The sequence below is a fragment of the Gossypium raimondii genome, chromosome 2, assembly GCF_025698545.1.
Source record: "Gossypium raimondii isolate GPD5lz chromosome 2, ASM2569854v1, whole genome shotgun sequence".
In the NCBI taxonomy this organism is placed as follows: domain Eukaryota; kingdom Viridiplantae; phylum Streptophyta; class Magnoliopsida; order Malvales; family Malvaceae; genus Gossypium; species Gossypium raimondii.
Genome location: NC_068566.1, coordinates 5,332,208 through 5,404,296, shown reverse-complemented (window position 1 = coordinate 5,404,296; position 72,089 = coordinate 5,332,208). Strand labels below are relative to the sequence as shown.

The 72,089-nt window shown below is 34.1% G+C and overlaps 6 protein-coding genes across 10 annotated transcripts; 4 read left to right on the top strand and 2 right to left on the bottom strand.

The window, feature by feature from the left end:
- The first annotated feature begins 6,813 nt into the window (after positions 1-6,813).
- Positions 6,814-10,390, top strand: LOC105787835 (2,3-bisphosphoglycerate-dependent phosphoglycerate mutase 1-like). Its single transcript, XM_012614405.2, is given in 8 exon segments — positions 6,814-7,207; positions 7,304-7,527; positions 7,727-7,870; positions 7,937-8,092; positions 8,196-8,297; positions 8,393-8,512; positions 8,713-8,770; positions 8,881-10,390. Coding segments are annotated over 7 exon segments (1,050 nt in total). The 5' UTR covers positions 6,814-6,948; the 3' UTR covers positions 8,758-8,770; positions 8,881-10,390.
- A 135-nt stretch (positions 10,391-10,525) lies between these two features.
- Positions 10,526-11,852, bottom strand: LOC105787834 (cinnamoyl-CoA reductase 1). Its single transcript, XM_012614404.2, has 2 exons — positions 10,965-11,852; positions 10,526-10,858 (listed from the first exon to the last, which is right to left on the bottom strand). The coding sequence occupies exons 1-2, from the start codon at positions 11,807-11,809 to the stop codon at positions 10,708-10,710; spliced, it is 996 nt and encodes a 331-aa protein (XP_012469858.1). The 5' UTR covers positions 11,810-11,852; the 3' UTR covers positions 10,526-10,707.
- A 3,530-nt stretch (positions 11,853-15,382) lies between these two features.
- LOC105787833 (type I inositol polyphosphate 5-phosphatase 5) lies at positions 15,383-17,817 on the top strand. Its single transcript, XM_012614401.2, has 7 exons — positions 15,383-15,518; positions 15,616-15,720; positions 15,969-16,533; positions 16,628-16,821; positions 16,923-17,031; positions 17,312-17,460; positions 17,538-17,817. The coding sequence occupies exons 1-7, from the start codon at positions 15,487-15,489 to the stop codon at positions 17,758-17,760; spliced, it is 1,377 nt and encodes a 458-aa protein (XP_012469855.2). The 5' UTR covers positions 15,383-15,486; the 3' UTR covers positions 17,761-17,817.
- A 20,444-nt stretch (positions 17,818-38,261) lies between these two features.
- Positions 38,262-40,859, top strand: LOC105787832 (putative ETHYLENE INSENSITIVE 3-like 4 protein). Its single transcript, XM_012614400.2, has one exon. It carries the CDS (start codon positions 38,335-38,337, stop codon positions 39,847-39,849), a length of 1,515 nt encoding a protein of 504 aa, XP_012469854.1. The 5' UTR covers positions 38,262-38,334; the 3' UTR covers positions 39,850-40,859.
- A 12,981-nt stretch (positions 40,860-53,840) lies between these two features.
- LOC105787830 (GPI ethanolamine phosphate transferase 2) lies at positions 53,841-64,122 on the top strand. Of its 5 annotated transcripts, none has more exons than XM_012614390.2 (17): positions 53,841-54,097; positions 54,224-54,317; positions 54,432-54,476; positions 54,577-54,744; positions 54,993-55,077; positions 55,174-55,280; positions 55,374-55,454; positions 56,425-56,477; positions 58,032-58,134; positions 59,592-59,723; positions 60,224-60,320; positions 60,848-61,073; positions 61,170-61,263; positions 61,435-62,448; positions 62,981-63,073; positions 63,232-63,533; positions 63,744-64,122. In XM_012614390.2, the coding sequence occupies exons 1-17, from the start codon at positions 53,973-53,975 to the stop codon at positions 63,862-63,864; spliced, it is 2,940 nt and encodes a 979-aa protein (XP_012469844.1). In that variant the 5' UTR covers positions 53,841-53,972; the 3' UTR covers positions 63,865-64,122. The 5 variants fall into 5 exon arrangements, with proteins under 5 accessions (XP_012469844.1, XP_012469845.1, XP_052481162.1 ...); XM_012614391.2 differs by having other exon boundaries at positions 53,843-54,097; positions 63,250-63,533; XM_052625202.1 differs by lacking the exon at positions 53,841-54,097 and having other exon boundaries at positions 54,567-54,744; positions 55,179-55,280.
- A 1,113-nt stretch (positions 64,123-65,235) lies between these two features.
- Positions 65,236-71,171, bottom strand: LOC105787831 (ubiquitin carboxyl-terminal hydrolase 17). The gene is made up of 11 exons (XM_012614398.2): positions 70,526-71,171; positions 68,061-68,997; positions 67,875-67,963; positions 67,567-67,652; positions 67,320-67,482; positions 67,112-67,226; positions 66,823-66,980; positions 66,414-66,498; positions 66,114-66,326; positions 65,964-66,025; positions 65,236-65,876 (listed from the first exon to the last, which is right to left on the bottom strand). The coding sequence occupies exons 1-11, from the start codon at positions 70,786-70,788 to the stop codon at positions 65,288-65,290; spliced, it is 2,760 nt and encodes a 919-aa protein (XP_012469852.1). The 5' UTR covers positions 70,789-71,171; the 3' UTR covers positions 65,236-65,287.
- Positions 71,172-72,089: the final 918 nt, after the last annotated feature.

Here is a 72,089-nt window from a genome sequence, read left to right as displayed (position 1 = left end):
TCATCCCTTTGGATGCAAATATTTTGTTTTAAACAATGACAAAAATAATCTTGGTAAATTTGATGCAAACAGTGATGAAGAAATTTTTCTTGATTATTCTTTAAATTCTAAAGCTTATCGAGTTTTTAACAAAAGAACTTTAGTAGTAGAGTCTATACATGTTATTTTTTATGACTCTAATATTCCTCCTAGAAAGGATTCTTGTGTTGATAATGATAATGCAGAATTTTTTAACAATGATAAATAGGATCAATCATCAAATGAAAAAAATTCAAGAACAAACACAAGATGCTTTAGAAGAACTTTCAGTTGAGGAAAAGGAAGTCATTCATCCAAGAGAGTTCAACTATGTGAAGGATGGTATGATTTTGGGAGATCCATCTCAAAGGGTAATTACTAGGTCTTCTCTTAGTACTTGTAAGTATGTTGCATTTATCTCATACATTGAGCCTAAAAGTATCAAAGAAGCATTAAATGATGAATATTGGATATTGGTCATGCAAGAAGAGTTAAATCAATTTGAGAGAAGTAAATTATGGACCCTAGTTGATAGACCTAGTGATAAATCTACTATAGGTACTAAATGGGTTTTTAGGAACAAGCTAGATGAGAGTGGTAACATAGTGAGGAACAAGGCTAGACTTGTTGCTCAAGGTTACACTCAAGAGGAAGGAATAATTATGATGAAACTTATGCTCTCGTAGCTAGGATAGAAGCCATTAGAATGATTTTAGCTTTTGCATGCTTTAATGATTTTAAATTATATCAAATGGATGTAAAAATTACTTTTCTAAATGGTTTTATAAATGAAGAAGTATATGTTGAACAACCACCCGATTTTGAAGATTCAAAATTTCCAAACCATGTTTTCAAACTTTTAAAAGCTTTATATGGTTTGAAACAAGCTCCTAGAGTTTGGTATGGAATATTATCAAATTTTCTTATTGAAAAGTATTTGTATAGAGGGAAGGTTGACACAACACTTTTTATTAAAAGAAAAGACAGGTTTATTAGTAGTTCACATTTATGTTAATGATTTTATTTTTGGTTCTACTAATGATTTTCTTTGTTAAGAATTTTCTAAGCTAGTGTAAGGTGAGTTTGAAATTACCATGATGGAAGAGCTAAATTTCTTTTTAGGACTCCAAATCAAGCAAAGAAAGGATGACATCTTCATAAATCAATCTAAATACACAAAGGAAATTTTCAAGAAGTTTGGGATGGACACTCTCAAACCACAAGCTACTCCTATAAGCCTTTCTACAAAGCTTGATAAAGTTGAGAAAGATAAATGTGTTGATTTAAAATTATATAGGTTAATGATTGGTTCTTTGCTTTATCTTACCACAAGTAGGCTCGACATTATGTTTAGTGTATGCTTGTGTGTTAGATATCGATTTTGTCCTAAGGAATCACATTTACAAGACCTTAAGAGAATCTTTAAATAACTTAGAGACACTTCAAATTTAGGTATTTGGTATTCTAGAGACTCATCCTTTAGCTTGCATGCTTTTTCGGATGCAGATTCTGGAGGTTACAAATTAGATAGAAAAAGCACCTTTGGTACTTGTCAATTTCTAGGAAACATGGTAATTTCATGGTTTTCAAATAAATAAAATAGTGTTGTATTGTCCACCACCAAAGCGGAATATATTTCTACCGGTAGTTATTGTGCTCAAGTTTTATGGATGAAACAACAACTTAAGGACTATGGAATTTATGTAGATAACGTTCCTATCAAGTGTGACAATACTAGTGTTATTTTTCTCATTAAAAATCTCATCCAACATTTTAGAACTAAACACATTGAAATTAGATATCATTTCATTAGAGATCATATCCAAAATGGTGAAATTGTTCTAGAATATGTAGACACCTTAAATCTATTAGCTGATATTTTTACAAAACCTTTAGATAATGAAAGATTTTGGACACTTAGGAGAGAATTAGGTTTGACCACCTTGCCTTGACTTTGTATTAAATTTTTTTATCCATGTACTTTATTTGATTTTTTTTTTTTGCAAAAGCTTGATAAGTATGATATTCATGGTTGTTATATGCAAAAAGATAAGGGGAGTTTTATATGAGAAGTTGATCTATTTTAACCTTATTTATCTAGCTTAAATTGCTTTTATGTTGTTTTTCACTTATTGAATTATAAATTATATGCATTATGCTTGCATATTGTACTTTCATGCATATGAAACATATAGGGATTTCTTTAGAGTCATTTTAGGACCCTTAGAACTTTTAAAAACTCAAAACTCTTGATTTTACATTTTTCACTGCACTTGGAAAGCAGAACTGCAAATTGGTATTGATACCATTTTGAAAATATCAATAATTTTATAAAAATATCGATACCACTGGCTGTTTTTAGGTACCTGCACCAGTTTTCTAACACATTCAAAACCTAAAATTTTCCCCTTACCGAAATCCTCTCAAATCCTCTTTAATTTTTTTTTATATTTCTTCTTCTTCTTTTTTAACAAATCTTGGTCTTTTAACATCTTCAAACCTCATTTCATTAATATTTGTTCAACATTATTTGAAGATTTTCCTATTTCAACACTTTTAAGGTAAAAACCTAACACTTTCAATTTGTTAATTTTATAAAATGTAGGTTGAAATAGTGCTTCTTGATGGATTATTGAGTTGTTTTGGACTCCAAATATCATGTTTTATTACAAGAGGTCACCTATTCTTAAAGGTTTTCTTAACTTTTTTACCCCAAACCCTTGCCCATCAAGTATTTGTTAAATTCCCTAAAGCGTTTTCCATTGAATTTTAATGCTTCTAAGTATCTTTTTAGCTAGTATGGCCCCTATGAAAAGACCTAGAGCCGATACATCATCTTCTCATACATCTAGTAAGTTGGAGTCGTCCTTTAGTGAATGTTTTCAAAACTCAAACTCTTTATCTCGTTTTAACTCACATTTTGCTTCAAAAAGGGTTTAAGAGTTTAGGAAATTGGATTTAGCCATGTTAGAGGCTATTAAATTTGTCCATCTCCCTATTTTACAAAATTAGGGTTGGATGGAATTTTTAAATATTTCTTCGCCAACTTACCTTAATCTTGTTTGTGCTTTCTTTTCAAATGTCAAACTCAAATATGATGAGTCCGACAATACCGTTTTAGCCATCACCTCATTTTTAATGAAAACCCCTATACGCCTTATTGTCGAAGAGTTTGGCGATTATCTTCATTTTGCTCTTGGAGGTAACTTCGATGAAAAAGGTTATTTTAAGCTCGCACTTTTTATTCAGTCCAGATCAGCATCCAAACTTAATCTTCATGATCGTGTCCTCTATTTAATCCTCACTTGGAACCTTAGACCTATCAAAAAACATGCCAAGCTTCAAAACACCGATTATTGGTGGCTCAATTGCTTTAAATCTGATAAGCGTCCTGGCCTTGCCCTAATAATGTTTAATGACATTACTAAAGATATTGGAAGGGGCTGAATACAAATGTCACTCTTCCTCATGGAACGTATTTGTCATACCTTTTTAGGCAATTAGGTATTAGTACCCATGGAGACACCCCCATTACCTCAAACCAACCAATTAGTTACGGGGCCCTTCATCATGAAAGATATCATTCTGATGCCAACACCAGTATGTGGATTAAGAGTGATCATCCGACGGATAATGAAGATGACGACATCGACGCTGCTTTTGAAGATGTTCCGACACCCGAGCTGCTCCTCCACATACTTCTTCTTTACATGTTACTAAACCCTCTTTCAAGGTTAATAGTGCCATACTTGATGCTATCCATTCCTTGAGCAACGATGTTCAAGGTCTTCAAGAAGAGGTTCGATCCCATAAGGAAGACATTAACTCTAAGCTATCTACTTTAGAGTCTCAAATGACGTCTCTCCTTTCACGTTTTCCTTCGACGCCTATTTTCTCCCCTCCTCATGATGATTAGACTAGCTCTAGGACATACATTTCATTTTCATAGCATTTGCACCTTCATTTCTATGTTTATGCCTATGTCATTGTTTTTATTGCACTTTATTGCTTTCTTTGTATTTTGAGATACAATTTTCCTTCAGTTCATTGCTCATTCAATTTTATTTCTCTCTTCTGATTAACTGACTTCTTTGCTCCTTTAGCTTTATTTGATTTTTGATATAACAAAAAGGGAGAGAAGAAAAGGTAAATTAAGGTAAATTAATTTATTATTCTTTGATGATAACTAAATGCAAATTTTGTGACCAATTTTTCTTAAAGTAAAAATGAATGCCAACTTGAATGACAAATTTTATTTTGGCCTCAAATTTAAAATGTTTTTTTATTAAGGGGAGAAATTATTCAAAACAAATTTTCCAAATGATTTGTTATATCAAAAAACCAAGCTTTATTAAACTCCTAGAAAATTTTGAAACAATTTTAAAATCAAGTGAAAATTTTAACCAAGTTAAAATGATTCCAACCAAGTTAAAATCATTTTAACACATCAAAAATGATTTTCAAACAAGTCAGAATTGCTCCAAGCCAAAAAGTATCGATACCATTTGGCCAAGTATTGATATTTTTGGAATTATTGATACCCTTAAAAAAATCGAGACCAAACATGCATTCTGTTTTCAGGAACCCTAAAAATTATCGATACCATTTTTTTGGTATCGATACTTTTTTTAAAATAATAGATACATTTCTTAAAAACAATATCAAAATAACATTTTGTTTCTTATAAACCCTAGAAAGTATTGATCCGGTATCGATACCTATTTCAAGAAGAATTGATAAAATGTTTTAATGACATGGTTATGGGTTGGATTTCATAATGATACAATGGCTAGCATAATTAAAAGACTTAATTCATGAATTTTTAATGTCCAATGTCTTAATTGATGGGGTTTTCGCGGAAGGCGCGTAATTAATTTTTTTTTCTTTATTTTTAAGTTCATTTACTTATTGCACCCTTTAACCATTTAAAAGTAAGAATAAATCCAATTCAAACAAATTGATTTTCATTTTATAAATAATTAGATTTTAAAGGAATTTGGCTTTCCTCCTATCTACATACATTTGAGTGTAAATGATTAATTCATTGAATATTAATGAGTAAAAATAATGAATTCTATCCTAACATACATTAAAGGGCTCATTTATATGATCTATTTTTCGTCATATTTCGGGTTCAGGGCGTAATATTAGCTGAAGTTAGAAGTCAGAATAAATCCGTCAACTTTGCGCTTGCAACTCAGCAACATCCAATATCATTGTTGTTAGTATTGTTACCATTAATCGATGACTTTTGGTTCCAGATCGATATTAGTTGGTTTAGATTTTGTGGTACACAATGGGATTTCTGGTTTCTAAAGCATCAACTTTATCACTTTAATAATAACTCCATCTGTTCTTTATATATATTTTTTAAGAAATATATTTTTATCCATATATTATGTATGCCATAAATAATATAATTTTTTATTTGATAATTTGAATATAATATAAACACACAAATAATATTTAAACTACAATCTATACCTATTTTACTTATGAACTCTTTGACTTAATATCATAAGTTAACCCCAAAAGGAAAATCATTTAAAAGAACAAATAATTCTATAGTTTTTTTTAATTAAATAACTACAACATTAAATTTTATATTAAAATGTAGGGTTAATATGTTTTTTTGGTTTATGAACTTGGCAACTAGATCTACTTTGATATTTATATATTTTTTTTTTTTGGATTATGTATCATTTGGTACCTAAGTTTTTTTGGTCCCAGTTAGATACTTGAGTTTGGCTTCAAGATTCAATTTGGTGCACATACCGAACGACATTATGTGGCCCAATGAATATTTAACATGTGTGCTCTAGTAAAAAAATAAGTACTTAATTGGGAGAAAGAAAAAACTTAGGTACCAAATTGAATGTTAAACTCGAACTTAAGTACCAAATTGGGACCAAACAAACCTCAAGTATCAAGTTGAAAAAATTCAGGTACCAAAGTGAACATTGAAGCCAAACTTAGGTACCAAATTAGGAAAAAAGCTCAAGTACCAAATTGAACATTGAAGCTCAACTTAGATACCAATAATATATTAACCCTACTTTTTTGGTCCATTTTAGCACCCGAACTTGACAATTGTTCTATTTTGATCTTCAAACTTGAAAATGTAGAAGTTTAATGACATGACATTTTAGAATTGCACAAAGTCATCACCTAAAAAAATGTAAATCTAATGACATGATATAATCTAAGAGTATCATGTCATCAAACTTTTCTATTTTTCCAAGTTCAAAGATCAAAATAGACCTAGTTATCAAATTCAGTTACCAAAGTGGATTAAGAAAAATATTGACATAAAAGTGAACATAGTTACCAAATTCAGGGGGCAAAAATCGAATTAACCCTTAAAATGAGACTGTTGCGCCACTTTCTCTTCCTTTCGTTTTTGGCCCGCTACATTTATACTGACTGTCACTTCCTTCGCCTGATTTCTCTAATTTTATTTTGTCAATTTCTATTCATACCCATTTGGCCTCTCAAGTATGTTACACTGTTCCTTTACTTTCCATTTTTTTTCAGCTTTGCAATGGCTTTGCTTTGATTAATTTATTTTCATTCTTTTTTATACGTTATAACTTTTATCTAATGGGAAAAAAATGTCAAAAGAAAATTGTACCTGTATTCCCAGAATCTCTGTGGGTTTTGTCTTTTAAAAGGAAGCATGACATTACATGACAGTCCCGGTTTTTGTTTTCTTTTTTTGGAAGTTACGTGACAGTCCTGTTGAATATTAATATGTTATATTATTAAACTAGTCATGTCAATTGTGTTGATGCCATGTCTTGTTTATTCCTCTAATTTTCATGTTTATTAAACATATCCTGTTCTGCTGAATTATCTGCTCCTTGGGTGTATATCTTGTAAGTAGTGATATTAATTTGCTGATCGTGAGATAGGTTATATTGGACTATCAGAATGGCTACTGCCATGTTCCACAAATCAATAGCAACAATTCAGCTGAATTCCAGTGGTAATGGATGGAGCACTTGTAAGAAACTCAGGAATTATCCATTAAAGATTATCTCAAAGGCCTTTGTAGTTGATGTTGGAGGGAGTTTTATCTATGGCCAATCAAAGTTACATGGAGTTCATGCATTGTCTTCTCATTCACCACTGGTGGATCCTGTTTCATCTTTCTCACAAAATACAAATGATTACAAAAACAATACATCAGGTGAGTTCATCTTATCCTGATCCAATTATATATGTATATATATGTTGCCCTGTGTTAGGAGATGAGGATATGTGTTGTTTGTAAATTTTGTTGTAGTGGAATCTGCTTTGATACTAAATCGACACGGTGATTCTCTATGTAACGAGAAGAATTTGTTCACTGGTTGTGTCGATGTGCCATTCACCAAGAAAGGCTTTGAGGAAGCTGTCAAAGCCGGCAGAAGAATAAGCAATATACCTGTAGACATGATCTACACGTCGTTGTTGATTCGTGTACAGATGACATCTATGCTTGTCATGACAAAACACCGCCATAAAAAGGTGAATCCAAAACAATGTTCCGATTTTCTTTTCTAATTATGTAAAATATTTTTTCTCCTCAATGCAATGTACTTGAAGATATTAAACTTTAATTGAATTTCAAAGCAGCAGTAATATAACTTGTCTTGATTTTCTTTTGGTCATGTTGTCAAATTGCTTGCAACATAGAGATTCCTTTGGTTCCATGTATGTTTCTCAGGTACCTATCATAATACATAAGGAAAGTGATCGGGCAAAAGAATGGAGTCAGGTTTTCAGTGAAGAGACTAAAAGGCAATCTATTCCAGTTATAACAGCTTGGGAGTTGAATGAAAGAATGTACATTAAATTTCATTTTTCTCTGGTTTTCTTGGCTTTAACATTTTCTTGGTTGAGCTTGATCTTGAAACAAGCTTTTTTACTCTTTAAGTATGGGGAGTTACAGGGCCATAACAAGCTGGAAACGGCTCAAAGATACGGCAAAGAGAAAGTTCATGAGAGGCGACGACTTTACGATAGTCCTCCAGCCAATGGCGAGAGCTTGAAAATGTGTTCTCAAAGAGCTGTAGCCTATTTTAGAGAACATGTAAGTGCACCACCCTGGTTTAAGGCTAATGTTCTTATTATGTTGAAGGTTTAAAATAGCTTAACATGTAGAATCCAATTAACAAGTAAGATTTTCATTGCAGATTGAACCCCAACTTTGATCCTGAAAACATGTGATGGTTGCTTCACATGCGAATTCCTTGAGGTCTATTATCATGTATCTTGACAAATTAGCTACACAGGAGGTAGCAAAGACAATATTTTGTAGTACTCATATTCCTATAGAATATGTATTGTACTTTGTACCAGTTAATAACCTCTGTTTCTTATGAGTAAACAGGTTACTAGCTTGGAAGTGTCAACTGGGATTCCCTTACTATACATATATAAAGAAGGTGAATTTCTTAGAAGAGGAAGTCCTGTGGGATCTAAAGAGGCCGGTGTTTATGCCTACTCCAAGGTACGAACTCAATCAATTATCATTATCTAAAATCTATATGAACTCAGCCACCAGGTTCCAACTTCCATAATTTTGGCAAGTCGATGCAGACACATGGAAAATGAACATTTTAGTACTTATTCTTGCATGTTTGTTAGCTTTTTTCTGTTCCCTTTTCAGAAAATGCAGCTTAACAGATAGCTGTATTTTGCTACATGCAGAGTCTTGCTTTTTACAGGGAGGCATTGGATGCACTGTTTCAGTAACACATGCAGGAAGGTAAGTTTCATGTTGGTTCTTTCATAAACTTTTGTACTTTTAAACTATCTGCAATATGAAATGTTCAATCAGATTGCTCTAAGATGTTGATATGCTTTACGCTTTTGCAGGAGACAACCAACCACCGAGTAGTAGTAGGGTTCCTTGCAGTGTACGGAGCTCTTGCCGATCTTTATGCGAATTGGTAGAGTTTTCTCAGTTGCACATCTGCATTCTCGAGTATTTTGGAGGTACAATGGGAAGATTACATTCATATGGTGAAGGTAGATATTTTTCCTGTAAAATAAATAAATGAATGAATCATTAATGTATCTTTTGGGCGTTTCCAAGGTTGTTTTGGATCTAAGATTTCTTTTGAAGGGAATGATGGAATACTAATGTGATGAACATTTCTTATTCCGCGCCGAAAAATGAACTTTGTTGCTAAAGCTTGCTGTTAATGAAAACTTTCACATGAATGGTTGAAGTCTCTCATTTTGCTCTCCCTGCCGCCGGTGCCTTTTGTGTCTTCCGGCCAAGTCTGTAGACGATCAAAAGCTCTTTCTCTCCTCTTCAATCCTATATGTTCGGTTGGCCCTATAGCTCCCACAACTTCCTTGTTGCCGCCTTCTCTGGTTTGGTTCTTCGCTGGCAGCCTACTGTTTCGTCTCTAGAGCATCGTCGTCATCACTATTCCAGCTTCCAGCCCCATCCAAGTCGAGGTGAATGCTGCATCCGGCCTTGCCTAGACTGATCCGTCTATTGCTTCAAACCATCACTGGCAGTTTCCTCCATGTGCCACTCAGCCTAGCAGTCTCTTCGCCTCATCCATTGGTTCACTCGGATCTCTGGCAGGAGATCCTGAGTGGCTGTTGTTTTTTTAGTCTCAAGGTTTTTGGTGTTGTAATGTGACCAGCTGTTTGGCCAAGGAATAGCCGGCCACCAGTCCCATTTCCACCCCTGGCCTTGTCACATTTCTGGACTCCGGCCACTTTTTTGGTAGGATGAGGTCATGTCAGAATAATAATTTTTTTGTGGCTCTTGGTTGGGTTGTGACACTTGAGTCCCGTACAGGACTCAATTCACTAAGTCCTTGGTGAATTTGGTCTATCGAGTCCCCTCAAGAGTTAGGCCTTTTGGGATCTCGTTACTACTATTGTTTCAAGTCAATAGTCACATCCACTACCGGAGGCAATGAATGCTTAAAGACTTACTGCATCAAGGTTCAGAAACTCACGTTTGTGTCAAAGTCTCTTCCTTGCTTCCATTAGACAAGGAGGCTTGATTCAAGCAATGATGATTTTTTTTTTATCTAGATTGTTAGATTTACTCGCCTTTTGGGGCTTTGCCTCTATAAGACTCGAGTAAATGCCTTGTTCTGCTTGAGTTGCTGGCCTTAATGGCTTTCGTTTGTACCAGTCGCGTTTGTGCCAAAGTCTCTTCCTTGCTTCCATTAGAGAGGGAAGCCTGACTCGAGCAATGATGATCTTTTTCTAATCAAGATTGTTAGATACACTCGCCTTTCGGGGCTTTACCTCTACTGGACTCGAGTCAATGCCTCATTGTGCTAGGAGCCTCGATGGCCCTTTTTGTTGTCCTCTTTGAACTATGAAAAAAACAAATTGAAGTGCATAGGTTCAAGGTTAATTAATTTGATAATAAGCTGTTCATTAAAGCAAGGAAGCATCTATAGTTTAAATTGCACAATTTTCAAGTCTGAAAAAGCTGCAAGATTCATGTTTTTCATTCCATGAACTGTTGGTCGACTCAAAGTGATTAAGGTAACACACGTCTCTTCTTAATGCTTTATCCAAATAAAATATATAATTTAAAAGCAAAGACAACAAACTTTGTCTACCTTTTTACTTTAGACTTACGTAGACGGAAAATTTAAAACAAAAGAAAAAGAAAATAATCATAACAGGTTTTGTTTTCCTAATTTCTGACTGTAACATCCGCTAGTGCGATTTCAGGATGCCTTTGGTTACCAAAGAGTCCACAGTCTCACGAACAGCATCTTCAACTGGTGTGAAAACTAGACCCAAATCAATTAATCGCTTGGCTGCCTCTTTGCAAGGAACTAACCCCGGTTGTGTTTCCTCTGCAAACCTGAATGTTCAAATGTTGTTTCAGCAATGTTAAAACTTGCACTACTACACTAACAAAAACACTATTACAGGTAAAAAAGAATTAAAGAGAGAAAACAAAACAAAACCTGTGGACAGGATAATGAGGGAAAAGTTTGGACACAGTTTGAGCAAACTGAGAGAACTGATAGATACCATTAGTGCAAAGATATCTACCAGAAGCAACAGGTGACTGGAACAATAATATCTGTGCTTTGGCAACATCTTTAACATGGACTGCCCCTAACCAGTGGTACTCCTGGGTATCTTTAGAGCCTTGTAACAATTGTAGCAGCACCGCGCAACTTGCATTCAAGTTGGGTTGCAACATAGGACCTAAACATGTTGCCGGATTTATAGCCACTACATCAAGTCCATGTTTCTCTGCATATTCCCATGCCGCTTTCTCAGCTAGGGTCTTTGACACTGGATACCATTTATGTCGTGCCTTGCAGTATTCCAGGTCTGTCCAGGATGATTCGTTGAAGGGTCCTTGGGTTTTAGGGTCCCAATTGGGGTTTGGAACCATGGCTGATATAGAGGAAGTCAGCACCATCCGTCTGACCTTGGCTGATCTACCGGCTTCGAGTACGTTGAGTGTGCCCTGCACCGCTGGTCTCACCAGTTCCTTGTCTGGGTCTTTGGGATCTTCCAGACTGCAAGGAGAGGCCACGTGGAATACACCCTGGCAGCCCTCCACCGCTTTGAGGACGGCTGGGTAGTCCAAGACGTCGGCCTCGTACACCTGCAGCACCACGCCTCGGGAAGTGGCGCCGGGGAGAGACAACAGATGGTTGGGGTCTGAGCCTGGGTAAATCGCTGCGTGGACCCGGGTATAGCCGCCTTCAAGGAGGGTGCGGACCAGCCATGACCCTATAAATCCGTTAGCTCCGGTCACGCACACAGCTTCTTTAGGGTTTGCCGCAGCAGCCATTCTCAGAAGATTTTAGGTTTAATTACATATAAATTCTCAAACTCTAATTGATGTATTTTAATATATATATATATATATATATGTGATTACTTTTTACAAAATAATTATGGGTGGCAAAATGAAAATAGTCACTAAATCAAAATACTTGAATTATTCGAATGTTAAGAAAAACAAATATTTAATACTCAAATTAAATCATCTTAATAACAGGCTAAAATTACTTCAAGGCTAATTTATCTGAATAAGAAAACTCTGGAAAGTATATATTTTAAGACAAAATAATGTCATTAATGATGAATTTAATGGAAGTATAGTGAGTTCTTTCTCACACACATTCTGTGAGCGGGAGAAGTAGTCCAAATAAATTTGATATTTGAGAAATAATTAAATTTTACCAATTTAATCCTTTTTCTTTAAATTATAAGAATTTAAATTTAAGTTGATTGGATAAACTCATAACTCATATCTAAATGTTTTTATTTTGAATTTGAATTTCTTTTCTTTCTAGAATTTATTTGGCCCTCTAATTTTATAGAAAAAGTTATTTTAGTTTTTTATTTAATTTTGTCTCTTTTAATATTTAAATTTGTGTTCTTTGTCAAATCATCCAAGAATTAATGGAAAAATTAACAAATGTTAACTTTATTAACGTCAGGATACACAATGGTGTGTTTCAAAACAACATACAAAATAAATAATGAGACGTATGATTTGAAACTAATTAATAATAAGGCATGCAATATGTACAATAAATGAAAAATAGATTCATCTGTAACTAAAATGAAATTTAAACATGTAAATACATCTGATTAAGAATACTAAATGTACTACAATTGTTTAGTTTATCATGATGTTGTCATCGATCTTACGTTGGTTTGGAGTTAACTTGTGACACAAACTCAATCGATGAAATTATCAATTGTCATTATATACTACTGATGGAAGTAATAAAGTGTGTATTATAAAATTCCATAATTGACACGCTTTGCTCCACCCTCAGTTCCACTCTTAATGTATAATCTTGAAATCTACTATCACTTCCATGAATGTTGGATGCATCCATCTCCGCTTCACCCTACTCCACTTCAATTTAATTTTTGCTACTTGTTTTTAATACTTTTAAAGTCAAGCAAATATTTAAATATAATTCTTCAGAAAAAAAAGTTTGAACATAAAATATATGAATTTTTTATAATACATTATTACATTTTTACTCTTTTAATAATTATATATATACAAGATTAAATGATAATTTTATATAGTGAAGCAGGATGAAGCGGAACCCGCAATTTCTATAATCGCTCCATACCCGCAATCTAAAAGGAAAAAAATCCACCCTAATCCATTTCTACTTTTCAAAAAAAAAATCTATTCCATATGAAGCAAATCGATTCAAAATTTATACAACAGTTCAAATTTTGTATTCTCTATGTCCGACTAATTATAATGTAGAATCAATACAATGGACAAAAAAAACCAAACAAAAGCCAGACTAATTCGAATAAAATACATATATCATTATTACAAATAATGGAATTCAAACCCAAACGTTGAAGTTATGGGACCTCACCCATTACTAACTATACTAAAACCTTGGCTTTCATAGTTTAATCATTTTACTTCATATGTTGGAAATTGATGTAGGAAATTTAATAGGGTAAATTATGTTTGAGGTTACTAAACTATTAGTAAGTTTTTGTTTTCGTCACTTAGCTTTAAAAGGTTATAAAATGATCACTGAACTATTTGAAAGTTTTCATTTAAGTCATTAAGCTGTTAAAACCGTTGTTGTATGACCTTATCTGTTCACACCACCTGCACCAAATGAAAGCTCTCATTCCCCTTCTCTTCTGTAGTTAAGTTTTTTTTTTTATAAAACAACTTTGAATGTCACAAATTTGCAAACCAAAATTTAAACAGCTTTATTCTCTAATCTCCAACACCGACCATCAAATCGACTTGGATCTAAGGTATATTCTTCTACTCCTCAATGAGTATTGATATATCATACCAATAGTCAAATTATTGCTTGAAGCTTGTTGGCCGAACTTTAAAAAGAAAAAAAAGCCACTTAACAGTCCAGCGACTTAAATAAAGCTTTCAAATAGTTCAATGACTTAAATGAAAACTTTCAGATAATTAAATAACTATTTTGTAACTTTTTAAAGTTAAAAGAAATAATTAAATTATAGAGATTAAAAGGGAATGGAATGGATAAAATTAAAGATGATGTGTTATGAATTACGTAGACAAAGCAAATGTTATATAGCAAAAAGATATATATACACATCATTTTTTTTTTTTGTTAACTGCAACTCAACCGTTTCTTTGCTTACCCTCTTATAATAAGTCTTATGCTCTCCGAAACAATTGGCGCTAATGTCTCATCCTTTTGAAACACATCACAAAAATGTTTTCATTCCATTATGTTTCCTAAAACAAAAATTAAAGAAAATCATATGAAAAAAAAAATTTAACTCAAACACCCAGTTTTTGTTTTGAATTAAACTCGAAGACCCAGATTTTGTTTTTGTGTTTTTGTTGTGAATCATTGTCATTTTGAAAGTTTAATTTAAGAGTATATTGGGGAAAAATTTTGACAGTTATTTTCTTACTTAATTTATAAGTAACCTAATGAATGAAAGCCAACTTGGGGATGATCGTAGCGGTGCCACCTCTCCTGACAACTCCGTTAAGAATGACAAGAAAAAGAAGGTACTTGATCTTTGATCCTGGGAAAAAAATTGTTCCTATATGTTGTTTGATTTTTATTTGATTTGATTTTTTTGATTTTGCTGGGGATCAAGTTCAATATTCCAAAGATTTTTTCTTCTAAGAGACGAGGTAGAGGAGGCTCAGACGATGATTTTGCATCATCAGAGTGTGATACAATTTCTGCTGGTATCAACCCTTATCTGACTATTAATTCAAAATACTTTATTAATTTTCCTTTGTTTTTTTTTCTTAAGTCGTTTGTGGGATATGTTTGATAGATTTGGAGAAGAAGATTGCATCAAGGAACAAGGACTTTTTAGAAGCCTCTTCTTACATAAGGAGGAGTTTCATGGGTATGGTTAGTGTATTAGGTGCAATGAACCCTATTTTCCTTTCAGGATGTGGTTATGAAAATGTTGATATATACGTGTTTGTGTGATTAGCGTGGGTAAATTCATTTGGTTTTATGCTTTTTTCTTTTCATGTATTTGGAGAGTTTGTGAAGGTTATATTGTTTGAAAATGTGTCGTACATGAGTACATTAAGAGAAATAAAGAAGTCCAAGCAATATAAACAACATAGATAATGAAAATAATAATAGTGCATGACAACTTTCATTTATTATATGTATAAAGCAAGGTATCCCATCATCAAAAGAGACTTAAGTTGTTCTTATCAAGTGTAAAATTTTGGTAGCTTACCTAACAGGAAAATGTTTGATTTATAAGCCAGATATTAGTTACTTACATGTGGGGATATCTAAATGAATCAGTGTAAGTTTCAGTTCTGATGTTGACCTCATGGCCTTTATCATTGACAAATTTGTTGGTATTAGAATCTAGAATTGGGAGAGTGAAAACAAAAAAAGTGAACATCATGTTGCTAATTCTTGTCTACTCTCAGAAAGAAAGGAAAGTGGTGGGCTGCTCGAAGGGCTGAATCTCTCGAATTTCGAGTGTTCCATGGCATCAATGACTGAAATTCGAGATTTTCGGTATGGATTCCGTGTTGTGGTTTGAAGTTGTTTTTGTGCATCTGATGAGGCCTATGTTATTTCTTACAGCAGGAAAATGTCATTGTTGAGCTTGCAGGATATTTGTTGCAACCTGGAATGTGGGAGGGAGGACACCCAACAGTGACATGAACTTGGAAGATTTCTTGCTAATGGAACACTCTGCAGATATATATGTTTGTGGGTATGGTTGACTCAGGATTGTGTTCTTTTTATTCTTAAGTTTCTGGTCTGTTTAAGCATTGTTTACTATCACACGAACACGATAGCTTAAAGCTCAATTAACCTGGAGATAGCTTTAGCAAGATGATAAGAACGAAAGTGTTAACTCGTCATGAGTTTTTTCGACTTTGTTTCCAGATTCATGTAGCTTTCTGGCTTCTGTAATGAGTTGTTTTGAAGCATGTTTTACTTAGAATATTGATTTCCCAGGTTTCAGGAAATTGTTCCACTCAATGCTGGAAACATTCTAGTAAGTGAAGACAATGAGCCTGCTGCAAAATGGTTGGCCCTTATAAACCAAGCACTTAACAAGCCACATCTCAGTTCTATTAATTCGACTCCGGACTCTGGCAATGATTTGAAAAACTCCAATACTAATGTCTCCAAGGAGTCGAAATCTCCGACCAACGCTCATATTTTCGACAAACCTGTGCTCAAAGTCCTGAATAAGAATTTCAGGGCTGGGAGTAGCCTTCTCAAGACTTGCAACTGTCCTGCTGATTCCACAAGTGGGGAGAATCGAAGGAAAAATACGGTTCAAGATTTAGCAAATGAACTAGACCTTGGTTCGAGATATAATATCGGTGAGTTGGTTTCGCTCTCTGATATGTTCCCACTTTGTTCAATTGAGGAGATGAATTACCGCCTTATAGCGAGCAAACAGATGGTTGGACTGTTCCTATCGGTGTGGGCTAGAAAGGAGTTGGTGCCGTATATTGCTCATGTCAGAGTATGCTCTGTAGGAAGAGGAATAATGAAACGCCTTGGTAACAAGGTTAGCATATTAATGTTGCTTTAACCAATGATTGCATTTCAGGAAACCTGATTGGCAATATTTTGTTTTGAGAGTTAATACCACAGTTTTGCAGGGATGTATAGCGGTAAGCATATCGTTGCACCAAACGAGCTTTTGCTTCGTATGCAGTCACTTAGCTTCCGGTGAGAAAGAAGGCGATGAGATCAAGAGGAATGCTGATGTTTCTGAGATCCTCAAAGGCATACAGTTTCCCATCATTTGCAAAACTCCGAATCATTTAGCCCCAGAGAAAATTATTGAGCATGAGTATGTTTGCTTTGATATAACCATTTCTACAAAACATTGACCCTTTTAATTTAAAAGAAAATGTTGCTATGTCATTGATTTAGAAATTGTGAATATTGCAGCCGAGTAATATGGCTCGGGGATTTGAATTATCGGGTAGCGTTAAGCTATGAAACAACCAAGAGCCTGTTGGAGGATAATAACTGGGACACCCTTCTGGAGAAAGATCAGGTTTATCACTTTCTACTTCTAAAGACCAACAGACAGTAATATCAGAAATTTGCATACAAAATTGAGATAACAATGTCAGCCCTTTGCATGAACATGAGCAAAGGTCAATAACAAGTTGCTTTTGCTTTAAGAAACTACAAAAAGTCAAAAAGTCGGCCAGTCATTGTCAAGATGTTAGCTTCCTTGAAAATGATGTCTGGATTATAATAGTGAACAGTTAAGTTCCTTTCGACTTTCAAGATGTTAACTCCACTGACCGGTTCTTTTCCATTAAGTGCAGTTAAATATGGAGAGAGAAGCTGGGAGAGTATTCGATGGTTTCAAAGAGGGACGGATACTCTTTGCTCCTACTTACAAGTATTCACAAAATTCGGACTCATACGCCGGAGAAAATGGCAAATCCAAGAAGAAACGCCGAACGCCTGCATGGTATTTTCATCTTCTTACATCACAATGCTGAATGGAAATACATGGATTCCTTGGATAAACTTGATATGTTTCTTCAGGTGTGATAGGATACTATGGCGAGGTTCTGGCATCGATCAATTATCTTATATTCGTGGAGAAACAAGATTTTCTGATCACAGACCTGTTTCTTCTCTCTTCTCTGTCGAGGTACAAGTAAAAAGGAAACACGATACCAGATTCAGGAAAGGTTATTCCTGTGGTGTCAGGAGATTCGAGTACGACGCATGTATACCTCGAAGGCATAGTTTCTATGATTACTAACTGAAAACCTTCAATTTGTTTATTTTGATTTATAGATCATTAAGTTTTTCACTTGTATTTGTTTTCCTCTAAAATACATACATACATACATTGCATACATCTATTGATGTAAAGCAGCTTCCTAATACAACATAGGGGGAAAGGGAAAAACAAAACCAAACCATGATTACGAGTAAATCATCAGAGTTTTTTGTCTTTTTACACAGAGAGTCTGTTTCTAGTAAATAAACAGATTTCATTGAAGCATACATGCTGCTGGAAGTGGATCCCCCCGCAGCATTTAAAATTTCCAAGTATGGAACACACTTATTGATTTTTAGGTGTATTTTTCTATAATTACAAGTGTCTTCTTCCAATTCAGTTCAATGGTAGAATTTAGGTAAAAACCTTCCGACAATAAAAATTAAAAATCCCAAAATTTGAAATTGGTCCAAATGTTTGAGGAAAAACTCTATTGTACTCTTTCCAACCATTTATTGATTTTTTTTAAGAATTCTATTATATATACATACTATATAGAGTAATTAATACAAACTAATACCAAGATTATATATTTCAACAGAAATATTTCAGTCATCTGAACCTAAGTAGTGATGGAATCTCGTGAAAGTGAATTCAACCACTGTTTTACATTATTCCTCAAAGAAAATGGGAACAAACGTAACCGTATGACATCATCAATAACATTATTGATCTTAAATGTGTTGCAGATTTCCAGAAAATTAGCTAAATGAGCATTTGGATTTTATCTTGCAACCCATCAAATTGAATATATTGTTGCACCATCTGAATTGTGTTCAGCTTAATCTTAAAAATTTTTACTGCAATAGTCGATCTGACAATACTCGATTCAGCTTCAATCAGAGTAGGTTTAGTATAGTCACACATAGTCCAAGAAACATGACATAGAGGAAGTTGTTGATTACCAGGATTATTATCCATCTCCACAGTAATATTTTTTTTGCTCTTGATCGTCTATTAAAATCTGTTGACCTTAACTTGTTTCCTAACCTTTGTTCGAATTTTACAAGCAATTTTTTTTATCTCACTATCAAAAACTAATAGTTCCAATGGGTTGCCTCTAGTAATAAGCCAAAAGATCCTGTAAGAATCAAACAAAAGAAAAATTAGAAGTTAACAATTAAATTTAAAACAAAAATATTGAAATTAAAATAAAAATTTCTAAAATAATAAAATAAAATTTTCCTAATATTTTAATCCTCGATAATGAAGCCAAATACTTGATGTGTCACAAAATTAACTAAAATTTAACTAAGTTAAGTGCACTTATCAATTAATAGTATAGTTACGGTAAATAAAGATATAGGTCCCACGAAGATTAAAAGTACTAGTAATTACTGTATTTCTATTATTTAACTGAATAATTCAAATGATTGATTAAAACTAAAATTAACTAATTTTATTAACTAACGAACACAACAAAGAATAAATCACGAAAATAATCGAATAATAACCAAGAAGTGAAACAATACCTAGGGAAGAATCCACCTAGATTTCACCGGTCACTACCAATCTAAATTACGCAATTTCTTTACTTAGCACATTGATTCGTAGAAATCCTTAAATTATGTTAATATCCCTTTCTACCATAAAAACAACTGATTCTATAGATTAATTAATTAAAATTTCTTTCTAATTAAAACCCTTATTGTTGCATTAACTCGTGCTATGAATTCTCCTATTAGATTAGACTCTAATTCAGTAGATTTATGTCGTCCTACTTCTAGGATTGCATGCAACTCCACTCAACTATGTAAGATCTACTCTCAAAAAAGGTCTATTTAACTACCAATTTAAGCACATCAAACACAAATTAATAATCAAAAAATATCAAACCAAGAATTAAATACACATAATTAAGAACAAGAAACTAAAATTTATTGCGTAAAATAAAAATCAAACGACAGAATCCATCATAGGGTTCATCTCCCTAGGTATTTAAAAAATTAATTCATGCTTGAAAATAACAACACCTCATATACAGTATAATCGGAAGAAATAAAGGAACTCATGATAACTTCCTAAGAAATCAATTGGGAATCTTTAATCTTGAAAGAAATTTGCTTCCAAGTCGACTTCAATGGTGTTTTTCGAGTTATTTTCTTAAAATTTTCTGACGACTTACTCATATCTTCTTATTTTTGTCATATATACATCTTGGAATGCCCGAAAAATTTAAAAATCGTGATTTTCTGCTATTCAATATGCAATTCCGTGAAATTGGCACGGCCTACCACACGCTTGTGTGGGTCACACGGTTGTGTGGTATGCCCATATGAAATGTTTCAGCTTGTGTGGCTCCTGCAGCTTGTTCTTATGCTCTGGTTTTCACTCAGATTGCTCTCAAGTACGCTATTAAGCATTTAAATGATTAGAAGTATAAAATTCACAATTAACATCGAATAATCACCCAAAAATGCATTAAGAATGAGGTTAAAATGTATTTCTTTTAGCACATATCATCACTTCACTTTCACCTTCATCTAAGTTGTTTTCATGATTAAAAATATTTCTATAGCGCTCTAGGATATGAAATTAAACTGTGGTTTTAAGAAGAAAAAAAACTCAAGAAAAGTGCATGGGAGATTTTATTTTTTCTCTCTTTTTCTTTTTCCTTTTCTTGCTTTTCTCCCCCCTTGTTTTTCCTTTTTTTTCAGTTTAGTCCATTTATTCCATTATCCAATCAAATTTCAACACTTTTCAACTTTAATTTCCATAAATTCCCACAAACTTTCCACCTCATCAGCTATGGGATTTTAATCCCATCATTATGTCTCTAAATATCAATTAAATATAAAAAATTACATTTAGGTCCCTCCTCCAAAAAATGGGAAAATTGCAATTTAGTCCGTGTACGTTTCTACTTTATTCAATTTAATCTCTATCTAAATTTTCCATGACTCCACATATCAATACATATCACATTCATAAAAAATATTTATTAAAATTTTGCCCATTTTTCTAAAATAATAAATTTACACTTTTAATATATCTTTCACAAATTTTCAATTTAATTTTTACTAAAATTTCACTATTCATGCTTTGTCTCTGAATACTTTTTTTCTTTTTAGAAACCGAAATTTTGGAGTAATACCAGTTTTATTTTATTAGAAAATTTTCACTCGTATATCTCTCTTAATTTTTGATATTTTTTCTTTTTATTAATTATATTTTAAATTACTTTAAAAGGTTATCTTAAGAACCAAAATATATTGAATAAAACTTTTAAATTATTCTAAAAGTTATCTCAAAATCAACACATACAAATTAAAAAAAAAAAAAAAAAGAAGGAAAATTTTAAGTATTTTCTATTCACTAGAATTATTTAAGCATAAAATTTTAAATTACTTGTTTGAGGTGCTGCTGCATGTCAACCACGTATAAGCTCATGGTTTTGTTTCTACTGCAGCAAAGATTTTAAAATAGGTTAAAATATGCCTATAATCCCCATACTTTTAAAAATTAGGAATTTAGTTTCTATATTTTTATCTTTTAGAATTTAGTTCTTTTACTTTTCATATTTCAAAATTCAGGTCCAATTGTTAATATTGTTAAATTTTTTGTTAAAATTTTAATTACAACATCGCTTTTTAATTATATGACTACTAAGTAGTAGGTTTTTATTTCAAAATATCACAACAATAAATTTAACAAAAAGCAAATAATTGTGTGTTAACAATTAAACTTGAATTTTAAAAATAAAATAGACTATATTATTAAAATACAAGTATAAAAACTAAATTCTTAATTTTTGAAAATTACAAATATTTAACTTGAAAAACAAAAAGTATTTACAGTAGTCTTGATTTTAAAATACTAAAAAGCTATCTAAAAGCAATAAAGGACTCTAATAAAAGTACTTCAACAACTAAGATTATGGATGAGCAAAATTGATTCGACTAATAAAATTTAAATTTTGATTTATTGAATCGAATTAATTAAATCAACTCGAAATTTTTTTTCAAATTTTAAATTCGAATCGAATTAAATTTTTAAATTTGAATAAACCAAAAATCAAACCCTCTTACTTCTCTTCCCTCTAATCTCTCCCTTCAAACCCTTTTGCTTTCCCCATAAAAATTACTTCCCTCGAACCCCCAAAACTTGTCATTTTATTTTTCCTTGAAATTTTTATTTTCCTTAAACCTTAATTTTTTTTTTCAAATTTATATCTACTATTTATATTATTGAATTAAATTTCACATTTTGTATTATTTGTATTATTGAATTGTTTAATTATGTTGAATCTTTATTAATTTCATTAAAATTGAATTATTGATTATTCCATAAAATATTCGTGTTAAAATTTTCTATTGGTATCAATTTCACATTTTATCTTTAAAATAAATTTTATTAAAAATCATAATTTTTACATTTAATATATTTTTAATTTCAAAATACATGGTGACAAGAATAAGAAAATAATTGAAGCAACTAAGCAAGCAAAGAAACTAACCCGTATATAAAATATTAATAAATAAATTATGAGGGAATGAAAGTTAATAACAAATTTGATTACGGTGAACAAATTTTTCAAAAAAAAGAAATTAAGTCTTTTTTTGCACTCAATTAGGCATTTGAACTTTCAAAATACATCAAAAAAGCCCTCAAACTTTTTCGAAAAAAATAGTTAAGCCCCTACTTTTTTTTTGCACTCAATTGGGTACTTAAACTTTTAAAATACATCAAAAATGCCATCAAACTTTTTCAAAAAAGCAATTAAGCCCCTGCTTTTATTTTACACTTAATTGGGTACTTGAACTGTCAAAATAAATCAAAAAGCTCATTTGACCGTTAACTTTAACAATTGACCTTTAAAGTTAACTGCCCCTAATTTTTTTCAGTTAAAGTCACACCGTGTCACAACCACAGCGTGACATGTGGCAAAAAATATTAAAAAAATAGAAATCAATAAAAGTTATAAAAATTATAAAAATCATTAAATTTTAATAAAAATATAAAAAAAATATTTAACATTTATTAAAAATCAAATTTTATAAAATGCATCGAAAAAACCATTTAACCATTAATTTTAACCAATGATCGTTAAAGTTAACGACCTCCAATTTTTTTCCAATTAAAACCATCACGTGTCGCAACACAGCGTGACATGTGGTGAAAAATGATAATAAAAATAAAAATAAATAAAAGTTATAGAAAAAATTATAATATGCTTATTTTGGTATGATAAATTTTATAATTTTTTACGAATTTTATATTTCTTTATATTTTTTATAATCTTCTTACGACTTTATAAAATTTTATATATTTCTATATATTTTATAATTTTTTTTACACTTTTTATAATTTTTTACAATTTTTATAATTTTTACTAAAATTTGATAATTCTTATAAATTTTATTAATTTTTATTTTTATATTTTTATATTTTTTGCTATATGTCACGTCGTGGTTGTGATACATGGTGGCTTTAACTGGAAAAATTTGGGACAATTAACTTTAAAGGTCAAATGGTCTTTTTTATGCATTTTGACAATTCAAGTATCCAATTTAGTGAAAAAAAAAGTAGGGACTTAATTGTTTTTTTTTTAATTTGAGGCATTTTTTTATGCATTTTGAAAATTCAAGTACCCAATTGAGTCCAAAAAAAAAAAGCAAGGGCTTAAATGCTTCTCTTTTTTTTTTTTGAAAAAGTTTGAGGGCCTTTTTGATGCATTTTGAAAATTCAAGTACCCAATTGAGTGCAAAAAAAAAGAGTAGGGGCTTAATTACTTTTTTTGAAAAAGTTGGAGGGCTTTTTATACCCTTAAGCCTATTTTTTAATTTCAAAATACATGCTAATAATAAGAAGAAGATAATTGATGCAAATAAGCTAACCCGTATATAAAATATTAATAAATAAATAATGAGATATGAAAGTCAATAACAAATTTAATTACGATAGACAAATTTGATTACAGTGGGTGGTAGTGGCTACAAGGACCCAAAGTCATTTTTTTAATTTAACTCGAACAAATATATTCGATTCGAATTCCATCTCACTCAACTTGATTCGAGAAAATTTGAAATAGAGATAGGATGATAAAATATGGTTTGTCAACTCGATTAACTCGAAATTTTTTCATTCGATTCGATCGAATGCTCACTCCTAATTGAAATCTAATTTGAAAATTACACTCAATTTACTAGATTATTAGTTAAAAGGAATATAATTAATTTTTATAATTAAGCCGATCGATTGAACCGGTGACCAGAGGTTTAATCGGTTTGATTTTCAGTTCAATATGAAAAATATTGGATTTATCTTTACTTTTATTTCATTAATTGAAAAATATTTTAATATAGAATATTTTAAATCTTTTGTGTTTAATATAAAAATTTCAACAAATAAGTGTTGAATAAATAATGACTACTTTAAGTAAAAATATTAAGTTAAAATTGATTTTATTAAAAATTAAAATAAATTATTGTTAAAATAATGAGATATTTAATTTATCCTAATAAATTCTTATTCAAAATTATCTACAATAATATAAAATATTATATTAATAAGATTAATGGGCCTACAGAATGAATACTTTGAATAACCAAAAAAAAATATTGATGAATAAACATTTTTTAAAATATGCATTTATCTTTATCAAGTAAAATAATTGTATTCAATACTTATATTTTACTAATTTATTAAATATTTTTAATATAAATTCAATACTTAAATTTTCAATTACAAAACACACCTAAACATAGATTGACATGTATTCATATATTTTATATTGTATTTATATTTTCTCCCAACTACCTAAGCTTTCATGACTGTAAATAGTTGATGTTGTATTTAATTATTCTTATTTACTCATTTTAAATAATAAACGGATTAAATTAATAAATTAAATAACTCTTTTTAAGGAAAGAGTTAATGGTTTTTTTAACAATCTAATTATAAGTTCTGATTATATCTGCTCTTTTTTGACACAATACCAAGAACTACCCATAACCCTTTCTCAATCTATAAATAAGAGGATAATATGCATCAGTACACTCGAACCATATCTTCCTACATTGATAACAATATTCATGCCAATTGAGTTAAGACTCAATCGGTAAAATTAATATTATTTGTAATTATCTTTAATTGTTTATTTTTTAAGGATTAAATTAGATTTAAAAAATACTGAAATAGACTTGGATTGTAATATTTTCGATGATGAAACCGCCAATTAAAGGTGTAAAAAAATAAGATGTAAAAACCGGATTCATTAAATATCTCACCATCTCAATAATAAGACAATTTCTTTGGTTTTCTAAATTCCTACGACACTTTCTAATTTCCACCTACCAAGAAAAGCAATTAATATACTCATCAGCATTGTTAGAATCAAAAGATTAAAAATTGATATTAAAAACAAAAGGCTTGAAATTTGAAAAAAGAAATACTAATAATAAAGAAAGGCCTATAAACATTCAAACATGTAGTGCTGGCTGTCATCCCTTAACTTTTTTTCTATGCATATTTCTCCCTCCCAAACCATCTTCCATTTTATCCTTTTGCCACTTGAGTTTCTCTATACATCTCCTAAAATTCGGTATATCTTCTACACAATAAACATTATTCTTAGTGTCTCAAAACCTGTAAAGCCTTTTTCTGTCATTAAGTTAGTCTTAGGGTCTTTTTGGATGGACGTTTACTTCTAGTGTGGTGTGTTTAATTTTCTTTTTGTCTCATGCTACAGTACACTACAATATCTAATCTCACTGCCATTGCTATTTTTACACTAATCACAGGTAAATGCACCGCTCATCCAAAAGGGCCCTTAGTCGAAGCCCTGATTCTAGGAAGTTTGTTAACTTGTTAATGAAAGTAGAAAGCTAAGTTTGTTAGCTTGTTAGTGGGAGTAAGAAGCTAAATTTATTAGCTTGTTTTTGAGTCATGTATATAATCATTGTAGTTGGTTAATGAATTTTTTTTTATCCTTCCCCATTTTAGTTTTCGTACTTTAATTAACTCTCTATTGAAACAATATTGGTATCAAAAGTCATTTTTCTTGAGGGATCTACAAGAGAAGCCCTGTGAGAATTTTGAGAGAAAATTTGAGAAATACACTTGTGAGGAGTTGAAAAATGGAATTAGGATCAAGCTACCTGTTTGTCTTATCCCCACATGTGTTTGATGGAAAGCTACAAAGCATGGGCTATAAGAATGCAAGCATACATGAAGGGTTATGATTATTGGGAAGTTGTCGAGCAAAACTATGAGGTGGCTCTACTTCCCAACAATCCAACTGTTAACCAGATCAAACTACACAATGAGAGAATCATCAGGAAGGCAATGGCAATGGCTTGCCTTTATGCTACTGTTCCACCAGCCATATTCAATAAAATTATGGTTTTTGGATCAGCAAAGGAGATATAGAACTACCTTAAGACTGAGTATCAAGGAGATAAGAAGATCAAAAGCATGAAGGTGTTGAACTTGATCAAAGAATTCGAGAGGCTGAGGATGAAGGAGTCTGAATCAATCAAAGATTACTTAAACAAGCTTATAGAGATTGCTAACAAGGTAAGGATTCTCAAGACTGATCTCTCTGGTGGTATATTGGTGCAGAAAATATTAGTTCTGTGCCTGAGAAGTATGAAGCAAAAATTGCTTCTTTGGAGAACACCAAGGACTTGACTTAGCTGAAAGTAGTGAAGTTGATCAGTGCTTTACAAGCACAAGAGCATAGGAGGCTAATGAGGCATGGAGGAAGCATAAAAGGAGCATTAAAGACTAAGATGTAGCAGAGTGAAGGAGGAAAGGACAAGAAGTGGAAAGGAAAAAAGAGTGGTAGCAGTAGTGGTTCAGAAGCTACTGCAAAAGGTAGTGGTGTTGGAAATTCCAACATGTACTCTTTATGTAAGTACTATAGCCAGTAGAACCGTCCCAATTTCAGGTGTTGGAGAAGGCCAAATGTGAAATGTAAAAAGTGTAACTTGATGGGGCACATTGAGAGGTTCTGCAAGGAAACAAGAAATTAACAACAAGGTGGAGCACATTTTGTAGTTAAAGAAGAAGAGGACCAATTGTTTATTGCCTCTTGTTTCTAGTCAAGTACTCTGTGTGACAGATGGTTAGTTGATAGTGGTTGCACCAATCACTTGACTTGTGATGAGAAGCCGTTTAAAGACCTTGACATGTCATTGAAGTCGAGAGTGAGGATTGGAAATGAAGAATACCTAGAAGTAAAGAGAAGAGGCACAGTGGAAATAGAGAGTTGTGCTGGAACTAATTTGATATAAGATGTTTTGTTTGTACTTGAGATTGATAAAAACTTATTGAGTATGGGGTAATTGGTAGAAAAGGGATTCAAGGTGATGTTTGAAGAGGGAAGGTGTCTCATCCTTGACTCTAGTGGTAATGAATTGTTTAGGATCAAGATTCAGAAGAAGTGTTTCTCATTGAGTTCACTTGAGGAGGAACAAGTGGCATTCAAGTGTTAGGCAGTGACTCTAAATTGTTGCATAAGAGGTTAGGACAATTTCATCACAAAGGTTTGTAGTTTATGTAGAAGAATGGGATGGAAATTGGGCTACCAATTTTGGAGGAGTTGAACTAGAGATGCAAAGCTTGCTTGACTGGCAAGTAAACAAGGTTACCTTTTAAAAACTCAACTTGAAGAGCCAAAAAAAAGTTGTAGCTGAACCACACTAATTTGTGTGGTCCACAAGCAACTCCTTCATTGAATGGTAGCAGGTATTTCATTATCTTTATTGATGATTTTACCAGAATGTGCTGGATTTGCTTCATGAAGCAAAAATCTGAGGTTGCTAAAGTGTTTTTGAAGTATAAGAGATGGGTTGAGAATCGAAGTGGCTGCAAGATTCAAATTGTTAGATTTACTAATAAGACTGAATATACCTTACAAAGGTTCACTGCTTTCTATGAGGAGGTTAGTATAAAACATCAACTCATTGGTCCTTACTCTCTACAACAGAATGGAGTTAGTGAGAGGGAAAACCAGATCATTATGGAGATGAATAGGTGCATGTCACATGATAAGTGCCTACCTAAATAGTTTTGAGCAAAGGCAATTAACACAACTATATTTTTGCTGAATAGACTGCTTACAAGTGTAACACTCTATACCCAGTCCGGTCAACTGACCTGAGCTATAAGCTATTATAATAGTAAAACATTATTTTCCACTATTTTGTCATAAATAACCAAATAATCCATTTTAAAATAAAATTTATAATCATTTTCATGCTATTCGATCAAATCCGAACTTAAATCAAACATATGAAACATTAAAAATAACCTGAGGATAAATATGAACTAAATTGAAACTTTAACAAAAATTCAAGTAAAAAGTGAAAACAGGGGTTACACGGCTGTGTGGCCAGGCCGTGTGACAGAGCTTAGACCGTGTGGCTCCTAAACATGACCGTGTGCCAAATCGTGTAATAAAATTTAAGCATTGTACTCCAAGGTCACACGGCAGTGTCCTAGACCGTGTAACTCACTGTGACCGTGTGGACAAATCTACACCAAAATTAAACATGTTATATGGTCATGTTATGTAACCATATGTAGTACACGACAGTGTGGCAGATTGTGTCAAAGGTCGTGTACACCTAAAAGTGCATTCAAAACCAAGTCAATTCACCTACAATCCATTAAGTCTCAAGCTATGCAATTACTATAACTTAAACCTATCTAAAATACACCAAAACATGCCAAAATATACCAAATTCAACTTAATTCAATCAACCTAAGTGCCTAACCAATATGCCACAATGGAACCACAATTTAAACATGAAATAACAACCATTCATACCAAGATTTTTCATACCAAAACTTGCTCATACAATCATCATTCCTTTAATTAAGATAACAATAAGCAAAGTTCAATAAGTAACCTAAAATACAAGCACCTACTATCACAACTTAAACATACCTTATTTAACCATGACTTTAAACATTTCATCTCATTCCAATCAATCACTCCAAAGATATATTCATTATCAACTCATGTTATTACCTAACACATATAATGCCATTCAAAACTTGACTAACATCATCACACTACTAAGTATCAAATAGGTATTAAGCACTTAATACATCAAAGTTACATATAATATCATTTACAACCAAAGTACCAAAACATAATCATTAACTTACAAAGTAGACATCCTATATACATGCCATAAGTAACCATTTTCAAACTTCAAAAATCTAGCGAATCAGGTGACGGTAGGTGTGAGCTTCTTGTAACACCCATAACCCATACTAGTCATCAGATTAGGGTTACGGAGTATTACCGTTGATAAGCTGTAAAAGTAACATATTTCATTCCCGTTCTTAATGTGTTTTTGGATGATTAATTATGTAAATTAGTGAATTTGATGCTCCTAATCCTTTAAATTCATGTTTCTATACTTAGGAGAGTATTTGAGAGAAAAAAAAAGCCAAAATCAGACAAATAGAGTTGTTTCCAGGATCCACACTGATGCGATCCTGGTTGCATCATGTCTTGATACAATTTGACGACATCGAATTTGGCCTAAACGCGAGGGGCCAAGTGCAAAATGAAGCTTTTAATTTTAGTTTGTTAATTTGGTTTCTGGAAATAAATACTTTGATTTATTTATTTTATTTATTTTAGTTATTATAATATGAGTCTTTAATTATGTCCTGTTTACTAAATGCATCTTTAATTAATGTCTTGCATTATTGATCTACATCTTTTAATTATGACATGTATTATGTGTTCGCATTTAATAAAGTCATGCATTATGTAACTCTCATGTTAGTTAAGTTTGCATCATAAATTATGACATGCATTATGTAACTCCCATGTTAGTTTAAGTCTGCATCATTAAATTAAGTCATGCATTAAGTAAACTCATTTGTTCATTTAGTTTGCATCTTAATTAAATCATGCATTTAAGCATCATAGTTGTTTGAGTTAGTTTATAAGTGTGTTATTTAATTTGGCTGTTATTTTTTTTAATGCATGAGTTATAGTGAGTTTTTTTTTGTGTTTGTTGTAGGAAAGTTCAAAAGGATGGTCACATATTTTAAAGCTACAATAGCGCTATTCGTTTGCCAGGAAGAATCAAATGCTCTCTCATTCAATTGGCTATCCAGTTTTGGCATAAAAGAGTGTGCATTTGGTCATTTAATTGCTGGTGCATGTTTGGAACGTTTTAGGGGGATATTGAAGCACTCAAAGCTCATTATGGTGACTTTTCAAATGGGCCAAGAGTGACTCAAGTCTGATCAGTTTCATGCACTCAAAGCTAGTTATGGTGCCAATTAAAGAGATGAATACACAAGCATTAAGACATTTGGTTAAAGGGGAAAATGAAGGGACATCAAGCAGCACATTTAATGGACCATTAAGCCTTCATCAAGTGAAGAGGCATGACTTTTCAGCTATGCAAGAATCAAGTGAAAGGACATGGCTCTTTGGCTGCCCATTAAGATTTATAACTGAATTTTAATAGCTGATATGAATGTTGAATTTGAATAGTCATACTAATGCCTATAAATAATTTGTAAGAAAACATTGTTTGGTTAGACAATGCACTTTGACATTTTATGAATTTTAATTCATTTGTGAGTTTATTCAACTCTCTTATTTTGTTAAAGACTCAGCTTGACTTATAGCTTGCTAGTGGCGTCATTATTGTTTCTTTGAACTTATCACTCATCACCGAGTGTGGCGTTCACCCCTTGATACCTTTGGTTCTTAACTCTTTATAGTTAGCGGATCAAGGTCATTTATTTCTTTTCCAACACCTTAAGTGACGTATAAGTTTCGGGTCAATACTCTTCATAGTATTGGTTCACTCTTATCCTTAAGCTAACCTATCCATCCTATTCAACATCATTGCTTGTTTTGTTTCATTTACTTAGCCGAACCATCCTCAATCTATTCCTAAACCTTTTAAGCCATCTTGCCATTCCTTGTTATCCTTTTATTTAGCCGAATATTCTGTTACTTTGAGTAAGAACGATACTTCTCCATTTTAACGATCAGGCAACAAACGACTTGAATCATCACCGAGATGAGTTCGTATCACACACGGCCTGGGCATTTCTACACGGGCTAGCCACACGCCCATGTGCCAACCCGTGTCGATATTGCACCCTGCTTCCCAAATACGGGGAAAAACCCAATTTTTAGGCTTTTTGAGCATTCTAAAGTCTATAAATACCAATTAGAAGAAGACCTAAGGGGACACTCAGAGAAGATCGAAGAAAAGACTCGAAGACCGCCATCGAAATCAACTCGGAAGCGGATCTCCTTCAAGATTGAATCTCTCCATTTAATTTCCTTCAAAGTTTTATTAAGTTTCTTTATGTCTTGTTGTTATCCTAACTTTGAGATGTTTCTATTCAGGATTATGAACTAAATTCCCTAGATACCTAGGGAAGATGAAACCCATGATGAATCTTATTATTTGATTTCTGATTTACGCGATGAATACTTTATTCTTGTTCTCGTTCCGAATTATGTATACTTATTTCTCATTTTAATATTTATGAGATATTAATTCAAGTTTAATGTGCTTATTTCAGTGGAGCAAAAGTCCCTATTTAAGAGTAGATCTAGCATAATTGAGTGGAGTTGCATGTAATCCTAAATAGGACGACATAAATATACTAGATTAGAGTCAAATCTAATATGGGAATCCATAGATCGAATTACTGAGACAATAGGGGTTTTAATTAGAAAAAGATTTCAATTAATCAACCTAGAGTCAGTTTTTATTTCTCTCGAAGGAAATATTAACATAATTTAGGGATTTTTACGGATCAAGGCACAAGTGAATAAATCGTTTAATTCAAATTCATAATAATAGGTGAAGTTTAGGTGGATTCTTTCTTGGGTATTGTCTATCTCATTGGTTATCTTCGATTATTTTCCTATTTCATTCTCTGTTGCGTTCTTAGTTAAATTAGTTTAGTAATTTTAGATTAAAAATAATCACTCCAATTTGTCAACTAAATAATAGAAAAATAGTAATTACTAGTACTTTTAGTCCTCGTGGATACAATATTCCCTACTCACCATAACCATACTATTATTCGATAGGTGCGATTGCCTTAGTCGTATTTATAGTTAGTTTAGTGACCATCAACCGTACAATTCAAAATAATTAATAATATATAACATTAAGTTTAACAAATTTAATTAACAAATTCATAAATAATTAGATTGGAGTAGAACATACAGTTATGGCCCTTAAATCGACCCTACTTGGCTTTAAAAATAGTTTAGGAATAATCAGGGACCAATTCGAAGCAAATCAAAACATTAAAAAAAATTGAAAAATTTCAAAACAGGGGTCATACGATCGTGTGTCCAGGCCGTGTGACAGAGCCCAGACCATGTGGCTTTCCACACTCCCGTGTGACTACTCCACATGCCCTTGTACGCAGACCGTGTAACTTATTGTGCCCGTGTAATATAAGGTCACATGGCCGTGTAATCTGTGACCGTGTGGCTCAGGGTCACATGACCGTGTCACCAAGCCATGTAATTCTTTGTGCTCGTGTGGATCAACCTGCACCATAACACGCTAGAGGCACACGCCCGTGTGTTCCTAAAAATGACCTAAAATGCGCTCATTTCAAGTCCAAATGCTTAAGTACATAAACCAACTGTCAAAACATGATTATAAGACTTCAAGATGCATTTCAATGACACCCAAAACATGCCAAACAATCAAGCTAAGGCCTAAGCAATGTGTCATCAATGACGCTACATTTCAAACACCTAACATTTCTTCTACCTAGAATTACATTACACAAGCCTCAACTTATTCAAAACAACTTGCATTCAATTCTAACATGCCTTGCTTAATTCATATCAAACTTACCATTCCATGTTGGACCACTCATGCTTAAACTTGGAACTTAATATGTTTACCACATTAATTACTCATTCCACAACATTAAAAACATAACACATACACATTACAAAATTCTTATGACCCATTATAGTCATGAACAAATTGTCCTATTACATGCCATATAAGCCAAGTTAAATTCAAAATCTACCAAAGATGTCCTTAGATAGTTGATTCGTCGAGTTGATCCGAGCTCCCAATTTCCACAAAATGTGATCTATAAAGAAAAATACAATGACACGAGTAAACTTACATAAAGCTTAGTAAGCTCGTCGATTAATGATAAAGCTTATCGAATCAAACATAATAATTCAAATAAAAATATTAATGAATAGGGTTCCTGTCAACAAAGTTATTAACAGAATTCTTGCCAATCACAGCTCACAACAGGTGAGTAATGCTCACCAATAGTACAAATCATTCATCTATATATTAATAACATTCAGAGATCGATAAAATGATGCCGATGAATGATATACAAATACAAGTACACGGTTAACCACCAGACACTCATACGAGCCAAACCAACCGATAACACACCTCGGCACCAAGTGGCTAGCCTGTAGGCTAACATCTGCCCCGTAACACACCAGAAAGCACTATAATATAACACAATAGTCCACAATAAATGCAGGACCTCGATATATTCAGCGAACAAAGGATATACAAAAATCATCGTCACATCTCATACCAATCCCATATTGCGCGTAAAATAACCTATTGGCATGCTAGTCGTGCTCTATCCTACATTCATCGACTCAGGAGATATCAACAGTAACTAGAGTTTTATCAAATTATTATTTCAGTTCTCATTTACATTATATCAATACATTAATTAGCAATCAAAAAATAAGTTTGATTTAATACATATTTAAAACGTATTAGAATGAACCGAACGAATTTACCAGACTAAACTGTAGCGGTGACAAGGTACAGGGATTATTCAGCAACTTCTTTATACCTCGATTTCCAACCCATTCCTAATCAAATTGAAGAACCAAAGCTTGACCAAAGCTTGCTTTCCCCTTAACAATGTTGTTTCGGCCTTTTGGTAGGAGAATCAAGAAGATGACATTTCAATTTGGCTTTTATTTTAATTATAATTGACTTATTTACAAAATTACCATTATAACCTTTTAATTATAACATGTATAATTCTAAAACATGTCCATAAATGTCTGTAATATAAGTATGTGGTATAATTACCATCTAAAGAAGGTTTAATTGCATAATTGGTCCTTCAATTGTTTCAAATTTTGAACTAAACAAGCTTAATTTCAATTTACCGTAAACTAATTATGGCTTAATAAGCAAATAGCTCAAAAGTTAGTGGATTAATCATATCCACCACCGCTTGGACTTTTTGACCATGGTCTAATCACCATTTTGGTCCCTTTAGTATTTTAAATCTATAACAATTAACTTTTATCTCTTTTACAATTTAATCCTTTTACCTTAATTAAGCAATCAATCGTCAAAATTACCGGACCAAACTTTAATTTACCTATAATACAACTCTTGTAAATATTATAAAATATTTACAACATTAAATTACGAAAACGAGGTCCCAATACCTCATTTTTAAAAACCACTTGACTTTTGAACTGAACCACTTATACTTATCTATTCGTTTAATTTATAAAAAATATTACACTAGAATTCATTATAATATTGTAATTGACTCATAAAGATTAAATAACAATACGGACTTACTCATTGAATTTGTGGTCTCGAAACCACTATTTTCATTACCACTGAAAAATGGTCTGTTACACTTCTCGTTGATCCAATCAACACGTTTCGAACGTCCAGAATCTACAGAAAAGTAGCAACATGAGTTAGTGTATAATATACTTAGTAAGCTCATACAATTTAAACCAGTTACTTACCTTATTCATTTAGTATATGTACAATTCGTTATTCAAAATAATTTCCCTATCATGGTATAACACAATAATGCCAAATAAGTGAGAATTTGATTTATGATCGTACTTAGGGGTGAGTATTCGATCGAGTCGAGTTGAATCGAGTAAAACAATTTCAAGTTAGTCGAGTTGACGAATCCTATTTTAGCAACCGAACTTAATTTGAATTTTTTTCGAATCGAATCGAATTGAGTCAAAAAATTTCGAGTCAAGTCGAGTCGAGTTAATAAATCCTATTATTTATACTTAATGTTGCATTTACATGGACTGATTATTTAACTAATAGACGAAGTACAAGATTATTTAACTACATAAACAATATAATGATTTTGTCTTTTAACTTTATATGTAAACATTTATCAAAACAATGTAGTTTTGCCTTTTAACTTAATGATTTTGACTTTTAACTTTTAAAAAAAAGTAAACATTTATTAAAACAACGTAGTTTTGCCTTTTCTTATTCGGATTTTCGGATAACTCAATTGTGTAATTTATATTCGAGTTAAACTAAAAACTTAATTTTTTTATTCGAGTTGATCCGAATAACTTTATTAACTCAAATAACTCGAACTATTTAATTCAAAATTTAATTTTTTTATCGAATTTTTCGAATCGAATAAAATTTTGCTCAATGCTAATCGCACTTATAGTCTCAAATAACAATATACCAATTCCAAATCAATATACAACATAAATACATGTATTCTATGTTCATCTTTTGCCCACATTTATTTCACAAATTCACATTTCTCATCTTTTGTTTTATCTGATGAAACCTTATAAAAGAACTCGATACACAGGTGCAAGTAACACCTGATGCTCGTCTGAGCTAATTATATACATCAGTATCAAGTTACTCGTCTAATCTAAACCTTTAACGACACAGTAAATAGCCTGGCCAAAGCTATACATACATGTAAGGTTACTCGTCTGGGTTAAACCTATAAAACGACATCAGGTTATTCATCTGAGCTAAACCTGTGTCACATGTATCTTCGAATCCACAACAAATGATGGAGCTCGGTATCATCGAAAATCAAACTGTAACCTCGTGTATGAGACTTTTACTAAGTTCATCTGAATTATCTCAACACTTTAATTCAATACGATTTCATTACCATTAAGTCAAATTCCAACTTGTATACTGATTCATAAACCATCCAAACTTTCAATAGAACATATATAAGTATTTAAACATAACTTGATAGTAACTTGAAATCATTTATATCATATTAACTTACCTGTCGAAATTGTAACAGTTTGACTATCAGGGACTAGTCGATAATTTTTCCTTTTCCTCGTACATCCTTCGGTTGTTGAGATTCTTGATCTAAAGTATAATTTGATTTAATTAATCAATCCAAACAACATAAAACAACATATAAGAATCATGCTCTAACTCAATTTCACCTATACCAAAATTCCTCAACATTTACATTTATCACGATTTAATCCCTAAAACCAAAACTATTATAATTCTCACATTTGAGATGATAGATATTTTTAATAAGTCTTTCCATGTTAGTCAATTTGAGTTTCTTGGTGACTGTCGCCAGATGTGTGAATGTCTGGACTGGAAATACTGCAGCAAAAAGAAAATTGATTAAGTAGTGGTGTCCACAAGTATACGGGTCAGACTATAATATAGTTTATTTGCAATGAAATACTTGGAAATTATTCCGAGGATCGTACCCAGGGGATTGCAAATTGGAGAATTTTATTATTAAATTAATTACCGAAAATAATTACTAATCTATTGAGTCATGAATTAGTAGTGTTGATGTAGAACAAAAATATTAATTAAACTAATTAAATTAATTAACCTAAAATAACTTAGTGGAATTTAATTAACCTAAGAGATCCTAAGAATTTCCTATTCGTTGTGTCAACAATGCGAGTTCTCGACCTATGATCGATTAAATTCCTAATTATCAATTAAGTCGCTAATTACGCTCAACAGAGTTATTTACCACATTTACTTAAGAATACATTCTTAGTCTCATCTTCACTAAGGATTACCACATACGTCACCCTTTCGGTTTCTTTCTACGCATACGGATACCCTTTCGGTCTCACCACTTGGCACAAGTTATACTCGACAGGATACCCTCTCTGTCTCACCTGTCTAGATATTCTACTAGGGTCGTCACTCCTTAATATACTAAGTACTTTTGAACAAACACCCAATTTTAGATAAATAATTACTTAATCAATAAATCAATTCCATAACCAAATCATGCAAGATATAAAATATGCACAAGAATTTATCTCGATATTCATATAAAAGTTATTTGATTAAGTTAACAAAAGATAAATAACAAAATAGAAGAATAAATGAAAAGAAAATGCACATTGATAAATAATTGAAGCGCAGTTTCGGAACAATCTCTGCTCGTACTCATCTTCACATCGGAATAGAAAGATTCCTACTAAGCGAACATAAGAAAAACTAAAATAAAAACTAAAGAATAATGAAAGGAAACAAAAAAATAAAAATATGAAATATTGTTCCGAAGGCTCCCTAGGGTAAATCCCTAGGTTGATTCCTCTCTAATGTGATTATAATGGGTTTTATATAGGCTCCAATTGAGGGTTTAAAGTGCCTAAAATGTCCTTAAATTAATTAGGGTTTTAATAGGGCAAATCTGCCCCCGACAGTTGCCAAAATGTAGTTGAACATATCCAAGTTTTCATCGTGATGTCAAGGAACCCCATGTCGCAACGTCGTTCCTATTTTAGCCCTGGATGCTTCGATGTTTGGTGTCATAATATTAGCGTCATTCTTTGTGTTCTTTGACCTGAATTGACATCATACACACTCAAATAACCTATTAGTTGTTCCCGAGGCTCGAGTTGGCCTAACGGGTCGTCAAAGTATTAAAAAGTGCATAAATACGCTTATTTTGCAACAAAATAAATCTAAGGGTTCCCTAAATATTAATTATGATATACATAAATTTTAAATTTTAAATATAAAACAAATTTAAAATTTATTACCAACACCCGCCCCTTAATAAGTCTATAGAAAGTAAAAGATTAATCGCTGATTTCGTTCGAATGGATACACTAAACTCGTTGGAGTGAATATAATGAGAGAAAAGAAAAAAAAAACTTGTAAATCGTCAACTTCTTCAAATTTAGAGAGCTTTTGCCTTTCGATGTTGCGGAAAAGTTGTCCATGTAACTTGGAATTTATATCCACAAAAAAAAAAGTAAATTAATTATATTTTCTTTTCCGGGAAACCCTGAAATTAGAAATGGACAATCCTGCGAGATTTCAGGTTGCTAGCCTCATACTGCTCTTTTTACTATAATATATTATAATATATCAAAAAAACATGAACCGACATGCAAACTCTTCAGTCAGAGGAGACCCCGGTTTTCTGGGTCCACTATATCCACAAAAAAAAAAAAAACTAAAACAATCATCTGTGTATTATGTAATATGTAGGTTGTCCTGCTTGCATGTATATAATTAATACAAGCAGCAATGCATGGATGGCAATGACTTGGTTATTAATACTTGTAGCATAAGTTCTGTATCGACTATGAAACACTTGTATCGTTTTCCTCAATTTCCTCTCATCTCCTACAATTTATTATGTACTATTTTTACACCGCCATTGATAATATATATAAGTGTAATTGCTTTTGATCACTGGTTCACGAGTAGAGTATTGACTGATAGTGTTTGCTTAGAGAGAAAAAAAAAAAAGGAAAAGGAGAAAAAGCTGTGCTTTGATTTTTTATTTGGAGGAATTTGATTAGATATGGTTGAGATTCTTGGTGAGATTGAGCCTCCTAGCCCTGTTTATGAGGCGGAGCTACCGGAGGAGGATGAAGAACAAGAGGAGATCAGCTACGAAGAGCTGAAGAAGCGGATGTGGAAGGATCGGTTGCGGATGCAGAGGTTGAAGGAGACACGAGAGAGTTCAAGGTCCGATCATCAGTCGGGGGTGAGGCAAGAAGCGTCTCGCCGCAAGAAGATGTCTCGTGCTCAAGATTCCATCCTCAAGTACATGGTGAAAATCATGGAAGTCTGCAAAGCGCAAGGGTTCGTTTACGGGATAGTTCCGGAGAAAGGCAAGCCTGTTACCGGCTCATCAGATAGCTTACGCAAGTGGTGGAAGGAGAAGGTTCAGTTCGACAAGAGTGCTCCGCTTGCAGTCGATGAATTCTTGCCGATAATCGTGGAACAAGGCGAATTGGACCCTATTTCTTGTATGCATCTCCTTCATGACTTGCAGGATACTACTTTGGGATCACTTCTTTCTGCTTTGATGCAACACTGCGTTCCTCCTCAACGTAGGTTTCCGTTGGAAAGAGGTTTAGCCCCACCTTGGTGGCCAACCGGGAACGAGCTTTGGTGGGGCGAACAAGGGATGTCTCAAGAACAAGGCCCTCCTCCTTATAGGAAGCCTCATGATCTTAAAAAGGCTTGGAAAGTTAGTGTATTGGCTGCTGTGATCAAGCACATGTCCCCAAATTTAGATAGGATAAGAAGGCTGGTGACTCAATCTAAATGTTTGCAAGACAAGATGACAGCCAAAGACACAGTCACTTGGTCTAAAGTGGTTAACCAAGAAGAAGCTCTTTTAAAGCTTACTGAGAAATGTCTCAAAATCTCAACTACAAAAGATGATGAGGAAGAACAGGATTCTGAGTATAGCCTTGCAGCTGACGAAGGCAAGCATGGTGAGAAGATTGCCATATCTGGAGATAAAAGGAAGTATCTTTTCAAGCGACAGGTTACCCCGAATATGATGTATGCTTGCCAGAATACCATGTGCCCGCGTAGTGCACTCGAACTAGGTTTTATAGGCAAGAACACGAGGAGTGACCATGAATCCAGTTGTTCCTATCGGTCTAAAGAAAGCGATGTTAGCCAAGAAAGCAGTGAGGAATCGGAATTTTCCAATAGAAATCTTGTTCCATATGATCATCACTCTTTTGGTCCTCAGGCCAAATTGAACACAGATAGCTTGGGCGATGCCCAGAAAGTAATTGCTGTCACGGATTGGCTCGATATGGAGCTAGCAAAGGCTAATGAACAACAGAGAAATATGCAATCAGATGAAGTAGGGGATATATCTGGCACGGTTTCGCAAGATTATATAAACTATTTGGATGGTGCAATTGAAGATCTACCAGTGCCAGCAGAATTTCTACTTCAAGTAGGAGATATGGACTTAGACCCATCTCTTCCATTATTGCTAGAGAACATCCAAGATCAAGGATTAACTTCAATTTGGGATATGGGATTTGATGGAATATCGGAATCATAAGTGGAGCAAAGACTGAGAGATTGAGTAAGCTGGACAACTACAAGCTCAAGTTTGTTCCAAACTGCAAAATTTTAAATGCTGCAGGGGATTCACTTCCAACAGCAAATATGCTCAATGAAGTCTTTTTATTTACTAGAAACAGTCTGTTTATATAAAAAAGCTTTTCAGCTTTTATCCATAATCATGTTTTTTTCCCCAAAATTACTTCTCCCGTGTTGTATTAGGAAGCTACTATACATCAATAGATATATGTATAATGCATGTATTTTAGAGGAAAAGAAATACAAGTGAAGAACTAAATGATCTAAATCAAAATAAGCAATTTGAACATTTCAGTTGGTAGTCATAGAAACTATGCCTTCGAGATATGCATTTGTCGTACTCGAATCTTCTTACATCGCAGGAATAACCTTTCCTGAATTTGTTATCATATTTCTTTTTTACTCCTACCTCAAACAGAAAAGAGAGCAGAAACAAGCCTGTAATAAAAAAATCTTTATTCTCCATGATTATAGGATAATTGCTCAATGCCGGAACCGCACCATAGTATCTGTTTCTCTTTGAAACGGTTGAATACTCTTCCGGCTTCTCTCTCCATATCTAACTGCATTCAATGGAAAAGAACATGTCTGTCAAGTTAAAACATGAAAGGAACTTTTAACAGTACACTGTAATAATCCAGACATCATTTTCATGTGAATAGTGATTGACTTAGCGGGATTTTTAGGGAAGCTAACATCTTGTAAATGACTGGCCGACTTTTTGTAGTTTTCTTAAAGCAAAAGCAACTTAATTATATTGCTCTCTACTGTATGCATCATTACTTTATCCAGCAAGTTTGCATGTCATCTAGATCCATAAGTACAATTTGATCCAAGTCAAACAAAGAAGAGAACTTTGAAAAGGAATTAGCTGCATAGGGAAAAGATTTGAGAGAAAAGGATATATTTACCTATTTATCCCATAACAAAGGAGGCAAAAGAAAACAACATATTGATCATCGTGTAAAACACAACCCATGCCAAGAAGCTGCATTTTCATAATTAAATGTAGGTAGTGTAACATAACTATTTATACATATATAGCAACAAATATCAGTCATTTAGGTTTTAATGACATGCTTCTCTATGCATGTGTCTGTTGCATCAAACATCACTTCTTTTGGTTTGATTAAATGTTTCATGTTACTGCTGAGAATGAAAATGCATTTCAAGAACATATTGCCTCAGAATCCAGCTGTATTCTAAATTGAAGAATAAAACTGCAATTTAGCTCAAATGAAGGTGAAAGGTAAAATCATATAATGTAATACCTGCTCCGCCCGCCTATATGCCCAACATGATCCAATCCTAGATGATGCAGAATCTGCAAACAGTGCTAATTAAGCTGTGCTACGATGGGGGTAAAGTATACCACCAAGAAAACCATAATTCGACAATCAAATGTTCTACTTAGCTTTCAGAATAACTAAATATAATCAATAATGCAACTCGAGAAACTTTTGCATAACAAATGGAAACTTCTAATTCTCAGAATACAAAGAGTTTAACAAGAGCATTAATCTTTAGCAGAAGAAACAGAAAAGGCTGAAAACAAAGGCACAATCTGGCTGATGCTTAACATCATAATAACATGATAGATCTGCATCAAAGTGAGCAGTACAGAAGTAAAAACAATGAAGGGAATGCAACAATAAGCAGGCCCAACCTAACATAATAAATCCTATCAAATTAAAAAGAGAAAACCATGCAAACAGGAAATCTACTCTCATTCTACTCAATCTAGAGCCATTTCTTTTACTGTGTTAAGCCACATGTTTAAGCTGCTGCCACTAATCCATTTTTCTGTTTTTGTTTGAATAATTCTCCTTGATTTTAAGAGATAGTTACCAGATTTCTTGGCTTATTTTTAGATCTAATCTCTATTTTTAGTTATGGATACTAGTATATAAGTGTTGGAGTATTCAATAATAAATGGTATTCAAGTCTTCAAGTTTCATTCTAATCTAGAGCTTTCTTTTCCTCTCTTCAATATTTTTTAGAAAAATTACCAGCAAATTTAGTGTGTAAACACCAACAAATTGGTATCAAGAGCTTCTTTCTTTTTTAGATCTGTGAGATTATTCGAGTGATTTAATGGAAGGAGAGTCCAGTTTTTCAGCCATGGCACCACCAGTCTTCCACGGAGACAATTACCAGATGTGGGCAGTGCGCATGAAGACTTACCTGGAAGCTTTGGATCTTTGGGAAGCTGTAGAAGAGGACTACGATATTTTATCACTTCCAGCAAATCCTACGGTGGCACAGATTAAAATGCAGAAGGAAAAGAAGAAGAGGAAGTCAAAGGAAAAAGCTTGCCTGTTTGCAGCCGTGTCTCATATGATATTTACACGGATAAAGTCCCTAAAGTCAGCAAAAGTAATCTGGGATTACCTCAAGGCAGAGTATACAAGAGATGAGAGGATTCGTGGAATGCAAGTGCTGAATCTAATCAGGGACTTCGAATTGCAGAAAATGAAGGAGTCAAAATCAATAAAAGAGTACTATGACAGATTTCTTAGTATTGCCAACAAGGTGAGGTTGCTTGGATCCGAGTTGAGTGACTCGAGAATAGTGGAAAAACTGCTTGTAACTGTTCCAGAGAAGTTTGAAGCCACTATAACCACTCTGGAAAACACAAAGGACCTGTCGGAGATTTCTCTTGCAGAGCTTTTAAATGTTTTGCAAGCACAAGAACAAAGAAGGGCCATGAAACAAAAGGGAGTGGTAGAAGGTGCCTTACTTGCCAAGCATCAAGATAACAACAGGTATAAAAAGAAGAAGAACTTGAAGAACCAGCCAGCAAATAGAGAGAATTCATTCAGCAATTACGAAAAGGGCAAAGGAAGAGACTCAAAGAAAACTTATCCACCCTGCCAACACTATGGAAAGAAAGGCCATTCACCATTCAAATGTTGGAGAAGACCTGACGCCAAATGTTCCAAATACTACCAACTTGGACATGAAGCAGAGATATGCAAAAACAAAAATCAGGTGCAAGAGGAAGATGCTCAAGTTGCTGACAAAGAAGAGGAAGATCGATTGTTCGTGGTCACTTGTTTCTCAAGTAGAGAATCAAGTGAAAGTTGGTTGATTGACAGTGGTTGCACTAACCACATGACATATGACAAGGAACTCTTTAAGGAATTGAGAACTATCGAGGTTAAAAGGGTGAAGATTGGCAATGGTGAACACTTGGCAGTGAAAGGAAAAGGCACTATAGCTATCATAAGCTATGAAGGTACAAAAACCATTACAGATGTTCTTTTTGTGCTAGAGATTGATCAAAATCTTTTGAGTGTTGATAAATTGTTGGAAAAAGGCTATAAAGTGCTGTTTGAAAATAAACGGTGCTTAATCAGGGATGCTGATGGCAAAGATTTGTTCAAAGTCGAAATGAAGGGAAAAAGTTTTGCTCTCAATCCAATAAAGGAGGAGCAAATTGCCTTTAAATCTAAAGTAAGTGTCACTGAAATTTGGCACAAAAGACTCGGGCATTTTCATCATCGAGGGCTGCTTCAAATGCTGTCAAAGAAGCTGGTGTGATCTTGAAGGTGATCTGTTCTACTGTCGAACATACAAATTTGGGAAACAGCATAGGCAAACATTTCCTAAGCAAGCCTGGAGAGCTTCGAAGAAGTTGCAGCTTGTTCATACTGATATTTGCGGGCCTCAAAAAACACCATCATTAAATGGTAACCTCTATTATACAGCCTTTATTGATGATCTAACAAGAATGTGTTGGATTTTCTTTTTGAATAAAAAATCAGAAGTTGCTGGTGTATTTTGGAAATTCAAGGCCAGGGTAGAAAATGAAAATGGCTGTATAATTCAGATTTTAAAATCTAATAATGGCAAGGAGTATACTTCAGAAACTTTCAATCAGTTTTGTGAAGAGGCTGGAATCAAGCATCAATTAACAGCACTGTACACTCCACAACAAAATGGAGTCAATGAGAGGAGAAATAGATTCATAATAGAGGTGACTCGTTGCATGCTTCGTGAGAAGAATCTTCCAAAGGTTTTTTGGGCAGAAGTAGTAAACACTACTGTGTTTTTGCAAAACTAGATTCCGACAAAGGCTGTGAAAGATCAGACGCCATTTAAAGCTTGGTATGAATATAAACCATCTCTAAAATTTCTTAAAGTGTTTGGCTACCTGTGTTTCACTTACATTCCACAGATCAATCGTGATAAGCTTGACAAGAAGGCAGCAGCTGGCATTTTTATTAGCTATAGTACTGTCTCCAATGCTTATAGAGTGTTTCAACCACAAACTGATCGCATTATTGTGAGCAGAGATGTTCACTTTGTGGAAGATGAGCAGAGGAGTTGGAAAGACTCAAAAAAGGCAAATCAGACTTCAAGTGTGCCAAAACACTTGACCACTGTCAGCATGCTAGAGGAACTTGAAGATGAGGAATGGCAGGATACGCTAACAGATGATACACCTGTTAGACGTACAATGCTGCTTTCTGATATATACCAGAGATGTAATGTGGCTATTTGTGATCTTGCAGGGTACCATGATGCAAAAAAAAGTCGACATTGGATGGCTGCAATGAAGGAGGAGCTCTTAATGATTGAGAAAAATAGAACTTGGGAGCTGGTTGATAGACCTCTTGACAGAAAAATAATTGGAGTGAGATAGGTGTTCAGGACTTAGCTAAATCCTGGTGGCTCAGTCAATAAGTTCAAAGCAAGGCTAGTAGTCAAAGGATATGCTCAAGTGTTTGGAGTTGATTATTCAGACACGTTTGCACCAGTTGCTAGGCTTGGCACAATCAGATTGCTTCTCACTCTTACAACTCAAAAAAATTGGAAAGTGTTTCAGTTGGACGTCAAATTAGCATTCCTCAATGGATTTTTACAAGAAGAAATCTTTTTTGAACAACCTGAAGGCTTTGTGGACAAAGGAAATGAAGACAAAGTGTACTTGCTAAAGAAGGCATTGTATGGCCTAAAACAAGCTCCACGAGCCTGGTACAGTAGAATTGATGATCATTTGGTTGGTCTCGGGTTTAAAAAAAATTCAGTCTGAGCTCACTCTATATGTCAAACATGAAGGAAAAAAACATTTTAGTCATCTCTCTTTATGTAGATGATTTGTTAGTTACTGGGAGTAATCTTGATCAGATTGATCAGTTCAAGTTGGAGATGAAGAAGATCTTTGAGATGACAGACCTTGGCTTAATGTCTTACTTTCTTGGAATGGAAATTAAGCAAAGTCAAGATGAAGTGTTCATTTTTCAAAAGAATTATGCAAAAGAAATACTTAAGAAGTTTCAGATGGAAGATTGCAAGGCACTGAGTACTCCTATGAATCAAAAGGAGAAGCTGATCAAAGACGATGGAGCTGCCAAAGTTGATGAAACTGAATTCAGAAGCTTGATAGGATGTCTAATGTATTTGACAGCTACTAGACCTGGCATTCTAAATGCAATAAGCATTCTATCTAGATTTATGCATTGTCCGAATGAGACTCACATGAGGGCTGCAAAGAGAGTCATCAGATACATTAAGGGAACTTGGAACTATGGAGTTAAGTTCTTGAAGCATAGAGAGTTTAAGTTAATTGGTTTCTCTGATAGTGATTGGGGTGGTTTAAGTGATGACATGAAGAGTACTTCTGGCTATTGTTTTTGTCTTGGATCAGGGATGTTTTCTTAGAGCTCGAAGAAGCAAGATATTGTAGCTCAATCCACTACTGAAGTAGAATTTGTTGCTGCGACAGCCACTGTAAATCAAGCTCTCTGGTAAAGAAAGATCCTAACTGATTTGAATCTACAGCAGAAGTAAAGCACAGAGATCTTTGTTGATAACCAAGCTGCTATTGCGATCTCTAACAATTCAGTGTTTCATGGCAAGACTAAGCACTTTAACATCAAACTGTTCTTTTTACGAGAAGTGCAGAAAAGTGGTGATGTATCTCTTTGTTACTGTAAATCTGAAAATCAAGTTGTAGATATCCTCACCAAACCATTGCCACTTAGCAAGTTTGAAAGCTTGAGGAAGAAACTTGGAGTTTGTAGCATCTAAACAAGGAGGAGTGTTAAGCCACATGTTTAAGCTGCTGCCAGTCATCTATTTTTCTGTTTTTGTTTGAATAATTCTCCTTAATTTTATGAGATAGTTACCAGATTTCTTGGCTTATTTTTATATCTAATCTTTATTTTTAGTTATGGATACTAGTATATAAGTGTTGGAGTATTCAATAATAAAGGGTATTCAAGTCTTCAAGTTTCATTCTAATCTAGAGCTTTCTTCTCCTCTCTTCAATATTTTTTAGAAAAATTACCAACAAATTTAGTGTGTAAACACCAACATACTGCATAGTGAACCCTATTTTACTGTTGTCAATATAGACTGTACTGGAACTGATTTTAGTTATTGGGGTACTTTCATGACATCATACTACATTCATGCCCCTCTTACTCTACATAACATGATTAATGGTTTTCAACTATGACGTTTGATCATATTGAACTCCAACATAACACCTAAGATTGGTATATTAAGCTAATCACAGCAATCAAAGAATAATTTATTAATTTTAATTGATTTATAAATAAGACACCTTGGCAAACGGGATGGAAACAAATAAGAAAAAAAAACACAGAAACCAATTTAGGCAGTACCAGCAAGATAGCATGAATGTGAACAGTAATAACTACGAACCTTTGAACTTCGAAAGGTAGAAACTAGAGAGTACTTAAGCTGGCAATCTTTGGTGTATTTAGTATTATGTTTCTCCAATTATAATAATAAAGTAAATAAAATAAGATGGGGAAAAACATCAAAATAACAATATTACAACATATTTCCTTTTAGATCATGGAAAATAAAAAATGCTAACCAAAACATGCCAGTCATCTTTACTAAGTTCATCTCCCAAATGTCAGGAAAACATTTTGATATACTTGCACAGTACATGTATCAATAACAAATTACGTAAAGTCAGGAATCTGCTCACATAATTTTTATAGGTGAAGATAAAACACTGCATGCCGAGAATGAGAAATACATAGAAGCTGCTAACACCATCATGCCTTTTGAATAACCCAAGAAAAAACTTAAGCCATTTTTCATCACCAAGCATCGCTATTTTCTGGCCAATCCTGAAAACTGACCTGCCATATGAGTGAATAGTGAAGCCCCTCAATAGATTCATTAAAAGTAAAAAGTACTAATGCATTATAGAACATCAAAGTAACTTTAAATCTAACCAAAAAGGTTGTCATTCGTCATAGCCTGTGTGTTAAAATTGAATGCCACATCTAAAAATCCACCAACTGCACCAAAGACCATAGCCTACAATCACAAGCTAAAGATATGAGGCCAAAACCATAGCCCAAAAATCCAAACACCTTCGTATATTTTTCAAATGAGTTAGATTAGTCGTTCTGTTAGGGATATCAGCCAAAGTAAGAAAGAGAAATGAAGCAAAGAGAAATGGATGCAAAAATTGATCCAAAAACTGAATTGCATTACAGATTTCATTAAGTCAAATATAAGTTACAAAGTAGTTACCTAATGTATAACTACTCCCACTAATTACATGAAGCAAATACATAGCTTATCTTACACACAAAGTAAAGCTGATTTATCAGCCAAAACATCACTTAAACATCACTCAAATCAGAAAACTAGTCTTAGTGTTTCAAATAGACAAATTACAAAATGAACATAGCTAGTTACATATTAAACAAAACATAGCTGCTGCACTAGTTGAGCTTCAAAACTTCTCTGTTGTTGTATTGCAGGCCAAAGTTCAACACTCCTCCTTGGAATGTATGCAACAAACACCAATATTTCTTCTTAAATTGTCAAACTTTGAAGTACTAATAGGCTTAGTCAAGATATCAGCAAACTAATTTTCAGAGTTGCAATGGATCAAATTAACTTCCTTTGATTGTTCAGCCTCTCTAACAAAATGATATTTAATCTTAAAGTGCTTTGTTTTGCCATGAAACACAGGATTTTTTGCTCTGGAAATAGCTGACTGATTGTCTACTTTAATTTCAATAGTTTCTTCTTGGTTCTCATTTAAATCGCATAAGAGCTTTCTTACCCAAATGGCTTGATTGACAGCAGCAGCAACTGCAATGTACTCTGTTTCTGCTGTTAATTGAGCCACCGCTTGTTGTTTCTTTGAACTCCAACAAAAGACCCATAAGCCTAGAGTGAAAAAGTAGCCCGATGTGCTCTTCATATCATCAATGGACCCTACCCAGTCACTATCAGAGTATCCTATCAGCTTGAGTTCTTCAGTCTTCAAAAAATTTACCCCATAGTCCAAAGTTCCTTTCACATATCTAAGGACTATTTTGGCTACCTTAAAGTGAACAAAATTGCAACAATGCATGAACCTAGACAGAAGGCTAACAACAAACATGATATCAGGCCTTGTAGCTGTCAAATAGAGTAGAAAACCTACAAGGCTTCTATACCCTTTTTCATCAACCTTTTTATAGTTGCCATTGTTGGTTAGCTTTTCACCTTAAGCCATTGATGTGCTAACAATTTGCAGTTTGTCATGCAAAATTTGTTTAAAATCTTTGAAGCAAAGGCTTGCTAACTTATGAAGATAGCATGATTACACTGTTTTACTTTCATGCTAAGGAAGTAAGTCATCTCCCCTAAGTTATTCATTTCGAACACATCCTACATCTACCTTTTGAACTCTTCAATCAGCTTTCTTTTGCTACCAGTTACCAATAGATCATCTACATATAGTGACACAATCAGCAGGGTTTCACTCTCTGATTTCTTCACATAAAGAGTAGGCTCACTGATACTCTTCTCAAACCTAAGCCTAGACAGATATGCATCGGTCCTATCATACCAGGCCCTTGGTGCCTACTTCAGACCATACAAGGCTTTCTTGAGCCTGTAAACCTTATGCTCTTCACCAGAAACCTTAAACCCGTCTGATTATTCAATAAAGATTTCTTCTTTGAGGAAACCATTCAGAAAAGTAGACTTGACATCCAATTGGTGCACTCTCCATTGCTTTTGAGTAGCCAAGGCAAACAAAAGCCTTATAGTATCTAACCTTACAACTGGAGCAAAGGTCTCTAAGAAGTCAATACCATACTATTGGTTGTATCATTTCATTACAAGTCTTGCCTTGTGCTTGTTCAAAGATCCATCAGCATTATACTTGATCCTAAACACTCACTTCACACAAATGATTCTTTTATGGACTGGCTTATCAACCAGTTCCCATGTGTTGTTCTTATGTATCATCTCCATTTCAGCTTCCATTGCTCTTTTCCAACAATCTTCTTTAGTAGCCTCATCAAAATTTGTAGGCTCCAACATTACCACATCACATCTTTGATAGATGTCAGTGATGATTCTTATTCCTCTAACAGGTATACCATCAAATCTATCATTAATCTGTTCTTCTTCTTCAACTGGTTATAGATCACTGTCTTGTTGACTTTGTTCACACAAGTTTGCATCTGTACCAATCCAATTCCATATATTTCCCTCATCAAACTTCACATCATTACTCACCAGGATCCTTTTGGTGGAGGGATCAAAGACCCTATAACCCTTCTTTGTGCTGCTATAACCAATAAAGATCCTTGACACAGACCTTCTTTCCAGTTTGGTTCTCTTCTCAGCTGGAATAAGTGTATAGCATACACAACCAATAACCTTTAGGTGAGAAACAGTTGGCTTGAGTCCAAACCAGGCTTCAAAAGGAGACTTATCTTTGACTGCATTTGTTGGTAATCTGTTAAGCAAGTACACTGAGGTGTTCACAGCCTCAGCCCAAAAATTGCTTGGCAATTTGCTTTCAAACAGTAGGCATCTAACCATGTCAAGTACTGTTCGATCCTTTCTCTCACAGACACCATTCTGCTGAGGTGTATAGATATTTGTCAACTGATGTTGAATTCTAGCATGCTCACATAGCTTCTAAAACCTTTCTGATAAATACTCGGTGCCATTGTCTGATATCAAGGCCTTTAGCTTGTAACTTGGTTGATTCTCAACTAAGGCTCTGAACTTGCTAAATACTTCAAGTATTTCTGATTTTTGTTTCAGAAAATTCACCCAGCAGAACCTTGTGTAATCATCTATAAATAACAAAAAGTATCTGCTGTCACTCAGAGAAGAGGTCTTCATTGGTCCAAAAATGTCAGAATGAACCAATTGAAGCTTGTCTCAAGCTCTTCATGCCTTGTTAACTGGAAATGGCAGTCTCACTTTCTTCCCAAGCTGACAAACCTCACAAACTCTATCTTTGACTTCAACCAGATCCAGTTTATGCAGCAAACCAAGTAACCTATAGCTAACATGACCTAAATTGTTGTGCCATAAACAAGCCTCATCAGCTAAACTAACATAAGCCTTCATTTTTAACTGATTCACATCCAACATAAAATATCTCTCAGTCATAGCTGCTGTCACTAGTTCTTGACCAAGTGAGTCCTCAATAACACATGAATTATTCTTAAAAGTAAGAGAGTAACCATTCTCTATTAACTGACCAACACTGAGCAGATTTTGGTCTATATCAGGTACAAAAAGAACATCTGAAATTATTTTGTTAGCTGAATGTGTGTTGATTACAACATTGCCTCTACCTTTGGCCTCAATTAAGTTTCTATTACCTATTCTGACTTTGGAGACAAAGCTACTGTCAAGGTCTCTGAATGACCCTTCATTAGATGCCATATGATGAGTACAACTACTATCTATCAACCAATCCCTTCCGACCTTACTTGAGGTTGCAAAATAGGATGCAGTAAAAACATGCTCCTCTTGAGCTTGAATGTCCTCAGCAGCTTGAGCTTGGTTCTACTGCTAAGTTTGTGCCCTTCTTTTATTTTTGCAGACCTTTTCAATGTGACCAAACTGCTTACAGCTCCTACACTAAATGTCAGGTCTATACCAGTAGTGCCTCTCTAAGTATGTGGACTTCGTATAGTGAATACATGGTGGGAACCTTTTCTTCCCAGCATCTCTCTTTGGTTTCTCCTTTTTGTCAAGCCAAGGTTTCTTTCCCTTATTGCTCGAACCTGAGCTTTCTTTGTTTTTTGCTATGAAAGCTCATTCAGGATACTCCTCTAGCCTATTGGCCATTTTTTACTCTTGTGCATACAGAGCATTTATCAACTCTGACAATGAAATGATTGTTAAATCTCTCTAGTCCTCCAATGAGGAGATCTTTGACTCATATTTTTCAGGAAGGGTTGTAATGACCTTCTCAACAATTCTTCTTTCACTGAAATCATCTCCAATGAGCCTAATGTTGTTGACTGTGGCCATTATTCTGTCAGAGTACTACTTAATGGTTTCAGACTCTCTCAACTTCAGATTCTCAAAGACCTTTTTCAAGTTGATCAACTGCTACTGCCTGGTTTTATTAGACCCTAGAAACTCTTCCTTTAACTCTCCCAGGCCTGCTTTAGAGTGTTACAGGCCATTATCCGAATGAAAATCACATCAGAAAGTCTATTTTGCAAGCATGTCATTGCTTTGTGCTTCTTAGCACAGTCCTCACTATGTTGTTTGATTTGTCTATGGTGGGGTTGGCCCTCAATAGAGGTGGTTCTGTGTCAGTCTCCACCACATTCCACAGGTTGTATGCTTGCAGGTAAGTCTTCATTTTCACTCCCCATATGTGGTAGTTTTCACCAACAAAGACAAGTGGTGGTGGTGGTGGTGAAAAACTCATGTTCCAGCAATAAAAAAACAGCTTCAGTTTCTTTCTCTTCAAAGACTCTCAACAAAAACAGCAACCAACAATAGAGACCCTAAAAGATGACAGGCTCTCGATACCATTTGTTGGGGATATCAACCAAAGCAAGAAAGGAAAATGAAGCAAAGAGAAACAAATGCAAAAATTGATCAAAAAACTGAATTGCATTATTGATTTCATTAAGTCAAATATAAGTTACAAAGTAGTTACCTAATATATAACTACCTAATATATAACTACTCCACTAATTACATTGAGAAAATACATAACTTATCTTGCACACAAAGTAAAGCTGACTTATCAGCCAAAACATCACTCAAACATCACTCAAATCAGCAAATCAGTCTTAGTGTTTCAAATAGACAAATTACAAAATGAACTAAGCTAGTTACGTATTAAACAAAACATAACTGCTGCACTGGTTAAGCTTGAAAACTTCTCTATTGTTGCATTGCAGGCCAAATTTCAACACGTTCCCAATCAGTTTTAATCCCCGCAATTCAGGATGCTGACATGACTTGCTCCAGCAAATGAAACGTTTTGGTCCAATGTATGTTGGGCAATGGCTAATGTAATAGGTGGATGAATATAACAATTTCTCCTTTAAGAATAACAAGAAAAGTCCACACCTTAGCATGGTAACCAATAGCCAATTCACTGCTAGCAATGATTGAGCATAAGACATCTTTTCTTGTTTATTAATCTTCTTTTAATATCGTTTCCATCTATTGATATAAGAAAAAAAAGAGAGTAATTTTTTTTATATATTAGTGATTATTTACTGAGGTGGTATATAAAAAAATGATGTTACATTAGTGATGGAAGGTTGATTCTCAATTTACTTCGATAAAAAAAAAGTTAAATGGAATAAAAGCGTAAAAGTTCAAGGATAATTTGTTATTTTTTTATATATATAAGCATTTAGGGAGTTTAATAGAGACTATTTTCTCATTCATCTAATAATTATACATGAGTCATTTTAAAATAATGTTATTTCTATTTTGGCCCTCTAAATTTTTTTGTCAATTTAATTACTCTAATTATAATAATTGCTCGAATTGGTTATTGCCATTAAAATTTTCATTAATCTATTAACTAATTGCTAACATGATTTTTTTTTTTTACTTTTGATTAAAGTTAAGTACCCTTATAACTAGTCCAAAATACTATTTTTAATTAGTTTTCATTGCTTGTTTGATAATTTCTGGACAGTTTTTTTTTTTTTTTTGTTTGGTATCATATGAACTTTTAGAAAAATAACTAAAATCCAACACTTGTTTCCCAACTTCATTAATCCCAGTATTGTAGACTCCTAGTGGATTCTCTTGTAGAAGGTGATTGCTTTCTGTCACCTTTCAAGCTCTTATTCGGGTTCCGATGAAGGCGATGGTTGCTTTCGTTTAAGTTTATACTTTTTTTATACCTTTTCAAGCTCTTCTTTTTCAGGTTTAGCGATCTTCTTTTCGCGTTCCAATGACGGTGATGGTGGCTTTCGTTTAAGCTTATGGCTTTCTGTCACCTTTTCAAGCTCTTCTTCTTCGTGTTTCTTCCTTTTGTTACTATTTTTTATTTCGATGACGACCATTTTTGTAGAAGTTTATAGTTTTCTTTCACTGTTTCCTTTTTCAAATTGATGATGGTAGTACGGTGGTGGCTGATTTAGATCATATGGAACTCCAAAAGATGATCAAAATCTTCCCCAAAAGCTAAATGTTCTCAACTAGGAAAAGTTAAGCATTGGAGAAAAAAAAGAGAGTTTTGGATTAATTATTAAGAGATCCCTAAATTTAGTCGAAAGTAAAAAAAATATCACATCAATAGTCCGTTTAGGGAATTAAAGGAATTTTTACAGGATGATTAATTCGAGCAACTATCTTAATTAGAGTAATTAAATTGACAACAAAAATTAAGGTGACCAAAATAAGAATGGCGCTATTTTAGGATGACATGTGTTGTAGTTTACCTTTCCTCTAATGCACATAGATTACTTTACCTATTTTTCATTATAGGGATCAAAATGTAATTCAAGATATAATATAAGGATTGTTATGGTAGTTTTACCTCTATAATGCTCAAGCTAATCGCTAGATCGATGATGAAATACTTAAATTGATTCATTATTAATACCTTAATGATTCAATTAAAACGTTTCAGAGTTTGTATACCAATTTACAATCGGGACCATAATTTGAGGATATCAATTGGAATTAACCCTTTTAAAATCGAAAAGTATGTTCAAATCTTGCATTGGCTCTCAGGCTCAGCTAATGCAAATCTGTTCATCCCCCTTTACCTTTCTGATTTCCACTCTATTGATTTAAGGAAATTAGGGTTTTTGAACGTGTCCTAATTCAAAATCCTAAAAGATGGCGCCTCTGACTTGCACCAAACTGTCTTTAATCACCATAGCCGGAGTCGTAACTCAAGTCATCGGCCTTTCCTTTTTCGTCTTCGGCTTTTTCCCGGTAAAACCGGCTCTTCCCGGCACCAGGTAAGCACTTTGTTTCATTCGAAAACGAAAGAATATCTCATTTTCAATTTGAAATCAGATCACAATTCTAAACAATTCAATTCAATTTTTTCTTTTTTTGTTTTAAATGTTTTGCTTTATCTTCAGTGGTTCGGAGAGTTTTTACGTGCCAGCATGCGACTTCGTTAGCAATCAAAGCGACACGACCTTGCCGTCCGATCAACTCAAATCATTATATCAAGTTCGTTCTAATAGAGTTTTTAATCTAAAATAAATGAAAATAAATAAATAAACGAACCGTGCCTTTCCAATTGCTTTGAAATTCTGAAGACCGTTCTTTTTTTCTGTGACTTAGGAATTGTCGGGGATCCCTCCTTCGTTTGATAGACTTATTTTAATGGTAAGTTAGTTTTAGTTAGTTAGTTGCTTAGTTTGTTTCTGTTTAAAGGGTTAATTTGAGTTTTTGTTGTATAATTTACAAGGAGTTTAGTTTAGTGTAGATTGTAGACGGTCTTCCAGCAGAATTCGTGCTTGGAAAAGATGGGAAACCGCCTAATAAGCAATTTAAGGAGGCAATGCCTTATACTCAGTCATTGCTAGCCAGTGGATCGGCTATTGGTTACCATGCTAAGGCTGCCCCTCCTACTGTAACAATGCCTCGATTAAAGGTGTGGACTTTTCTGATTGTTCCTAAAGGAGAAATTGTTACATATATCCATCCTATCACATTAGCTGTTGCGCAGCATGCATGGGGCCAAAAAATTTCATTTGCTTGAACAAGTCATGCCAGCATCCTGAATTGTTTGGTTTGCAACTGATATGGAAACAACTAATCTAACTCCTTTTAAAAATATATGAAGTTATATGTTTTTCTGGAATATGGTTTTGGCCTCACGGTGTTAGCTTGTGATTGTAGGCTATGGTCTCTGGTGCAATTGGTGGATTCTTGGATGTAGCATTCAATTTTAACACACAGGCTATGACAGATGACAATCTTCTTGGTTAGATTTAAAGTTACCTTGATGTTCTGTAATGCAGGAGTACATTTTACTTTTAATGGATCTATTGAGGGGCTTCATTATTCACTCATATGGCAGGTCAGTTTTTCAAGATTGGCTGGAAAATGGTGATGCTCGGTGATGAAACATGGCTTAAGTTGTTTCCTGGGTTATTCAAAAGGCATGATGGTGTTAGCAGCTTCTATGTATTTCTCATTCTTGGCATGCAGTGTTTTATCTTTATCTGTAAAAATTATGTGAGCAGATTCCTGACTTTACATAATTTGTTATTGATACAGGTGAAGGATACTGTGCAAGTAGATCAAAATGTTTCGCGACATTTGGGAGATGAACTTAGTAAAGATGACTGGGATCTTTTGGTTAGCATTTTTTATTTTCCATGATCTAAAAGGAAATATCTTGTAATATTGTTATATTGATGTTTGTCCCCATCTCAGTTTTTTTTTTTTTACTTTATTATTATTATAATTGGAGAAACATAATACACAAGACACCAAAGGTTGCCAGCTTAGGTACTCTCTAGTTTCTACCTTTCTAAGTTAAGATGTTCGTGGTTACCACTGTTTGCATTCATGCTATTGTGCTGGTGCTGCCTAGGTTGGTTTCTGTGATTTTCTTTTTCTTATTTGTCTCTATCCTGTTTGCTGAGCTTAGTTATAAATCCAATATAATTAATAAACTATTCATTGACTACTTTGAAGATTAACTTAACATACCAATCTTAGGTGCTATGTTGGAGTTCAATATGATCAAACGTCATAGTTGAAAACCATTAATAATGTTATGCAGAGTAAGAGGGACATGAATGTAGTATGATGTCATGAAAGTACTCCAATAACTACACATCAGTTCCGGTACATTCTATATTGACAACAGTAAAATAGGCTTCACAATGCCATAAAAGAAATGGCTCTAGATTGAGCAAGAATGAGAGTAGATTTCCTGTTTGTATGGTTTTCTCTTTTTAATTTGATAGGATTTATTATGTTAGGTTGGGCCTGCTTATTGTTGCATTCTCTTCATTATTTTTACTTCCATTGCTCACCTTGATTCAGATCTATTATGTTATTATAATGTTAAGCATCAGCCTGATTGTGCCTTTGTTTTAAGCCTTCTCTGTTTCTTCTGCTAAATTAATGTTCTTGTTAAACTCTTTGTATGCTGAGAATTAGAAGCTGCTATTTGTCATGTGAAAGTTTCTCAAATTGCATTATTTGCTATATTTAGATATTCTGAAAGCTAAGTTGAAAATTGGATTGTTGAATTGTGGTTTTCTTGGTGGTATACTTTACCTCCATTGTAGCACATTTTAATTGGTGCTGTTTGCAGATTCTGCACTATCTAGGATTGGATCATGTTGGACATATTGGTGGGCGGAACAGGTATTACATTATATGATTTTACCTTTATCTTCATTTGAACTAAATTGCAGTTTTATTCTTCAATTTAGGCTACAATTGGATTCTAAGGCAATATATTCTTGATATGCATTTTCATTCTCAGCAGTTACATGGGACATTTAATCAAAACCAAAAGGAGTGATGTTTGTTGCAACAGACACATGCATAGAGAAACATGTCATTAAAACCTAAATGACTGATATTTGTTGCTATCTATACATGTATAACTAGTTATGTTACACTACCTACATTTAATTATGAAAATGCAGCTTCTTGGCATGAGTCGTGTTTTACACGATGATCAATATATTGTTTTATTTTGCCTGTTTCGTTATGGGATAAATAGGTAAATATATCCTTTTCTCTAATTTTTCCCCTATGCAGATTAATTCCTTTTCAAAGTTCTCTTCTTTGTTTGACTTGGATCAAATTGTATTTATGGGTCTAGATGACATGCAAATTTGCTGGATAAAGTAATGACGCATACAGTAAAGAGCAATAGAACTAAAAATATAGAAATGGGTTATTACATGATCTACAATGTGAGCTTGTCAACATATTGGCGAATTTTATTTACTAAGAAGTGCAAATATATATATATTTAGAAAATACTAAGAAGTGTAAATATAAGATTTATGTATTCGGCTAATTTATGCCTTCCATCAGTGCAGCTTTTTCTGCTTCTTTTTTTTTTTTTTTTGGGGGGGGGGGGGACATTATTTTTCATTTACTCTTCACCTAGTAGCACTGCATGTTGGATGATTCAAAAAACCAATCTCCACTTTTCCTATTAATGCTATTTTCAGGATGCTTTGTGTTTGTGGTGTAAAATATTTTATATGTCTTGGATCGGATGCAGTGTAATTGTCAATGCAGTATCCTTATATCACCATTTGGAGCAAAATGCATGATTGAGGTGTAATGTGATTAAGGATGGTAAAACTCGACCTGCTCCAAATAGGGAGGTTTTTACTTTTTATTTTTATTTTTTAGCCATGGAGACAGGCAGTGGAGCGGGGCAGTTTTGGTAAATTCTTGCTTTGCACTGCCTGGCCCCACCTTTTAAATTTACTATTTTACCCCTTAAAAGATTTTATGTACCCTGTATATATTTTAAATATGTGCTAGATATATGTACTAAAATAATATATATACAAGAATACACATACATCATATTTATACTAAAGAATTATAAATATTGAAAGTATATTTATGAATAAATTATATTATATACTAATATAAATATAAAAATCATAAGTAAAAAAGTGCGAAAGAGCAGTGTTGAGTGGGTTGTGGATGTAACCAACATCCATGGAAATGGATGTTTTCAATATCTATGCAAGTGGTGGATGTAATCGTCCTGCTCTATTGCAATCCCTAAATGTAATCAAAACTCAAAGATGCTTGTAGAATTTACCCTTCTTTTTTATATGACTTTTCCTTATTTTGTTACTTGATATTCATATTGGTTCCCATAGTGGGAAAAGATTTATAACATCAACAGACCTCATTTACATGTTTATTCATCTTTCTTAGTGTATTGATGGCCCCAAAAATGAAGGAGATGGATGAGGTGGTGAAGTTGATCCATTCAAGTATTAATCAATCCCAAGGAAATGGCCTAGGGCGGACACTTTTGGTTTGTGCTATTTAGTGCTTCTTGAATTATTGATTTCAAACTGATAAAACAACTCTAGACAATTGCATCCTTACTTTTAGAAAATCTTAATCATGAATTTGACGTATGATCTGGGAGCATCCTAAAACGTAGGGATAAATTGGAAGACTTAAATAGTAAAATTGGCTCATCAGTCATTGATTTAGCTCCACTACTTCTTATGCTTGTTATTTGACAATTGCACCTGGATTCACACATTGTGATTATTGTTTTATGAAATAAACTCTATATACCTGGTGGCAAGATATATGAGATGCCAACAAATATTTAGGGTAATGATATACATGCTAGATAGTGATGAGTGGCATTGAATGATGCGTGCTTGAGCAAGCTTGTTTATCATTAAGCATGCTGCCTAAAATCAGTTGATTATAAGTGGAGAGGCCCACATTTAATATAAGACCATAAGAAACCATACACTTAACAGATTTTGGGTACCACTTTAGTGCTGCCTTTCGTTTGTAGCTCAACAGAAGCCTATGAATGGACAACCTCACAAGGTGTGGTTAGCTTCACTTGGGGGTTAGACAGGAAGAACACAAAACAAAACCTGGGATCTGATACCATGTTAAGCAACCTAAAGTAATTTGTAATAGGTGGAGTGGCTCAATTTTAAGATATGACGACAAGAAACCTAACACTTGACAAATGTGGTATTTCAATGCTTATACATGCATATATGTGCCTATAAAAATTCTTGTTCTTGTCAGTCATTATGTTTGTGGGAAAGACCGAAGGGGATTACATACTGAAGCTTCTGCAATCCAATTGCTAAAGGGAATGTGTGTGCTCATATGCATGTGTGCAAGTTATAGTTCATAATAGTCTTTAACAGTTCCAGAAAAGGGGATGATATGTAAGCTTTTACAGGGCAATTGCTGATGGGAATGTAGTGATAAGCAAGCTATCAATATCCTTAATCAACTTTGAATAGAAATATTGGTCCATTATGGTATATCATTAGCTCTTGATCTTCATACTAAGCGTTCAAACACTTCTTCACATAGATCCCTGTAGAGCTTTGATTTGGAGAACTTTCTATGTATGGGATCTAAGAGCTTGACTTTTTCAAGAAGTCAAGACTTCTTTATTAAATCTATACCTTGTGTTGTGAAATGACATAGGGACTTGGGTCTTTTTATTTTTCAAGCCTTCTCATTTTAGCAGCATCCAGTGTCATGTAAGCTTTCCAAAAGCAGAGCTACGTCCTTCCATATTTGGCAAAATTCTGATTTGGTTTGAACCTCTGGTGCATTTGGGTTGTTTCAATAAGCTATTTGCACCGGCACTATGCATCTTGCTTTTATATGATGCAATGACTTGGCCCTATTTAGATCTATTGTTGCCATTATGAGTTGAATTGAATCAACTGATATTTTGGATTTATCTGATATATCTTCATTTTATTCCGCATATAGATGATAGTAAGTGATCATGGCATGACAGAAAATGGTAATCATGGGGGTTCTACATATGAAGAAACTGACACATTAGCTCTTTTTATTGGTCTGAGGAATCATGTCTTTGACTATGCATCAGTCATCAACCAGGTAATTGAACTAATGGAACTTCACAACATTTTATTGTAGCTATTAGTAGTTTCTGGTAGTTCTATTTTTTTTATCAAGCTGTATCACAAACTCCTCATCTATTGCTGAGCGCATAGGTGTTACAGTGCACCACCTTTTATTTTCTTCAGCGACTTAAAAGGGGACTTGAACATGATTTTCTTTTCACTGAAAGTTGACAGTGCTGAATGCCATCCTAAACTGTGCTGAAGTTTTTCATTTTCATTTATTTTCCTATTACATTTTCTTTCTTTTATCCTTCAGTTGGGGGAAGTTGAGCATTTACAAGTTTCTCCTTTGCTATATAGTCTTTGTATCTTAATGGAAACTCTAAATAGGTGAACAATATGTTTTTGGCTTTAGCAGTGTCAAGGATTTCCAGATATGAGAATAGGGTTCAAGAGCTTGGTTTACTATGCTATTATAGTTTTTGTGCTTTAGTTTGTAATAGGGTTGTCTAATATACATGATTTTTTATGCAGATTGACATTGCACCAACCTTGGCTCTTTTGTTTGGCGTGCCAATTCCTAAAAACAATGTTGGTGTTCTTATTAGAGAGGCTTTTGATTCTCTAAAAGGTTTATCTCTTCTTTCCTCAGTTGATAGAGCTTTGCTCTTTTTTATGGGGTGAATATCTAACTGTCCATGTGCTAATGATAGTATCTTGACATTTCATGAAAGAAATGGGGAAAGGTGGATATTGTTTTCCAAAAGGAAAAATATAATTCTTCTAGAGATTGTTTCAGCCTTGCTCCTAGATGATAACAGTGTGGAATGAATTTTCCTCTTTATTGTCTGGAGTGTGATAATGCTTTTCTAATATGCATTGTTCTATTCAACTTCCCTAAGATGCTATCATTAGAAGACTCAGGGAATCGCACATTTACAGCTATGCAAAGTGTGCAATGAAAGAGGGAATTGTGTAATTATGTCTGTATTTGGAACTTGTGGAGTTTGTGCTAAATTGTTATCCTCTAGTCCTTGGTGATAAATAGGGAGGAAATGAAAGATGCTTCAATTTTGAAAATAAATTACTTCCTTAGGTCCATGTGCTATCTGGACCTGATATGATTATCTAATTCCTTTCCTTTTTTGATGAATTCAGAAGACAAACATCTGAGGGCCCTGGAGTTGAATTCTTGGCAGTTGCTGAGATTGCTGCAAGCTCAGTTATCAGGTTTACCATGCAGAAATTTCCCCTGTGATGCATTTTATGATCATCAGAGTTCAGGTTCTACTGACTGCAATCATGAGACAGAAGATATGCTTTGTTGCTTGTATATGGAAGCGACAACTCTATACACCTCCTGGAAGTCTAAGAGAGGCTTTGAGTGGGTTTTCTATGTGTCAGACTATTTTAACATCCCAATCATGAAACGATATCCTATTAAAATTCCTAATTCAGTTTGTTGTTTTATAATTTGTAGGTCTGCTAGCAACAGAGATTACAGCAGCGCTGCAGCAGCATATTACAAGTTTCTCAAATCTGCAAGTGAGTGGTTATCACGAAGATCTACTGATGTATGTATATTCTTTTTCAACAGGTTTCTGAGCTAACTGAAACTAATTGGTGATATTCAATATGGTGTGGACAATAGACTTTCTTTTTCTTTTTTTTTTTCCAAATATATTAAATTTTCTTGTTATTTTTAACAGTTTTTTTCTTCATTTTCTTCCTTTTAATGGGGGCAGAAACCTGTTAAACTACTTGCACTTGGACTGGCTACAATATTCGTCTCAACTGTAATATTATCAAGCCTGATGTTTTGTCGGCTCAGAGAAATTTACCATGGAGGAAAGCAACAGTCTTTGAACTTAAATGATAGCATGAATGATTGGTCTTTGGATGAGACATTCATTCTCAGTGTTATCTTGATCCTTGTTTCAAGTATGACATCAAGTTCTATGGTAGAGGAAGAGCATTACATATGGTATTTTCTGATATCCACATTCTATCTCTTATTACTCCGTAAAACAGCACAGTCCCTTTGTGCTGTTCGTTTTCAGAGTTCTTGTTTCACACAAAATGGACAAAGTAGAGAAGGTTACTTTAGAATGTGTTTCGTCTTCCTGCTGCTTACCTCTGGAAGGGTTTTGAGAGGCTGGCATCAAGGTGGCGTAAACTGGACTAGTCTTCCTGACATTTCTAAATGGCTTGAACAGGCTGGGAGCCAACATGTGAAATCACTTCAGCTAATATCTGCCTTTCTGGTGATTAGCATAGGTTTATTTGCTTTATTTTCAATAGAATCCAAGGGAAAATGTTTCCAGATGGTCAGACTTAGCTTTCTGATATCTGGATTGTTGGTTTTGCTGCATATCACAAAATACCAGGATTATACATTTTCATCCACTAATTATGGTGCTACCTTATTGGTACAAATAATCTATGCAATTCTTGGTGTTGCAACTATCGGGACTGTTGTAGCCTTGCCATGGGTTATTCCTTTCTCAACCTCCAAGATTTGCCCAACTGATAATACCATTTCACCTCTTTTTCTTAGCATTCATGAGAAATTCCCATTAGTGGAATTAAGGGATTCTTTATATGTGATTGGATGGGCATACGTACTATGTTGGTGTCTTCTGCAGCTTTTACTTCAACAACCAATCAACACAACACCCATATTATTGCTTCTTTTGCAAATTTTGGCCGGCACACTCTATTTTGCTAGAAGTGGAACACATCATAAAGAATGGGTAGAGGTCAGTTGCTACCTGATACTTTTCTGACTGATTTTTACTTCTTCCTTCAATGTTAAAGGCAAGTAATTTTGCGTGGTATGGTCCCTAAACACAGATAGCTTTCGTGTTGAACTTTTTTGAAGTGGGATATTTAGAAAGTGGCATGCTAAGGTTGAGAAGCTCCTGAATTTTTAGTTTCAGTTTAGATTATTAGTTCGTTTGTGCACATAGGTTTTTTGGTTTGTTGTGTCATTATTGAATTCATAAAGATACACGTTCTTCTCAGTGAGCGCAATACCATCCTCGACTTTTCTTCATTTTCATCTCTTCAACCCCCATGCCACCTTTTCCTCTACCTTCTCCCTTTGTTGCTCTAGTTTGTGTTTTTACAGTTTTCTCCGCAAAAGGAACTTTTAAATTTGTCAAAAACGAAACCTTAGAAATTAAATTTCTACATACATGGACACAGAGCAAATATTGTCTTGAAAGCATTTTTAAGTTGTTAAATGAGCAACAACTTTCTTGTTCTAATGTCGGTATTTTGTTTTCTTAGATTGCAGCATTTTACTACTTGGGAATGGCTAGTCATTTTGCTCTAGGAAATACCAACACACTAGCTACTATTGATGTTGCTGGAGCTTTCATTGTATGTATTCTTTTACTTGCTCACTTTTAATACATATGCTTGAATGCAAGACCTTTTTTCTTTCGTTTCCTTTTTTAAATGGGAGGCTTATATGCAAACTTGATATTTTCTTTTCATATGAAGTTTAAGATACTGACGTTACTTATCTTTCTCAACATTGTTGTACTTGTTGCAAGGGTATCTCAAGTCACTCGACATTGCTTTCTGGCATTCTAATGTTTATTATCACCTACGCGTCACCCATGTTTATTCTTCTTAGCCTTGTAATGTACATCTCTATGAAAAACATGGCCCATCTTGTAATTCCTGAGAAAGCAGGTCCTGGAGATCATCTCATGATGATGCTGGGTTTTTCATGCCTCGTACCGCTGGTCATAAATTCAATTCTCTTGACCGCATACACGGTTGTATTGCTGTTAATGCAGAATCACTTATTTGTTTGGAGTGTTTTCTCACCCAAGTAAGTTCTGAGTCTCATCCAAAAATCCTTAGATGACTGACATGTGCCTATGCATGCTCGTATATTGCACTGATGACAAATTGCATGAATAACTGGTGTTCTTGTTCTTCCAAAACATCGTACCTATTTCATGAAAAAAACCATCAAAGTATTTGATTCATCAGAATTCCAATTACCTTGTGGTAAAACTAATGTTGCTAATTCTTCCAGGTACTTGTATGTTTGTGCTACAGCCGTATGCACTTATATTGGCGTCTTTATCGTTGCCGCAACAGGATTTTATGCTTATTTTGTACTGGTCACGCGGAAGCAGAAACCATACTCTTGTTAGCAACAAGCCAACAACACTAAATAGTCAATAGCGAATGCAGCAACTAGCAAACTGATTTTGCATTCTTCCAAACGAACGGCAGTGATTGAAGTTGAGTTAATCCTTGTAGGTTTCAGTTAATTTCTTTTATATTTGATTCTGTAAACTTCTTGGATGTAATCTTGCTTGCATAAGATACTGGAAGCAATTTCTGCTAGAATGTAACTTTACAGGGGAAAGAATCATGTTTGGGTCAAATGAAGGGGTGAGTTTTTTGAAGGTTTCTTGCAAAAACACTGGATGGCTGATTCTTGATTTAAATAAGGTGGTTAATAATAACAATAACCAACCCATGATAATTAAAAAAACCCAATATTGATACTACTTTTAAAATTTGCACAACCATGTTATAAAAGACGAACTCAAGAAATTATTATTTTAATGTCAGATAAGGTCAACCATTAAACCTGATCACGGGTTGGGTAATTTGATCAAACCTGCTCGAACTTCCATTTTGACCAAAAATTTAAGTTCAAAAAATGAACTTAGAGAAAACTAGGTTTTTTTTGCCCAAACCGGGCGAAATTTTAATACTTAATATTTTTAATTATTTTTAATTTCTATACTAACTTACTAACCTTCCCGTCCTCCCCTCCCCTTAGCCCTTACTCTCAATTCCCAAATCAATTCCAAAAAAATAAACCCTAACTGCATGGCGGCTTGCGGATCACCACCTCTATCGCCAGCGTTCTTCCACCACTCACCCACATCGTCACCCACTGGTCCATCGTCGCTCACCACTGTTACAGCAGGACTGAGAACCCGAACCCAACTCAGGTCAAGAATCTCCTTTTTCCTCCCATTTTTTCACTGGTTTGGCTCCCACGGGATTGATTTGGTTTCCAGCTAGCATCTTTTCAGCTTCATCTAGGAAAATTGGCTCGAATCATTTTTATCTGGTCTGTCTTCTCTATTGGAAATGGCTGTTCTACTTTTTCTGGGTTCTTGAAATGGAGGATCATTACATGATTTCTTAGATGTTTTAGATTTGGGCTGCCATTTCCATCATATTATTCGCCACGTTTATATTTGTTTCTATCAAATACATTTTAACCATAATATATTCGATAGAAACAAAAAATAAAAAGAACATGGCGAATAATATGATGGAAATGGCAGCCCAAATCTCAAACATCTAAGAATCGTGTACGGGTCTGTAAAACGTCTAAGAAATCGTGATCAGGTCTACATACGAGGCACTGGCCTGATTTACAAACCGATTATTTACTGTTACTCAATGCAACCCAGCAAGCTTCCCAGTTTAGAAGGTAATTTTATGGGGCAAAGCCAAAGAATGATGATTACTCATTTTACTCAATCATAATCATAAAGTTAATAACTGAAAGATGGATCTTATTTTATTTATTATGTGTCAACTCAAACCTCAATAAAACGTTTGAGTCGATCCGTCGACGCTTGCTCTTCTATATGAAATACCCGATGATCTTACATCATACGGGTTAGACCAGCCTCCTTGCTCAAAGTCCGAGGCTCTACCATTACTATTCCAATGCTGTCTAATTGAGTCAGTGTACAAAAATGTCAGTGACCGCGCGTGGCCATCCATCTCCGCCCCCGAATCTGTGTCAAAACCATGATAGGAGGACGAGGCAGCTGTTTCTGATGAAATTCCATTTTGGTTGTACCATTCAGGTCCCGTTTCTCCAAATAAATAATCTGAGAAGTCTTCACTCCTGGAAGAGCCCTTAGTGCTTGTAGTGCTGCACGAACTTGCATCGGAGCCGCTGAAAATGGAAGAACTCTCACTCGATGAATCAGCTGAAGGAATTCTTTGCATTGGAGGATGATACTTATGTTTACGTTGTGATATTGAGGGATTCAACTTTGAAAAATTAGAGTCGGATCTTGACTTGGATGTGTTTTGGCTACAAGGAACAGCTTCCAAATTCCTGTGTTTAAAACTATGAGAGTCGAGATTTTTTCTCACCAAAGCTGGTGCCATTGGGGAGCGCCTGAAATTTTCGAGAACCATAGTTATTTGTGCTGAATATATATAAACCAAATTTTCATGTAACCAAAGCTTTCAAAGTCACATTTACCTCGCATAGAGGAGCATGTATGCCCTTTCGAGCAAGACCCTCTCCAATGACACTGGTATTACCTACAAATCACGCTGCACGTGTCAGGTTTATGTACAGTAAGTAGTACATCTGATGATCTCAATATATACTAAGCAGAAAACAGCATACCGTGCTGTCATCAATCCTGAACCATTCCCCTCGGAAACTCTTCACGTAACATACGTAATGGCCTGAAAAGGCAGTATCCATAACATCCAAGTGAACAACCACAGCATAGAGATTGTATATGACCGCCTTCGAACTTGATCCGCTCATATATGGGGCCAAATCAAGGACCTCAGGAAATTGAACTGACTTATTTAACTTCCCGAAATTACCAGACTGCAAAAGTACAGACAGTAAACGCGAGTCGGCATTCAAATAAGCACATGGAAGCATAAAAATAAAAACTAGGCATCTTGGAATTACCTGGAACCTCTTTAAAACAATGGTAAGAATATTAGGTGACTCTAATACCGTCAACTTCTTTCTTGCTTTTACATAAGATTTGCACCTGATTAAAAGAGGGAGAATTTACCAATGAGAAACTCAAACAGTTATGACTCCTAGATATTTCCTTTGAACATACGGCAGTACTTACATGCCAATCCAAGTAAAAATGTTACAATAGGAACAAATATGCCAAAAAAGTGGGATTTGAATAGTTACCGTAATAGTATCACAATAAAATAGCCAAGTTCATTAACATCAAAAGTGGGATGAGAAAGCAATGATGCACATTAATAGATATCTAACAATAAGCCATAATGGCCAAGAAGAACGGTTATACGCAGAATCTTAACAACATTAATGAAATGGCAGTTAAAAAGCAACAAACCTAATGCAATGATATTTGTTCTCTCCATCCAAGATTTCTCTAGCTGTAAACTGTGCAAGTGCCTCCTCCAGACTTCCGATGTCCCCATCAATCTCAACAGTTAGATCCATCATCCTCTCATACCGCTCAGATTTACCAAGACACTTCATGCACTTTATCTGACAACCCAATCATGATAATAATACCATAACAACAAAGCAAAAATTATAATTACTTTGTGTCTGTAGAATAAGAACAAGTTCAATGAATACACAAACATATGGAATAACCAAAATTGTGAAAAAAGAACCTTCGAATGAAGGTAACCTCCAAAAGTTAGTCCGATTAGACTTGTCTCTTCAGCCAGTGGACCTGCAGCCCTTGCTTCCTTGAGGCAAACAGATTGCATTGCATCAACTGCATACCTGTCATCTCACTGATGTGAAGTCTAATTCCCAGTTGAGATGCTTATACCAAAGTAGCATACAAAAAGAAAATAGTTTTAACGGTTGGTTCACCTCAAAAATTCATGGGCGTCCTCTTCCTTCCCAGGACCAAGATTGCTTCCAATTTTTTGTATTTTGGATAATATCCGGATTGGGGACAAAGGGGACTCCCCTTCTTTTGCCTTCAAAATTAAACATTCAAACTCACAGATGAAGCACCACTCCTTTTTTCGACCTGCGCATTAATAATAAACCTCATATTAAAGGAGTGGCATGAACAAGGAGCGAAATCATGAAAAAGTCATGACCAGAAACTTGCATGCTTTGGAGTGGAGTCCTTTGACAAGGTATGAGGTAAGTGGCCGAGTAAAAGCCAAACACTGAAGGACAGCATTAGCATAACAACTGCAGAAAATTTCAAAGGAAAAATATAAATCAGCAACTCAAAAGCACACCTTATTAATCATAGTAGAGGAGATAATAATAATTCAAACATAGGTAATTATTTCGAGGGTGAAGAGGTGAAGAGATATGCACAAGTTCCAGCATACCATATTAGCACCAGTAATGCAAACTAATTGAAACCATTATTTTGTGAGCTAAAATAAGTTTAAGTACGAAGATTACCTGTTTCCACAATTATTAAGTCCAAATGGACATAGTTCCACTGCATCATAAGAGTACAGTTCCATGAATAGTTCATATGGAAAGATTATCTGTTAAGTCACAACAAAAATTGTTCAAATGTCAGAATATGCATAACAATACTATGAGAGCATCAACAAAAAAAACACATTGTCAATTGAAAACTACCTTGTAATTGTGTTTTTTGTCACCCTCATTACCAAAACCAAAAAGATGGGATTTAGACTGTTTGGAGGTTTTAATCTGCTGTACAACCTTCCGCAAGGACATTCTCAAGCCATTACTTGTAGTCTGTGGCAAGGTAGGGGCAGCATTACTTTTTGCAGGCAAGCCCGAGTTGGAACTGTGAACAGAATGCCCTCCAGCAGCAGAAGATGAATGATTACCAGAAGTACTACATGAGGAAGTTGTGAAGTGTTTACTTTCATGAAGTAGCAGGTCATCTTCTCTATCACTAATTACAGTTCTAGGCCTCGAAGAGCTCAGAGATGTCAAGTTACTTTTCTTGGATGCATCAGTAACTAAGAATTCAGATGAAACAGCACCGGTTGACTTGTTATAGGCAGCTTTTGTAGGATGGGCACCATCATGCATGAGATTATTGCTCTTAGTCAACTGCCTTCTGAATTCAACTTCTTCATGACTGGATTTCTTCTTATTTAATTTACTCAGATTATTAGACTCTGATGAAGGTGAGATAGCTTCTTTCATGTTCTTAGCAGATGCCCTGCTTTTAGGTATACCATTGGCGATATCATCAGAAAGCTGCCTACCTAACTTGTCATTATGGCCAGACATAAGAGTCCTGCTGGGAGAAACATCAACCAATGACTCACTACTGGTACAAGATGGGCTCACACCAGCTAATGATGAGGAACTGGATGGAGCAAAAGCACTATGTGTTGCTATGGCATCTGCACGAGGCTTAAGATTACCATCACCATTTTCAACCACTGATGAAGGGTTGGAAGATTTCTTAAATGCACTTTCCACCTCAGAACCATAGCTCTGAATTCCAGACTGTTTTTTAGCCGCAAAATCAGTTGCAGGGTGACATTCATCTTTGTGGCCTTGTCTCCAGTGAACTATTTGACACTTGCCAGAACTATACGAGGATAACAAAGAAGTCAATACCAAATGATGAAAATAGCACGAAAAACATAGCTGGCTATCCAATGCAATTAGACATTTACAAGAAAAGGCACACATCTTCTATTTTATGTTGCAAAGCAATCTGAGAAAAAAATGACAATGTAATCTTTCTTTCAAGCCACCATGATTTACGCCACCACTCACCTCCCACTTGTAAAAGAGAAATGTTCTAAACATGAGCTATAAGTTGTAAACAAATTATATACAAAATATTAACACACCACAGCCAAAACCTTTAGAAAGAGTAGTAGAAGAAATTTTTATTAAGAAAAGCAAAGGGATTTATATAGCCAACCACTAGAAAAGGCACGTATCTTCTATTTTATTTTGCAAATAAATCCAAGAAAAGAATGAAAAACAATATAATCTTACTTTTCAAGCCACCATGACACACAACGCCTGCACAAAGAGAAGGGTGTGGCAATCTAAACATGAGCTATTTGTTAAACAAAATATTTACCACAACACAACAAAGCATAGCCAAAACCTCTAAAGAGAATGGAAGAAGAAATTTTGATTACGAAGAGCAAAAAGATTCATATCACCAACCACTAGTTGAATGGAAATTTAATTAAGATAAACCAAAAATGACTTCCAGGCTTTCTCTTCTACGTCTTTAAATTGTATGGCACTCCTATCATGGAGCTATGTGATAAAATTTTATTATGCAAAGTTGAAATAGATATGCATATAAGGGCAATGAAGGCTACTATTTACCAGAGAACCCAATCAGCAAGCACAGATTAAGTATAAGGACAAAAAATAGCATTCTAATAAATAGCCCAGAAGTGGCGGCTGACAACATCATTCAATGTACATTTCTGAGATGAATCTACAAAATGTACATCCTGGGAAAGGTAGAATTTCATTTCTCACCAGGTTATCTAAACACCAGGTTTAGAGAGCTCCACTTTCTCCATAAAACAATCCCAATAAACAACACCATGAACATAGAATGTCACCACAACAATATCCGGGTCATAAATGAAATAAAATTATAATGACCATTTCTTGGGAAATTGTATTCAGCTTGATCTTTTCCCAAAATGTTAGTTAACAGAACAATCAATTTTCTAAGAACACGAACATACAATCATAGCCCCATAAGAACTTATTGAGAGGCTGAAGACCAAAACTTCACTAAAACCAAGTACCACTCCTGACAATAAAGCTTAGAAGAAGACAACTACAGTGTGAAAACCCAATCATTTTCCATCAAAATTCAAGGCTTTAAACATCTCCCTTGAAATATTTATCCCACTATTCCCCCTTCAAAGCCGAAGTAACTTTTTATCTTCACCATTCAATTCATCTTCAACAGCTGCAATGACTCTTAACAATAAATTCTCAAAACTAATTCAGTTGCTCCTACACTCTAACAACCACCATAAAGAAAACCCCCCAAATTTACATTTCTATTTGCACAAATTAGGTAAAAAAAAATTAAATCTATCTATAAGAGGGGGAAAATAGAAACGAACCAGTAACGAACAGATTTGCACTGAGAACAGCGGGTGGTGGTAGGGGCAAAGCAAACAGCACACTGGAACTTGGGATAGTAACCGTACTCCACGGTGGCCTGAGCTTCCACATAGGCGGTTTCATGAGAGACCATCTCGAGTAACCTCGTAACTTCCTCTTTCCTCGCCGCCGCATTCCTCAATTTATGCCGGATTATCAAAAAGACAACAAGAAGGGACACCAAAACGACGACGTCGAACCCTAGAGAACCAGAAACCAGCATTTCTTACCCAATAACTTTTATTCTATTGTACTCCACTTAAAATTAGCCGGCGCCGAGGATGAGGTCCGAACCAGAAAAACCTAATATGAAAAGGGCTTGGTTATACATAGAAATCTGCGACGACGACGACGGTAGCGATGACGGTGGTGGTGGTTGGAAGGGCAAAAAGGGAAATTGAGAAAGTAGTTGAGGTGAGAAGAGGATTTGAGCATCTGGGAGGATCTGAAATAGAGAAAAGGAAATCAGAGGTTTGGCTATTATTATTATTTTTTTTTATTTTTACGGAGGCTTTTTTTTTTTTGTTCTTTTCTCTTGTGTTAAAAGGACGAAACTGTTTCTATCACTTCACCATGGATTTTGCTGTCTATACTTCCATTTTCCATCTTTCAAGCTAAGCTAGGGGTAAAATCTAAACTATATAATATTTACTTAATTAGACAAGGAAAATAGTAATGTTTTAAGGATTAATTATAGAATATTTTTCAAATACAAATGCAAAATTAAAACTCTAAATATAAAATATTATCGTAAATCAATTTGGTGATACGCCATATTGATTTCTAATAAAATTTTAATCACAATCCTATTCAAATAAAAATTAAAAAGCATTTCAAATATTAATTTATAATGATATATATTTATGAATTGCACTTATACCTCTAATCATATTTGTAACTTTGGAAAACGGAAGATGAAGAATGAACTTAAAAAATCATATATTAGTTGAAACCGCTAAAAGGACCCTTTTTTTTTTTTTTTTGTATAATGAGAGTTGAATTTTAGTTAGAACACACACTGGATTTAGTTGCCTGCAAAATCCAACCATGAATAGCAAAGCCCAATGGGACTGGGAGAATCATTTCAAATGTCCAATCTCACATTAACTTCATCACCTTCTCCATTTCTCCTTTCACTTTTTCACCCAAGTGTAATAGCCCAATTTGCCCGGGGCCCATTCAGAATAAGCAGAAAAAAACTAAAAAAATAATTAAATGTCCACAGTCTAAATACATGGGCCCAACGTGGCCAAAACCGTTTTAACATAACCACTAAACCCAATTAACCTAGCCCAGACACTAAGCCCAAAATCAACTCGGCCCAAATGGCCCAACACCAGAAAACCCAAATTAGAAATGGAAAACTCCTAGGGTTTCCAGAAATTTTTAGTGCAGCAGCCAGCACGCTCCTCTCACATGTGCCTCCGTACCCTCCACATCTGCCACGCACACTGCAACACCAGCATTGTACCTGCAACAAACAGAGGCAGACAGAACGCAACAAAAAAGAGCAGAAATCGACAA

Coding starts and splice junctions, on each gene's coding strand:
- LOC105787834 (XM_012614404.2), bottom strand. CDS start 11,809: ATGGCTGCTGCGGCAAACCCTAAAGAAGCTGTGTGCGTGACCGGAGCT. Junction 10,859..10,964: donor CCTCATTATCCTGTCCACAG/GTTTTGTTTTGT, acceptor TTGAACATTCAG/GTTTGCAGAGGAAACACAAC.
- LOC105787833 (XM_012614401.2), top strand. CDS start 15,487: ATGGCATCAATGACTGAAATTCGAGATTTTCG. Junction 16,534..16,627: donor TGAAACGCCTTGGTAACAAG/GTTAGCATATTA, acceptor ACAGTTTTGCAG/GGATGTATAGCGGTAAGCAT. Junction 17,032..17,311: donor CCCTTCTGGAGAAAGATCAG/GTTTATCACTTT, acceptor CATTAAGTGCAG/TTAAATATGGAGAGAGAAGC.
- LOC105787832 (XM_012614400.2), top strand. CDS start 38,335: ATGGTTGAGATTCTTGGTGAGATTGAGCCTCCTAGCCCTGTTTATGAG.
- LOC105787830 (XM_012614390.2), top strand. CDS start 53,973: ATGGCGCCTCTGACTTGCACCAAACTGTCTTTAATCACCATAGCCGGA. Junction 55,078..55,173: donor GACAGATGACAATCTTCTTG/GTTAGATTTAAA, acceptor CTCATATGGCAG/GTCAGTTTTTCAAGATTGGC. Junction 55,281..55,373: donor ATGGTGTTAGCAGCTTCTAT/GTATTTCTCATT, acceptor TTATTGATACAG/GTGAAGGATACTGTGCAAGT.
- LOC105787831 (XM_012614398.2), bottom strand. CDS start 70,788: ATGCTGGTTTCTGGTTCTCTAGGGTTCGACGTCGTCGTTTTGGTGTCC. Junction 67,653..67,874: donor CTTAATAATTGTGGAAACAG/GTAATCTTCGTA, acceptor AATTTTCTGCAG/TTGTTATGCTAATGCTGTCC. Junction 66,981..67,111: donor GAGGTTACCTTCATTCGAAG/GTTCTTTTTTCA, acceptor TTGGGTTGTCAG/ATAAAGTGCATGAAGTGTCT.